Source organism: Salvelinus namaycush, chromosome 9, assembly GCF_016432855.1.
Source record: "Salvelinus namaycush isolate Seneca chromosome 9, SaNama_1.0, whole genome shotgun sequence".
NCBI lineage: Eukaryota > Metazoa > Chordata > Actinopteri > Salmoniformes > Salmonidae > Salvelinus > Salvelinus namaycush.
The window spans coordinates 1,307,932-1,379,700 of record NC_052315.1 but is presented as its reverse complement, the minus strand read 5'-3'; the positions used below and the strand labels follow the sequence as shown (position 1 = coordinate 1,379,700).

Genomic DNA, 71,769 nt, shown 5'->3' with positions numbered 1-71,769 from the left:
TAATAAATAGAGGATATACTGTAGTAAATAGAGGATATACTGTAGTAAATAGAGGATATACTGTAATAAATAGAGGATATACTGTAATAAATAGAGGATATACTGTAATAAATACAGGATATACTGTAATAAATAGAGGATATACTGTAATAAATAGAGGATATACTGTAGTAAATAGAGGATATACTGTAATAAATAGAGGATATACTGTAATAAATAGAGGATATACTGTAATAAATAGAGGATATACTGTATTAAATAGAGGATATACTGTAGTAAATAGAGGATATACTGTAATAAATAGAGGATATACTGTAGTAAATAGAGGATATACTGTAGTAAATACAGGATATACTGTAGTAAATACAAGATATACTGTAGTAAATACAAGATATACTGTAGTAAATAGAGGATATACTGTAATAAATAGAGGATATACTGTAGTAAATAGAGGATATACTGTAATAAATAGAGGATATACTGTAGTAAATAGAGGATATACTGTAATAAATAGAGGATATACTGTATTAAATAGAGAATATACATTTTGGAAATAGAGTATATATACTGTAATAAATAGAGGATATACTGTAGTAAATAGAGGATATACTGTAATAAATAGAGGATATACTGTAGTAAATAGAGGATATACTGTAGTAAATAGAGGATATACTGTAATAAATAGAGGATATACTGTAATAAATAGAGGATATACTGTAATAAATAGAGGATATACTGTAATAAATAGAGGATATACTGTAATAAATAGAGGATATACTGTAATAAATAGAGGATATACTGTAGTAAATAGAGGATATACTGTAATAAATAGAGGATATACTGTAGTAAATAGAGGATATACTGTAATAAATACAGGATATACTGTAATAAATAGAGGATATACTGTAGTAAATAGAGGATATACTGTAATAAATAGAGGATATACTGTAGTAAATAGAGGATATACTGTAGTAAATAGAAGATATACTGTAATAAATAGAGGATATACTGTAGTAAATATACTGTAATAAATAGAGGATATACTGTAGTAAATACAGGATATACTGTAGTAAATACAAGATATACTGTGGGAAACAGAGGATATACTGTAATAAATCAATGATATAATGTAGGAAATAGAGCGTCTTCACAGTCTTGGATGGACTGTGACCAGAAATCACACCAATTTCTTTCTTGACAATCCAATCATTAGCTAAATGGGCCCAGGTGCACTATATAGTGAATAGGGTGCACTATATAGTGAATAGGGTGCCATTTGAGTCACTGATATAATAGAGTATGATCACAGTGCTGCGGGCTGCATACCAAACAACCAATGAATGCTGCTGCCAATACATGCTCCCCTCCCATCCTCAGCAACACATTCCATCATTTTCAAGTTGCCTGCCAGTACAGCAACTCTCTGCGTTTGCTTTTAGAGGAATGTTGTGTTGTCCAGAACTCCACACACCAATAAGAAGTGAAGCTGAAGAAGATGAAGAATCTCTTTAGTTGTCACTCAGTATTAACACTTCTGTATGTATATAGATACAGATATATCTTCTATCTTCTATATGCCACATGGCTGGAACTAAAAATAAACATCACAACGAACACATTTATTAAAGTTCAGTTTTATTTATTTATTTAGTTTTCATTCCAAACATACATTTGTCCAATTCTAAGAGGGTGTAAAGCAAAATAAAAAATTATTACATATATATATATATATATATATATAATTGGTTAAATAAGCTACATAAATAAATATTACCATTAAACTGTTCTCCATACATTGGCATACACCTTAATAGGCTACTTTTAATTACTTTAAAAGTACTTTGTTAAAATAAACGTTTTAATGATATATCAATTGCACAAAAAGAGTGAACGGGTTATGGTTACAAGCGTACAAACCTCCCTGTATTTGCTCAAAGTTCAGACAGACAGGCAGACAGACAGGCAGGCAGACAGACAGACGGGCAGACAGACAGACCGGCAGGCAGACAGACAGACGGGCAGGTAACTAGGAGTGGGAGTGGCTGGCTGAAAAGATCCTCAAGGAAATCCTCAAGCTCAAACAGTGCACGTTTATTACGGAAATGGCAACGCGATGAATGCCCTTCGCGCAAAGTTAGTTATAGGTTAGGTTATTATTGTAAAGCACCGGGTTACTAACTGTATAGCACTTTGTGACGACTGCTAATGTAAAAATGAGTTTATAAAATAAATTGTTATTTCGAGGTTATGTCTATTTGTAAATGAATACAAAGTGACCTCAAATAGACTTAAGGGAGATGATTTTATAAAAACCGATTATTAGATTTGATATCATGAGGCATAATGTTCTGTGCAAATGGGCCCATATGTATTTTCTTTAGGCCTAACTTCAATAACCCCATACTCATCATTCAAATGGGAACTAACATATAAAAGTGACACACAAGGTTAACTTGTATGCACCATGACGCAGTAGCCTGTATTTTTGGAAAGCTGCACGTCTTTTCAACAAAAACAGATCTTATTTCGATATGCATTGAGCCAGGCGCATTTCATTTTAATATGCACTTACGCGTTGCACACTTGATTTAATTTTGGGGGGCTGGCCGGGCTACTGTCTGTTTGACATGTAGGCCACAATTCATCACACAGGTGACTTAATGGCAAGTTGATACAATGATGATTCTCGATCCATTGTAAAGCTTAGGGCCTTTCACTTCACTTCAACCGTAAATGATTTGCAGTGTTAGATCCACATCAAAATATTATTTAAATTCCACGAGTAGGCTATTAGCGTTGCCTTTAAAAAAAAATATCGCCTTCTGAGAAAGCTTTGCATTGCACTTATTTAGGAGCGCTAGTGTTCATTGCATTAAGGGGTTTATAATGTAGGGTTGGCCTCGACCTTGACAAAACGACCTGAGTGGTTCACACTGCAAACAGTATGCTAACTGGTTAGATTCTCTCTGATTTGGACTAAGAAAAAGGGCCAATGACATATTTGTCCTGTTAGAATAACAGGCGACTATTAGGCTAAGAGGAGTGGATAAACGTTGTGCGCTGTGCGGGGGTTAAGGATGTTGGCCCCGTGGCCTTTGGGTTTAATATGCCGCAAGTAGGCGATGTGTCTGTGTATTAATCATTAACAAAAAAACAAATATATAAGCTATCCTCATTGCAGCCTATTTGTCTTTATTCATTTGAAGGTTAATAAGAGTCGTAAAGGGCATGTAGACTACTTTTGTGTGGCATTAAATAATACTTTATACCAATGTTATTCCAATACTATGCCTAGGGTTTTTCATTCGTAATTTGAACATTTTTTTGGTTAGATTACGTAATTGAATTTGGGAAGTTTGCTGTAGGGTAAATTGCCCAACATTGGCTGCTGACGGTTGTCAGAGAGAGAGAGAGAGAGAGAGAGAGAGCGTGAGAGCGTAAATAGTTAATGCATTGCATAGCAGCGGACGACAGCGATTATATAGGACAAACTGCATAGCGTTGAACCAGTTGTTAGCCATAGAGGTTATGGTCAAAATGACCGCAATAACCTACATTACAAAACAAATGTAACCGATTATAAAACGGCCAGCATACCAAAGCTTTTCCTATGTCAAAGGGATCTTTTTTTTTTTTAAATCACCAAAAAAGGAAGAAGTTCGATTACAATAATTATTTTCTATTGATTAAATGACATTATAGACTACTTATTGCACCCACAACAGAATGCATTATGTTCTCTATGCTGCGCAAATAGCCCCGTTTCTAGTAGATTCAAGCTATTTATCACAGCAAATAGGCTAACATCACAGCTTCCTTTCTCACACCGTAGGCTACCACTGTGACAAACATATAGTCAGATAAACCTGGCAACAAGAAGGCTACAGCAATGGAGAATCCCAGTGATTAAAGAGAGTTTTCAACCAGAATGTCTTTGATTCACAAATATAATCTGATCCCAAACAAACCCATGTGATGATTTGCCAGCAGTCCAGAGCAATGAAGGTAGAAACAGGGATGGGGGTGGGGGGGGTAAAAATGAATATTCTCTGCAGGAGAAGCAAAAAAAAAAAATGTAAATACTATCACAACAAATAGGCCTGTACAACGCGTGTCCGTGTTGAATAAGCAGTCCAGTTCGGTGCTGTGTAGGTAATGTCTGTGGGTTTCATAAAGGGAAAGGCGACGAATGGACACTTCGCTTATGTCATGGAATAGCAAATTAGTTCTGTGAATTTAGGGGCTGGACTAAGAGGCGTGGGTTACGTAGGCAACTCTTCTGCCCATGTGACCGTCTAGGTCTGGGAGAATCCATAAGTAGGGGGCATAAAATAACAATTCTCCATTTCTCTTAAAATATAGAAAAATAATATAAAATGTACAATAATTTCAGTTTGCTTTTGTAATACACTTGTTCCATAAGTCATGTTGTATAATACGCACGGAAATCAAAATCTCAGAAAGACGATTTCTCAGCAAGCATTAAAAGCTGACTCTCCCCTTCCCTCGGAAAGTGGTATCGCCACAAGCTCAAATTCTGAGAATTGAGCTCCTCTGATTCTTAGAACTGGGGTTCTTAGAAGTGGTGATGCAAGAAGTTTCTAGGAAAGCAATATCAGGTGATATTTTTAAAAAATTATTTTTTTCCTATGTAATTTGGCGCGAAGTTGAACTCTTGGTTGCAGGTGATGGTGTAGTGCTGGCTGTGTTTCTGAATGTGTTTTATACTGTAAATCTAGGTGATTTGAAGGTGTTTTGGTGGACTGTTTAGAGCGCACCGTTTTGCCCCTGGGTGACAGTGCTCTTGACATATCTGTTTCTATAAGAATATTCCGCTGTCTTCACTTCACTATACGGCTCTCGGTTCGCCTTCTGTCGGTTTGACAGTGGAGGCGTTTTGTTACTGTACTGTGCTGATCGCAAAACAGAAATGAGATTACGTGGTTATTCTGTTAGACATGACTTTACTGCTAATAATGAACAAGGAGTTCAGTTTAACTAAATGCTACTGCCTTTATTCTAAGCAAAACTTGGTTTAGATCTGACCTGGCTGGGTTTTGTGTATTTGTGTTTAATATCAGCGGTGTTGCACAGAAATTATTTCGGTGTTTATTATAACGTGCTTCTCATCCGCATAACTAAGTAACTTGCACAGTGTGTTTGGGCTTGTGGCAGATGTGCAGGGATAGGTGTGTCAGTGGTGTTATGCTACATTGTTTTATAAATCCAGACAGTCTTGGAGAAAATAATCAAATCGAACATCGGGATCTGGTTGCACGAGATATTGATTGTCTTGTTTCGCAGTCCCCCCCAACACACACACACACACACACACACACACCTCACGGAAATATGTTTTTTTTAGTTTGTAGCTTTCCACAGCCTAGTTTACGAGCGCAAGTTTGTACCTGCGTGCTATCTGTCTGGAGCCAGGGATGAATGACTGTAGGCAACATGACAGGAAAACGGTACAATGTCGTAGTTATAGTATTTGAATGGTTAACATATACAATGTTGCAGCATTAGAATGTATTTGTTTGCTAAGCTTCCATGCAAGAAGTCTTATTTATTTTTTAAAGTAGATTTGAAGTGTAGTTAAGTGTCTGAAAGTAGTACCTTTGAATCTCTTCATCTGTGAATTTGATTTGAAAAGTGAATAACCTAAAAAAAAAAATACATTTTGAGAATGGTAAAATACCAAAGCAGTAGTCGTAGGTGGGTTGTAGCCTCTGTTGACCGCTGAGAAGCCTGTTCACTTGTATACATGATTCATTTCGGGTGGTGTCGAGTGGCAGCCTAAGACTTGGCATTGAGTCAGAGTGATAGTACTTGTTCCAATGTGTTATTGAACGGGCTGGCTCAACATGCTATTCCACGTGAAGAAACTGTCATTTTAAAAACATTTATTACATTGGGTTGGAGGAGGAGGAGGAGGGGGGGGGGGGTGACGTAGTAGTAAGTTAGGATACCCGTTAAAAAGCAGACTGTAGCCTAAACAAACAAACTTTGAGAACAAGTGTTCTCAAAATATGCTCAAGTCTTGTTGTGCGTTGCAATTAAATTATGTTATTGCCATAACACAGCGTTTCCTAACCTCGGTCCTGGGGACACCCCTGTGTGCACGTTTTGATTCTTGCCCTAGCACTACACATTAAAAATAATAAAAACCTGACGATTCATGAGAGGTTTTGAATAAACTGAGTAGTAGTGCTAGGGGAAAAAAACTAACTTGCACCAATTGGGGTCCCCAGGACCGAGTTTGGGAAACCCTGCCAAAACGTGTTCTCTTGCGCCTGACTACCCGCTATTTATATTGCGGAAGAGCACACGTATACATTTCTAGTGCTATCTTAATATATTGATAACATCTTGTGGTGTATCATATTTAAAAATTAATGGAGCAGTTTGCACTTTAATCTACCTTTTTGATTGCATTAAATATTTAGTAGTTTTTTGTTGTTATTATTGTTAATAATAGTCAATTATTCAGACACCTTCTGTCAGTGCACAGTAAAGTTAAATCTGCCAACTTTTTGTCTGTCGCATTCATACAAATTTGACATGCTCAACAACAACAAAAAGGTCCTCTCCATCTCAGATTGTGTGAATAAATAAAGTGGTACGATTGTTTTTTTAAATTAACGATATCGCCGGGAAACTCTGGAGTGTGGCGTTGATTCGGACGGAAAATAATCAACTTCGAATCCCGATACAGAATGTTCAATACGTCAGAAGTGCCCCGATGATAGCACACACTTTATAATTTAAAGACGCACCGCTTTATAATTTGCCGGTGTGTCAACCAGACAGGTGTATTTTGATGTATACTGTACTCTTAGGAAGAAGTAGCCAACACCTGGTGTTTTGTATCTGTTTCCATGCTGAATGTGACAGTGTTGCTATGTGACATTAAACGATGAGCTGCCACATAACCACAGGCGTTTGACTGCCTAACGCAGGGCTAGACTTTCTGAATAAGGGTGCCGGGGTGATCATTCATCCTCGACATTCAAGTTCGAGTGGCAACAATAAAGAAATCAAGTGTTCTCCCACTTTCTGAACAGAAAATGTTACTTAAATGCTCCATACTTTGTGCTGTTCAATGGCGCTGCCTATTGGCTGCAAACCTCTACTGCAATCAGGGAGATGATGAGAAGAGATGAGGGCAATTTATTATATTAAAATAATCAACATTTTTAAAAGAGACCGACGCATGCAGCCTTCCTGCCATGCTTTCTTTCTCTTGTATATCTTAATGTGTCTCATTAAACTACTTCCCCAGGACCTGGGCTCTTCATACCCTGTAGACGTTTGCTCCAACCCCAGTTGTAACTAACCTAATTTAATTGTATCTATCAGGTGTGCTCGATTAGGGTTTGTGCAATAACCTACAGGAGGGTAACTCTCCAGGAACAGGGTTGGAGAGCCCTCCAGGTTGAACCATATTCCACCGGTTTTCACCTCCAAAATAGCAGCTTATTTGATGAATCACCTGTATATAACCTTATGTATATCCGTGGCATTGACCAGGGGAATTTATTTGTATTTTTTCCCCAGAGCTTGACAAAATGGCTTGCGCAGCAGACAGCTGTATCCAATTCACGCGTCACGCCAGCGACGTACTGCTGAACCTCAACCGGCTACGGAGCCGGGACATCCTCACAGACGTCACCATCCTGGTCAACAGACAGCAGTTCCGCGCTCACAAGACTGTCCTCATGGCCTGCAGGTGTGTTGACGCCAAGTCCTAGTATGTGTACCAGTCTGTTTGTGCCATCATGCCAAACAGTGTTTTTTTGGCATGACAAGGAGTTGACATACTAGCACAAACAGATCTAGCACCAGGCTCTGTCCCACTTTTGCCCTTCATGTACATATCTACCTCAAATACCTTATTATTATCTATCCTGATGTCTAGTCACTTTACCCTGCCTTCATGTACATATCTACCTCAAATACCTTATTAAAAATATAAATGTAACATGCAACAATTTCTAAGATTTTACTGAGTTACAGTTCATAAGGAATTCAGTCAATTTAAATAAATTCATTAGGCCCTAATCTATGGATTTCACATGACTGGGCAGGGGTGCAGCGATGGGTGGGCCTTGTAGGGCACTGGGGAGCCAGTCCCAGCCAATCAATGAGGTTTTTCCCCACAAAATAGCTTTATTACAGACAGAAATACTCAGTGTATGGCATTGTGTGGGCGAGCGGCCATCACCTCATGTTTCAGTATGATAATGCACGGCCCCATGTCATAAGGATCTGTACACAATTCCTGGAAGCTGAAAATGTCCCAGTTCTTCCATGGCCTGCATACTCACCAGACATGTCACCCATTGAGCATGTTTGGGATGCTCTGGACGTGTACGACAGCGTGTCCCAGTTCCCGCCAATATCCAGCAAACTTCACACAGCCATTGAAGAGTGGGACAACATTCCACAGGCCACAATCAACAGCCTGATCAACTCTATGTGAAGGAGATGTGTCGTGCCGCATGAGGCAAATGGTGGTTATGTAACAGTATAACTTTAAACCGTCCCCTCGCCCCGACCCGGGCGCGAACCAGGGACCCTCTGCACACATCAACAACTGACACCCACGAAGCGTCGTTACCCATCGCTCCACAAAAGCCGCGGCCCTTGCAGAGCAAGGGGCAACACTACATCTAGGTTTCAGAGCAAGTGACGTAACTGATTGAAACGCTACTAGCGCGTACCCGCTAACTAGCTAGCCATTTCACATCCGTTAGTTACACCAGATACTGATCCATTCCCCTACTTTAAAAGTATCTGTGACCAACAGATGCATATCTGTATTCCCAGTCATGTGAAATCCATAGATTTGTTTAGTAATAGTTGATGCTATTGCCATACACCTGTCAAATCCACTCCGATCCCCACATAGGGATGCGGTATTACACACTTCCAGGATGATTGATTTCTAACTGCCTAGGTTACTCTGAGGCAAGGGGAAGGAATGCAATGATGCAGAGGGATCACAGTGACCTTAAATTATGAATTGTTTTAAAAATGTGGAAAAATGCAACAAAACCCAATTAGATCATTTGAAAAGGAAAGATGCAGCACTGTTAAAATAAAAAATAAAATAAAAAAAGTTAAACTTGACATTCCGGCCTTCATCTATGGCTTTCGTCAAAACAATGACAGACTGAATGGACTACTACATAGGCCATATGGATAAGGGACGACAATTGGTAAGGACACTAGTCACCTGGCGCTGCCAATGAGATGTGCCGATCAATGTAGATCCACAGGGTTGAGGTACTGTGGTCAATGGCGCCACCTAGTGGAAAACAAGTATAGAAAACAAATCACAAGAGAACGGTAGAATAAAGGCCTAGGTAGGAACTGAGTGATTTTTATTAGTCACGTCGTCATGACGGCCAACTCACACGGAAACTGTTGTATCCTAATAAAATTATCACACTGATGATGATCGTTACACACCTACCTACGTACATTTCTACTGAAATGAAAACAATTGAAACGAAAAAACAAAAACATTTTAAGTTATACAACTTATCTCGTCACTTCTTCCAAGCTTTGGAACTAACATTTGCAACCAGGAAAACGTATTTTCTGAATAGCCATTCAAGTTTTTCAAAAGTACTACTACAGAATAGTTCTGTTATTTATTTATTTTATTTTATCTAACAAGGTTTCTCTTAAATCATAAAGTGCAGTTCATTCTTGATCTCCCCTAAATCAGACTATACACAGCCACTCTTGTTCATCTAAATCAGACTATATTCATCTATGGCGTTGAACCTCCCTATTTATATTGCCAGAGGCAGTATCCCGGTTCTCAACACAAGGATATTTGAATTATTGTTAGGTGACGGGTGTCAGGGTTCGAGATTTGTTTAAAAAATATATATATATTTTTTATCTGGTTAGAAGTTGAGTTGACAGTTCTTTTGTCGCTAAGGCTTTACTTGTGTTTAATCATGTTGACATTGCATCATAACTTGTTTCTAAATGTGTCGTAGAGCAAAGTCCTTTGTCCAAGGGTAATTGTATGTTTTACCCCAGTTGAAAACCTCTATGTCGATAACACGGTTCCATAACCTTGTCATTTCACTCTTCTGCCTTATTTTCACTGGGCTCCCAACCCATGTCTCCTTGAATAGCAAGGCTCTGATTTAGCTCTGTTTTGAATAGTTAGCCCTATTTTACAAAAAAAAAACCATTTAATTATTAAGTCTATTCTCCCAATTTCACATATTTCCAACATATATTCACATGTTACACTTGACAAGCAGCTCCCTCATTCCAGCTCTTGGCACTGCGCATACAGATGGTCGCGGCTGTGTTTCAGTTTACGCGAGGCACTCATGCAAACGTTCATATGGATAAATCTCACATTTTGAGTGGAAATTATCCCACACATGGTTTACGACTACACGTGATTGATAAATCAGTCCCCAAGTGTGCAAAGCTCTTAGACTTACACCACGGTGATTCTAAAACACTGTGGTTTGTAGTAAATGGCCAAGCACTCCGTGTCGTGCCCAAGAACAGCCCTTAGCCGTGATATATTGGCCATATACCACAGCCCCTCGTGCCTTTTTATAGCTTAATTGACTCAGGGGTGTGAATACTTATGGAAATGGAATTGTACGTATTTCATTTTCAATAAATGAATACATTTCTAAACATCTTTTGACTTTGTCATTATGGGGTATTGTGTTTTAGATGGATGAGAATCTATTTAATCCATCTTGAATTCAGGCTGTAACACAACAAAAATGTGGACTAAGTCAAGAGGTGTGAACTCTTTTTGTTCTGTAGGTCTATGCGGTCTGGACTGTATCTGTTCATATCAGTCATCTGGGGTTTCACTGGCAGCATCTTCATATCCTTCTCTTGTAATGGAAAGAAACGGGCCGCTTTGAATTCGTAGTCACTCACAACCGTTCTGAAGTTATCGGCAGAGATAAACATCTACATTTTTTTTGTTGCATTTAGCTGAGATCTGTGTGACGAGGAAGGGCGAAATAGCATCTAACGGCGCACTTAGATGTTCTACAAGTGGTCTGAGGTAGATGTTAAATAAGTGTTTTCAGGAGCAACTTTAGGTTTGGTTTTGGGAAACCGCTCTGAGATGTAACAATGCTCCTACGAACGTTCTAACGTTGAATGTAGCCTTAAGATGCTTTTAGGAAACAGCTCGGAGAGCTAACGATCGGTCCCCCCCGGGTGTCTCTCTGTCCCCTCCCCGGGTGTCTCTCTGTCCCCTCCCCGGGTGTCTCTCTGTCCCCTCCCCGGGTGTCTCTCTGTCCCCTCCCCGGGTGTCTCTCTGTCCCCCTCCCTGGGTGTCTCTCTGTCCCCCTCCCTGGGTGTCTCTGTCCCCTCCCTGGGTGTCTCTCTGTCCCCCCTCCCTGGGTGTCTCTCTGTCCCCCCTCCCTGGGTGTCTCTCTGTCCCCCCCTCCCTGGGTGTCTCTCTGTCCCCCCCTCCCTGGGTGTCTCTGTCCCCCCCCCTCCTGGGTGTCTCTCTGTCCCCCCCCCCTCCTGGGTGTCTCTCTGTCCCCCCCCCCCCCCCCGGGTGTCTCTCTGTCCCCCCCCCCCCCCCCCCTGGGTGTCTCTCTGTCCCCCCCCCCCCCTGGGTGTCTCTCTGTCCCCCCCCCCCCCCCCCTGGGTGTCTCTCTGTCCCCCCCCCCCCCTGGGTGTCTCTCTGTCCCCCCCCCCCTGGGTGTCTCTCTGTCACAGTTTCCATGTTGCTGTTATGTACAGTACATGGTATTATATCTTTGTCCTCTCCTCTCTCTCTCTAGTGGGCTGTTCTACACTATATTTACGGACTCCCTGAAGTGTAACCTGAATGCCATCAGTCTGGACCCCAAGGTGGACCCCGAGGGGTTTGCCGTCCTGCTGGAGTTCATGTACACCTCTAGACTGACGCTGAAGGAGACTCTGATCATGGCTATCATGAACACAGCCATCTACCTACAGATGGATCACGTTGTAGACACTTGCCACAGATTCATCAAATCCAGGTACATGGACGACTGGAGGGGGGGGGGGGGGGTGATGAATCCAGGTACATGGATGACGGGACGGGACGGGGGGTGGAGGGGGGGGGGGGGGGGATTGGTGATGAATCCAGGTACATGGACGACGGGACGGGACAGGGGGGGGGGGGGTGATGAATCCAGGTACATGGACGACGGGACGGGACAGGGGGGAGGTGTAGGGGGGTAATCAGAAAGAAGAGGGTCTAAATGTGGTGTGGAGTCGAACGACTAATCAGTACGCTAGACTCCGGGTACAATTAACAACCATCTTATTTTGCAAATTACGACCTGTCAAGAGACGTGCACAGCAACAATTAGAAAGTGTGCAATAAAAATGTATCACACAGTTTGTGGAATGTAAATTCTGGTGTCCAGTATCTGCCGTGTTCAGGTGTCGTTGTCTCATCTTTTCTCTTCGTCTATCCTCCTCACAGCGACCCTGGCCAGGCCAACAAACTGCCCAGAGATGAGTTCTTAGTCAGCCCCTTGCTTTTACCTCAGGGCATCCATGCATACCGGCCCCACGATGTGGTCGACAACCTGCCCGGCCGGGTCGGCCCCTACAGAGACGGGAGGCCCTACGGCTCCAGCATGTTCAATGGGGTCAATTCCCCCAGCAACTACCACCTCTACGGTCAGTTCCCCGTCCAGGGCTTCCCTTTTCCTCTCTGCAAGCTGACAGACGCCAAAAACACGTTCGCTGACTTCTCTAAAGGCGGGATCCACCACAAGCACTGTTCACCCCCGGACACGAGCAGCGCCATGAGGGTTGATTACAGCCGGGCGGTGAGCGGGGGCTCGGCCAACATCCATCATGCAGCAGCAAGTTACTTCTCCTCCAGGGAGGAGGAGATGAGGAAGGAGAGCCATGAGGGAGGGGTCAGCCAGGCTGGTGGGGTGGGAGGCTCCAGGAAGAGAGGGTTCGCCGGGGCGGCCCACGAGCAGCAGAAGGTGGTTCTGGGTAAGGAGCACGGTCCTCAGATGACAGAGGAAGACACGAGCCAGCAGCACTACCCTCTGGGGATCTCCTCAGCCGGACGGAAGGGCCTGATGAGTAGCCCACAGAGCCCGCTCAAATCTGACTGCCAGCCTAACTCCCCCACCGAGTCCAGCAGCAGTAAGAATGCAGGTCTCTCCCAGGCCGGCCGGGTTGGTGCCCAGCTACCACAGGGCAGCCAGGACCCCAAGGCACGCAACTGGAAGAAGTACAAGTTCATCGTGCTCAATCAGAGAGCCACCAAGGAGGAGGATGTTGGGTTGCAGGAGCCGGTGGTATACTCCCCCCAGCGTCTGGGTCTGCCCCCTTACCTCCACCCTTCAGACTCAGAGCACCTGGACCCGCAGGCCAACACCAAGCTCAGTGAGCACGGAGAGGACCTGCCGGTTCCACAGACCTCCCGACTCCACAACATCAACAGGTGAGCCCTACAGTCATAATCGATCACAAATACGGAGTCAAACGAAAGCATAGCTGTAGCTCGAATGTTTGATTTGTTCCCAAGTTGATGTGAGCAATGTCTAGGATTTTACGGCCTTTTGTCTCTTTGCAATCTCCACGTGAAATGAAAAGGAAGTGACATCTTTTTTTTGTTGCCAGTATCACTTTAATAAAGCTTTCCAGTTAAACTGTTTTATTCATCAAACCCAATTCACAAGATTTAAGAGCAATATAAACAGTGGTAATTCACACTACCTTAGTTAACGGCTTTCCACTGGGGTCGCCTGGCTGCAGCGTTTCTCTCCCTCCCCGTCTCTTGCGGGCTGTGTTGTTGACACACAGGCGTTTGTGTCTCCAGAGCTCTGGAGGGATCACAGAAGACCGCTGACAGCCGCTCCTCTCTCTACATCAGCCACTTAAAGTGCACCTCCTGCGGTGCCCCGCCCCCGCAGCACTCTGAAGTGTGTCCCAACACCCCGGCTTCCTGTTTAGCGGAGGAGATGATGTCAGAGTTACACTCTGAGTACTCTGACTCCAGCTGTGGTGAGTACACGCTGCTTTTTAAACATAGGCTTGTGTTCCAAATGACTCCTTGTGTAGTGCACTATTTAAGGAAAGTAGTGCACTATTTAAGGAAAGTAGTGCACTATTTAAGGAAAGTAGTGCACTATTTAAGGAAAGTAGTGCACTATTTAAGGAAAGTAGTGCACTATTTAAGGAAAGTAGTGCACTATTTAAGGAAAGTAGTGCACTATTTAAGGAAAGTAGTGCACTATTTAAGGAAAGTAGTGCACTATTTAAGGAAAGTAGTGCACTATATAAGGAAAGTAGTGCACTATATAAGGAAAGTAGTGCACTATGTGTATATATAGGGAGCCATTTGGGAAGCAAACATAAAACGGCTAATGGACAGTCTCTCTCTAGCTGCTTATAAAACGGCTAATGGACAGTCTCTCTCTGGCTGCTTATTAAACGGCTAATGGACAGTCTCTCTCTGGCTGCTTATTAAACGGCTAATGGACAGTCTCTCTCTAGCTGCTTATTAAACGGCTAATGGACAGTCTCTCTCTGGCTGCTTATAAAACGGCTAATGGACAGTCTCTCTCTGGCTGCTTATAAAACGGCTAATGGACAGTCTCTCTAGCTGCTTATAAAACGGCTAATGGACAGTCTCTCTAGCTGCTTATAAAACGGCTAATGGACAGTCTCTCTCTAGCTGCTTATAAAACGGCTAATGGACAGTCTCTCTGGCTGCTTATTAAACGGCTAATGGACAGTCTCTCTCTGGCTGCTTATTAAATGGCTAATGGACAGTCTCTCTGGCTGCTTATAAAACGGCTAATGGACAGTCTCTCTCTGGCTGCTTATAAAACGGCTAATGGACAGTCTTATTCTAGCTGCTTATAAAACGGCTAATGGACAGTCTCTCTCTAGCTGCTTATTAAACGGCTAATGGACAGTCTCTCTAGCTGCTTATAAAACGGCTAATGGACAGTCTCTCTCTAGCTGCTTATTAAACGGCTAATGGACAGTCTCTCTCTAGCTGCTTATAAAACGGCTAATGGACAGTCTCTCTCTAGCTGCTTATAAAACGGCTAATGGACAGTCTCTCTCTGGCTGCTTATAAAACGGCTAATGGACAGTCTCTCTCTGGCTGCTTATTAAATGGCTAATGGACAGTCTCTCTCTAGCTGCTTATAAAACAGTCCTAATCCCGATTGATCATAATTGTTTCCGATCTGTCTTACAGAAAACGGTACGTTCTTTTGTAACGAATGTGACTCCAAGTTTGCGGAAGACGAAGCCCTGAAGCGCCACATGCTGCAGGCCCACAGTGATAAGCCATACAAGTGTGACCGCTGTCAGGCTGCTTTCCGCTATAAAGGAAACCTCGCCAGCCACAAGACAGTCCACACCGGTAAATACAGGCTTTCAAGATGGGCTTTCTCAATAACTGTGCTTAGTTTATTTTGCTTGCAGCACCCCTGGCCACAGATGCAAAATTTGCCAGCTTGCTAAATCCACCACATAATGTTGATCAATGTGTCCCAGTCAAATTACCCATAAGTCCATTTCAGTAAAGTTTGGTAGCTAACGGTTTGTTCTGTATTTTGTTGCGTTGCAGGAGAGAAGCCGTATCGCTGCAACATCTGTGGCGCTCAGTTCAACCGACCAGCTAACCTCAAGACCCATACTCGTATCCACTCAGGGGAAAAGCCATACAAATGTGAGACGTGCGGAGCTCGATTCGTGCAGGTGAGCTGAGTTTTTTTTTTTTTTTTTTTCCTGTCTGGTTTCAACAAGTTACAGAAGGAATCAATGCAGTTATTTGTTTCTTACTACCTGAGGCTGGCCCAGTGTGGGTACGAACCTACCTCTATGCTACATAGCCTCCTTTCTCAGTGTCCCCCATTCATCTCATACTATTCCTGAAAATAAAATTAACCCCCCCCCCCCCCGCCCCAAAATGGCTTGGGATAGATGCTGTGATCACTCACCACCACACCGACCCAGTAGTCTCGTGTTGTTGTCGTGGTAAAATACAACTCACCACCACACCGACCCAGTAGTCTCGTGTTGTCGTCGTCTTCGTAAAATACAACTCACCACTACACCGACCCAGTAGTCTCGTGTTGTTGTCGTCTTCGTAAAATACAACTCACCACCACACCGACCCAGTAGTCTCGTGTTGTTGTCGTCTTCGTAAAATACAACTCACCACCACACCGACCCAGTAGTCTCGTGTTGTTGTCGTCTTCGTAAAATACAACTCACCACCACACCGACCCAGTAGTCTCGTGTTGTCGTCGTCTTCGTAAAATACAACTCACCACCACACCGACCCAGTAGTCTCGTGTTGTTGTCGTCTTCGTAAAATACAACTCACCACCACACCGACCCAGTAGTCTCGTGTTGTTGTCGTCTTCGTAAAATACAACTCACCACCACACCGACCCAGTAGTCTCGTGTTGTTGTCGTCTTCGTAAAATACAACTCACCACCACACCGACCCAGTAGTCTCGTGTTGTCGTCTTCGTAAAATACAACTCACCACCACACCGACCCAGTAGTCTCGTGTTGTTGTCGTCTTCGTAAAATACAACTCACCACCACACCGACCCAGTAGTCTCGTGTTGTTGTCGTCTTCGTAAAATACAACTCACCACCACACCGACCCAGTAGTCTCGTGTTGTTGTCGTCTTCGTAAAATACAACTCACCACCACACCGACCCAGTAGTCTCGTGTTGTTGTCGTCTTCGTAAAATACAACTCACCACCACACCGACCCAGTAGTCTCGTGTTGTTGTCGTCTTCGTAAAATACAACTCACCACCACACTGACCCAGTAGTCTCGTGTTGTTGTCGTCTTCGTAAAATACAACTCACCACCACACTGACCCAGTAGTCTCGTGTTGTTGTCGTCTTCGTAAAATACAACTCACCACCACACTGACCCAGTAGTCTCGTGTTGTTGTCGTCTTCGTAAAATACAACTCACCACCACACCGACCCAGTAGTCTCGTGTTGTTGTCGTCTTCGTAAAATACAACTCACCACCACACTGACCCAGTAGTCTCGTGTTGTTGTCGTCTTCGTAAAATACAACTCACCACCACACTGACCCAGTAGTGTTGTTGTCGTCGTCAGGTTGCCCATCTCCGTGCCCACGTGTTGATCCACACCGGGGAGAAGCCGTACCCGTGCGAGATCTGCGGAACGCGCTTCCGTCACCTGCAGACGCTGAAGAGTCACCTGCGCATTCACACAGGAGAAAAGCCCTATCATGTAAGTATACCAAATACACAACTGAATCAGTCTGTGTGTATGTATATATGTGTATGTATATACACTGCTCAAAAAAATAAAGGGAACACTTAAACAACACAATGTAACTCCAAGTCAATCACACTTCTGTGAAATCAAACTGTCCACTTAGGAAGCAACACTGATTGACAATAAATGTAACATGCTGTTTTGCAAATGGAATAGACAAAAGGTGGAAATTATAGGCAATTAGTAAGACACCCCCAAAAAAGGAATGGTTTAACAGGTGGTGACCACATACCACTTCTCAGTTCCTATGCTTCCTGGCTGATGTTTTGGTCACTTTTGAATGCTGGCGGTGCTTTCACTCTAGTGGTAGCATGAGATGGAGTCTACAACCCACACAAGTGGCTCAGGTAGTGCAGTTCATCCAGGATGGCACATCAATGCGAGCTGTGGCAAAAAGGTTTGCTGTGTCTGTCAGCGTAGTGTCCAGAGCATGGAGGCGCTACCAGGAGACAGGCCAGTACATCAGGAGACGTGGAGGAGGCCGTAGGAGGGCAACAACCCAGCAGCAGGACCGCTACCTCCGCCTTTGTGCAAGGAGGTGCACTGCCAGAGCCCTGCAAAATGACCTCCAGCAGGCCACAAATGTGCATGTGTCTGCTCAAACGGTCAGAAACAGACTCCATGAGGGTGGTATGAGGGCCCGATGTCCACAGGTGGGGGTTGTGCTTACAGCCCAACACTGTGCAGGACGTTTGGCATTTGCCAGAGAACACCAAGATTGGCAAATTCGCCACTGGCGCCCTGTGCTCTTCACAGATGAAAGCAGGTTCACACTGAGCACATGAGCACATGTGACAGACGTGACAGAGTCTGGAGACGCCGTGGAGAACGTTCTGCTGCCTGCAACATCCTCCAGCATGACCGGTTTGGCGGTGGGTCAGTCATGGTGTGGGGTGGCATTTCTTTGTGGGGCCGCACAGCCCTCCATGTGCTCGCCAGAGGTAGCCTGACTGCCATTAGGTACCGAGATGAGATCCTCAGACCCCTTGTGAGACCATATGCTGACACATGCACATTTGTGGCCTGCTGGAGGTCATTTTGCAGGGCTCTGGCAGTGCACCTCCTTGCACAAAGGCGGAGGTAGCGGTCCTGCTGCTGGGTTGTTGCCCTCCTACGGCCTCCTCCACGTCTCCTGATGTACTGGCCTGTCTCCTGGTAGCGCCTCCATGCTCTGGACACTACGCTGACAGACACAGCAAACCTTTTTGCCACAGCTCGCATTGATGTGCCATCCTGGATGAACTGCACTACCTGAGCCACTTGTGTGGGTTGTAGACTCCGTCTCATGCTACCACTAGAGTGAAAGCACCGCCAGCATTCAAAAGTGACCAAAACATCAGCCAGGAAGCATAGGAACTGAGGAGTGGTCTGTGGTCACCACCTGCAGAACCATTCCTTTTTTGGGGGTGTCTTACTAATTGCCTATAATTTCCACCTTTTGTCTATTCCATTTGCACAACAGCATGTTACATTTATTGTCAATCAGTGTTGCTTCCTAAGTGGACAGTTTGATTTCACAGAAGTGTGATTGACTTGGAGTTACATTGTGTTGTTTAAGTGTTCCCTTTATTTTTTTGAGCAGTGTATATACAGTGGGGCAAAAAAGTATTTAGTCAGCCACCAATTGTGCAAGTTCTCCCACTTAAAAAGATGAGAGAGGCCTGTAATTTTCATCATAGGTACACTTCAACTATGACAGACAAAATGAGAAAAAAAAATCTAGAAAATCACATTGTAGGATTTTTAATGAATTTATTTGCAAATTATGGTGGAAAATAAGTATTTGGTCACCTACAAACAAGCAAGATTTCTGGCTCTCACAGACCTGTAACTTCTTCTTTAAGAGGCTCCTCTGTCCTCCACTCGTTACCTGTATTAATGGCACCTGTTTGAACTTGTTATCAGTATAAAAGACACCTGTCCACAACCTCAAACAGTCACACTCCAAACTCCACTATGGCCAAGACCAAAGAGCTGTCAAAGGACACCAGAAACAAAATTGTAGACCTGCACCAGGCTGGGAAGACTGAATCTGCAATAGGTAAGCAGCTTGGTTTGAAGAAATCAACTGTGGGAGCAATTATTAGGAAATGGAAGATATACAAGACCACTGAATCTCCCTCGATCTGGGGCTCCACGCAAGATCTCACCCCGTGGGGTCAAAATGATCACAAGAACGGTGAGCAAAAATCCCAAAACCACACGGGGGGACCTAGTGAATGACCTGCAGAGAGTTGGGACCAAAGTAACAAAGCCTACCATCAGTAACACACTACGCCGCCAGGGACTCAAATCCTGCAGTGCCAGACGTGTCCCCCTGCTTAAGCCAGTACATGTCCAGGCCCGTCTGAAGTTTGCTAGAGAGCATTTGGATGATCCAGAAGAAGATTGGGAGAATGTCATATGGTCAGATGAAACCAAAATATAACTTTTGGTTAACTCAACTTGTCGTGTTTGGAGGACAAAGAATGCTGAGTTGCATCCAAAGAACACCATACCTACTGTGAAGCATGGGGGTGGAAACATCATGCTTTGGGGCTGTTTTTCTGCAAAAGGACCAGGACGACTGATCCGTGTAAAGGACAGAATGAATGGGGCCATGTATCGTGAGATTTTGAGTGAAAACCTCCTTCCATCAGCAAGGGCATTGAAGATGAAACGTGGCTGGGTCTTTCAGCATGACAATGATCCCAAACACACCGCCCGGGCAACGGAGTGGCTTCGTAAGAAGCATTTCAAGGTCCTGGAGTGGCCTAGCCAGTCTCCAGATCTCAACCCCATAGAAAATCTTTGGAGGGAGTTGAAAGTCCATGTTGCCCAGCAACAGCCCCAAAACATCACTGCTCTAGAGGAGATCTGCATGGAGGAATGGGCCAAAATACCAGCAACAGTGTGTGAAAACCTTGTGAAGACTTACAGAAAACGTTTGACCTCTGTCATTGCCAACAAAGGGTATATAACAAAGTATTGAGAAACTTTTGTTATTGACCAAATACTTATTTTCCACCATAATTTGCAAATAAATTAATTAAAAATCCTACAATGTGATTTTCTGGAAATTTTTTTTCTCCTTTCTTCTCTTGTCTGTCATAGTTGAAGTGTACCTATGATGAAAATTACAGGCCTCATCTTAAGTGGGAGAACTTGCACAATTGGTGGCTGACTAAATACATTTTTGCCCCACTGTGTGTGTATATATGTGTATATATATATATATATATATATATATATATATATATATATATATATATATATATATATATATATATATATATATATATATACTGAAATCCATATGTGTCTGCTATTAAACCAGAAAACATTTATGGACAGAAAACGGAGCAAATATTTTTCTTATTTTTTTTTCAGTGCGAGAAATGCAACTTGCACTTTCGCCACAAGAGTCAGCTTCGATTGCACCTCAGACAGAAACACGGAGCGATTACCAACACCAAGATCCAGTACCGCTTGTCCACTACAGAGCTGCCAACAGACCCGACCAAGGCCTGTTAAACTGGAGCAGGCCCAACAGACGGGGTCAATCTTGACCACGGCATTCAATGACCCACCAACGCGTACAATCCTTCCAACATTGTAGTGCCACACTGTGTTGACCAGATGGCTCAGTAATACGGCAGTGTATATGCCATTCTTAAAAACGGGTTTCCTCTACCATGTGAACGTAGTACCATTTATGGTATCTTAGTCATTGTTTCTATATAAAGACATATAGATATAATTGGGCTGGGAGTGTTTTTATAAGCTTTGAAGGGTATATTAAAAAGCTTTATTTTGTTGAGAGAGAGAAAAAAGGATGGAATGTTACATAAATCCAGTTAAAGGATACAGTATTTTATATTAAATAACTTTTCTGAAAGTATTGACATTTTTGATTGGAAGGGTGGTAGTATATTTTTAAGGTAAATGGTATTTCTGGCTGTAAGAAATATTGCATTTTTTTTCTATACATTTTTCTAATTTAGACGTACATGTTAGTCCATGTAGATTTGACCCTTTCATGTCTCGACAACAACAAAAACAATTCTGAACTCCAGAATGACTGGTGATCTAAGCGGACGGAATGACGCATAACGACACAGTTACTACTGTTACCAATAGTTACCAATCGATGAAGTGGAAACTGCATACATGAGTATTGTGACATACTGTGTAATACATTTGAACTATATCCACTGGGTTGCCCTCTGCTGGCAGAGCCAATCTAGAATTAAAATGTTAAAAATATGCATTTCAAGGTACTGCTTTGGGTATGGACCAAGAAGATATTTTTGCTTCAAAATGTATTTGTATAGATCTGATGTGTGTGTGTGTTTTTTGTTTAAGTGAACGTTCCCAGTTGTCATTGTACTAGAAGCTACAGTAAAAGGGTATATCAGATGTTTGTACATACACTGTGTACTGAAGGTGCCTTCTCTATGGTGACTGAATTCCTTTCCATTCAGCCCAGTTCTGTTTATTGAAAAGGTACAACTCAAGGACAGCACTAGTCCTAGTTTATATTTTGTGTGTTTAAAAAAAAAAAAAAAAAATGCTTTTCACCTTATGACATAAATTCATCATTGCTCGAGCTGTAAATCTTCAGGACTTGTTTTGGGCTTATTTTTTTTTTTTAACTGCATTCAACTTGTTGTACAGTTATAGATGTATGCATGTAAAATAAAGGTGTTGTATTTCTATGTATTTAAATAACGAGTAAATTGTATTAATGTAACAGAAGACTAGCGTCCATCTCTAGAGGGATGTAAATCCTTATGTTACCAGAAACATAGGATGCACATTTTTAATTTGTAATACGCAAGACTATTCTCCAAAGGTTATCTAATGTGGTAGAGAATACTTATTTTACAAGTAGCAGATCACAAGGCATCTCGTCCAATCGCCAGACATATTCCTTCAGTGGTTTTCGCACCATGGTACCGTATCGATACGCCACCATGGAATTGTGTTTCATGTGAAAACCCCCTGAACTGCTGAGGTTTCATGGGTTGAATTGAAACGGAGACAAATATACTGAACAAAAAACGCAAACAAGCAACAATTTCAAAGATTTTACTGAGTTAATGAGGAAATCGGTTTAATTGAAATAAATTCATTAGGCTCTAATCTATGGATTTCACATGACTGGGAATACAGATACATTTACATTACATTCAAGTCATTTAGCAGACGCTCTTATCCAGAGCGACTTACAAGTACATACATTCATACTTTTTTGTACTGGCCCCCCGTGGGAATCGAACCCACAACCCTGGCGTTGCAAGCGCCATGCTCTACCAACTGAGCCACACGGGGCCTGTTGGTCACATCTGTTGGTCATCTGTTGGTCACATATCTGGGCATCTGTTGGTCACATATCTTTAAAAACAATGGGTCTCAGGATTTCATCAAGGTATTTTTGTGCATTCAAATTGCCATCGATTTAAAATGCAACTGTTCGTTGCCCGTAGCTTATACCTGTCCATACCATAACCCCACCGCCATCATGAGGCACTCTGTTCACAACGTTGACATCAGCAAACCGCTCACCCACGCAACGCCATACACATGGTCTGCAGTTGTGAGGCCGGTTGGACAAACTAACAAATTCTCTAAAACGAGTTGGAGGCGGCTTATGATAGATAAATGAACATTAAATTATCTGGCAACAGCTTTGGTGGACATTCCAGCAATATACTGACAATACCCCATAATGACAACGCAAAAACAGGTTTTTCTAAAAACCTATTAAAAATTAAAAACAGAAATACCTTATTTATGGTCAGGGAGGTGACCAAGAACCCGATGGTCACTCTGACAGAGCTATAGAGTTCCTCTGTGGAGATGGGAGAATCTTCCAGAAGGACAACCATCTCTGCAGCACTCCACCAATCATGCCTTTATGGTAGAGTGGCCAGATGGAAGCCACTCCTCAGTAAAAGGCACATGACAGCCCGCTTGGAGTTTGCCAAAAAGAATCTAAATACTCTCAAACAATGAGAAACAAGATTCTCTGGTCTGATGAAACCAAGATTGAACTCTTTGGCCTCAATGCCATGCGTCATGTCTGGAGGAAACCTGGCACCATCCACAAGGTAAAGCATGGTGGTGGCAGCATCATGCTGTGGGGATGTTTTTCAGTGGCAGGGACTGGGAGGCTAGTCAGGGTCGAGGCAAAGATGAACGGAGCAAAGTACAGAGAGATCCTTGATGAAAATCTGCTCCAGAGCGCTCAGGACCTCAGACTGGGGCGAAGGTTCACCTTCCAACAGGACAACGACCCTAAGCAAGCCAAGACAACGCAGGAGTGGCTTCGGGACAAGTCTCTGAATGTCCTTGAGTGGCCCAGCCAGAGCCCGGACTTGAACCCGGTCAAACATCTCTGGAGAGACCTGAAAATAGCTGTAAAGTGACACTCCCCATCCAACCTGACAGAGCTTGAGAGTATCTGCATAGAAGAATGGGAGAAACTCCCCAAATACAGGTGTGCCAAGCTTGTAGCGTCATACCTAAGAAGACTTGATGCTGTAATCGCTGCCAAAGGTGCTTCAACAAAGTACTGAGTAAAAGGTCTGAATACTTCTGTTTTTATTTTTTTTTAATACATTTGCACAAATGTCATTACGGGGTATTGTGATGTCATTACGGGGTATTGTGATGTCATTACGGGGTATTGTGATGTCATTATGGGGTATTGTGTGTAGATAGATGAGGGAATAAAACAATTTAATACATTTTATAATAAGGCTGTAACATAACAAAATGTGGGAAAAGTCAAGGGGTCTGAATACTTTCCGAAAGCAATGCATAGGAGTTAACGACAAGGGAACCGTTGAAGATACATAAAGAGTTATAAGGGAGATTACTGAGTGTGTTTGGGAATAGTACTAAGTGAATGTGGATGTGAGCGTCGTGTGATTGCCTAAACAGGGGTTTAGCCCCGGTGTGAAAGTTGTGTGGGATGACGTGTAAAAAGCTGGATGTTTTTTTTTTATGAGTTCAACAAAGGATTATGGGAAAGGGAAGTAGCAAGACTGTGATTGGACGCATAAAAGGAGCTGCGCCAGTTGTGGTCATTCCAAAAAAGCACCCACAGACCCTACGAAGCTCAGTACCCTCTTAGCGAAGAAGCACCGTGCTGAGAACGAAAAGGGTCATGTAGTGTAATGGCACAAAACAAATTGGTAGGGAGGTACTGTGGGAAGTTAGGGCATTTCTCAAGACATTGTCCTGGAGCAGGAGAAGGCCAAGGAGAGTGGCCGTCCCCTCCTGTTGACGTGCAGGTGGACAAACCCCTTTTGAAGAGGAGGTGGACGAGGGGGCTGCTAAACATAGGATGAGGAGGAAACAGAAGAAGAAACTAATGAAGAAAACAATGATGAACAACCAGAAGAGATCTGTCAAATTCTAAACTTGACCACCTAGTCAACCTAAAACCCCCTTATTGACATTTTAGCTTATCAAACAAAATAATTCCATTTTTGGTGGACACTGGGGCCCGCAGTCTCTGTGTTGAAAATATCTGCCCAGTCGGTCCCCCCCTCAAAGAAAACAATGCATTTATCTGTTGCCTGTAATGAAGAAGGATTGTTACTATGCTTGGCACCTGAATGATCAACGTGTGGAGGGAGAGCTGAGAGAGAGCAATCCCTCTCTTCCCTCGTTGCATGCTAACTGGGAAGTGTCTGAACACCTACGCTGTACTGCTACTGTTCCGTCATGTGAAGAACATTACATTTACATTTAAGTCATTTAGCAGACGCTCTTATCCAGAGCGACTTACAAATTGGAAAGTTCATACATATTCATCCTGGTCCCCCCGTGGGAATTTAACCCTGGTCCCCCCGTGGGAATTGAACCCACAACCCTGGCGTTGCAAGCGCCATGCTCTACCAACTGAGCCACACGGGACCAAGAAGACCCTGAATGTCAACAGAGATGGTCAAAACAAAAAAGAGAAAGTTGAGATGACCACGAATGTGATATACAAAGGAGAAGACTTTGTAGCAGCAAGTGTTGTTGACGGATACTAAGATGAGTCTGTATGAAGTCCCTGGCTCTGTTCTCCATTGTAGCTTAACAAAAGCTCCTGGAACACAATGGATAGATGTGGGTGTTTGGATGAAGAAAATTATGGAAGCAATTGATTGGGTGGCCTGGGAAAGGGGGGAAAAGTGTCAGCTTCAATAGCAATGTTCTTTTCCCCATACTGGGCTACTGCAATGACAATACCAAGAAAATAACCAATTCCCGTTGAAACCATGCCTGTGTTATTACAAGATAATTCACACATTGATTGACTAAAAGACATACCTGAAGAACTGTGTGCTAAATCAAAGCCCGACATTGGACGCATAAAAGGAGCTGCGCCAGTTGTGGTCATTCCAAAAAAGCACCCACAGACCCTACGAAGCTCAGTACCCCCTTAGCGAAGAAGCACCCACAGGCCTTACGAAGCTCAGTACCCTCTTAGCGAAGAAGCAGAAAGGGTATCATTCCCATTCATAATGCGTTAGTTGAAAGAGACGCTCTGGTTCCCTGCCCGAAATCACCTTGTAACACATCAATGTTACCTGTTAGGAAACCATCTGGTGATTATCGTTTAGTGCAGGACCTTAGAATAGTAAACGATGCTGTACATGCTAGAGTACCCCTGGTGCCTAACACTGCTACCATGTTATCCCAGGTGTCTCCAGGTAGTTGGTGCCTAACACTGTTACCATGTTATCCCAGGTGTCTCCAGGTAGTTGGTACCTAACACTGCTACCATGTTATCCCAGGTGTCTCCAGGTAGTTGGTGCCTAACACTGTTACCATGTTATCCCAGGTGTCTCCAGGTAGTTGGTGCCTAACACTGTTACCATGTTATCCCAGGTGTCTCCAGGTAGTTGGTGCCTAACACTGCTACCATGTTATCCCAGGTGTCTCCAGGTAGTTGGTGCCTAACACTGCTACCATGTTATCCCAGGTGTCTCCAGGTAGTTGGTGCCTAACACTGCTACCATGTTATCCCAGGTGTCTCCAGGTAGTTGGTGCCTAACACTGTTACCATGTTATCCCAGGTGTCTCCATGTAGTTGGTGCCTAGCACTGCTACCATGTTATCCCAGGTGTCTCCAGGTAGTTGGTGCCTAACACTGCTACCATGTTATCCCAGGTGTCTCCAGGTAGTTGGTGCCTAACACTGCTACCATGTTATCCCAGGTGTCTCCAGGTAGTTGGTGCCTAACACTGCTACCATGTTATCCCAGGTGTCTCCATGTAGTTGGTGCCTAGCACTGCTACCATGTTATCCCAGGTGTCTCCAGGTAGTTGGTGCCTAACACTGCTACCATGTTATCCCAGGTGTCTCCAGGTAGTTGGTGCCTAACACTGTTACCATGTTATCCCAGGTGTCTCCAGGTAGTTGGTGCCTAACACTGTTACCATGTTATCCCAGGTGTCTCCAGGTAGTTGGTGCCTAACACTGTTACCATGTTATCCCAGGTGTCTCCAGGTAGTTGGTGCCTAACACTGTTACCATGTTATCCCAGGTGTCGCCAGGTAGTTGGTGCCTAACACTGCTGCCATGTTATCCCAGGTATCTCCAGGTAGTTGGTACCTAACACTGCTACCATGTTATCCCAGGTGTCTCCAGGTAGTTGGTGCCTAACACTGTTACCATGTTATCCCAGGTGTCTCCAGGTAGTTGGTGCCTAACACTGTTACCATGTTATCCCAGGTGTCTCCAGGTAGTTGGTACCTAACACTGCTACCATGTTATCCCAGGTGTCTCCAGGTAGTTGGTGCCTAACACTGTTACCATGTTATCCCAGGTGTCTCCAGGTAGTTGGTGCCTAACACTGTTACCATGTTAACCCAGGTGTCTCCAGGTAGTTGGTGCCTAACACTGCTACCATGTTATCCCAGGTGTCTCCAGGTAGTTGGTGCCTAACACTGCTACCATGTTATCCCAGGTGTCTCCAGGTAGTTGGTGACTAACACTGCTACCATGTTATCCCAGGTGTCTCCAGGTAGTTGGTGCCTAACACTGCTACCATGTTATCCCAGGTGTCTCCAGGTAGTTGGTACCTAACACTGCTACCATGTTATCCCAGGTGTCTCCAGGTAGTTGGTGCCTAACACTGCTACCATGTTATCCCAGGTGTCTCCAGGTAGTTGGTGCCTAACACTGCTACCATGTTATCCCAGGTGTCTCCAGGTAGTTGGTGACTAACACTGTTGCCATGTTATCCCAGGTGTCTCCAGGTAGTTGTTGTTGATTTAGCTCATGCTTCCTTTCATTTCTCTTCTCTTCTTCTGTTGCTCCTGGGGGGAGTATCTCTTCTCTTCTTCTGTTGCTCCAGGGGGGAGTATCTCTTCTCTTCTTCTGTTGCTCCTGGGGGGAGTATCTCTTCTCTTCTTCTGTTGCTCCTGGGGGGAGTATCTCTTCTCTTCTTCTGTTGCTCCTGGGGGGAGTATTCTCTTCTCTTCTTCTGTTGCTCCTGGGGGGAGTATCTCTTCTCTTCTTCTGTTGCTCCTGGGGGGAGTATTCTCTTCTCTTCTTCTGTTGCTCCTGGGGGGAGTATCTCTTCTCTTCTTCTGTTGCTCCTGGGGGGAGTATCTCTTCTCTTCTTCTGTTGCTCCTGGGGGGAGTATTCTCTTCTCTTCTTCTGTTGCTTCTGCGGGGAGTATTCTCTTCTCTTCTTCTGTTGCTCCTGGAGGGGGTATTTTGGTTCAGTATGTTGACCATTTGTTGTTTTGCTCACAATCAGAGGAGATATGTCATCAGGACACTTGGGCATTGTAGATATTTTGGGGGAGAAAATAGTCATAAAGTTTCCCCCAGTAAGATGCAATTATACCCGGAGCTCCGTTAAGTATTTGGGTCATGACATTACTTCTGGGGGTCGCGCCCTCTCCAAAGATAGATTAGAGGCAATTCATTAGTTCAACCGCTGCAGGATTGTTTTTATGGGAGAAAAATGGAGGCGAGTGAAGTTGTGGTGAGACTGATGAGATGTTCTGATATTCTACAAGGATTTATTTGACTTTAAAAAAATGTAGATGTTCCAAAGGTCTGCGGCTTGTAGGCTATGTGTGGCAGCCAGGAGATGCTAAATATGTTTATGTTAATTACAGGGTCAATTACCGTGAGACCGACAGTTATTTGTTATTTGATTGACAATCGCCTGCTGACGAAATTTCGTTACCGCCACAGCCCTAGTAATGACATCGTTGCTTTGCTGATGCATCAGAGGATGCCGCCTCTGGTGTATGGCTGGATGAGTGGAGCAGACCAGCCATAACCTTGTGTACTTTCAGATTCCTTGCGAAATTGTCAAGACCATGTGTCAAAAATAGGGACAGTGGATCTTGTACATAATATTGGTGTACAGTAGGTTGTACTGTGTTCACAGAAAAATGATCTTGGTGTGTGGTTGTACAATGTTTGATTTGCATGAAAAACAATGTTGAACCAAACTCTGAAAACAAAATTGATTAAACTAATTGGTGAAACAAGTCTGACATGGGTAAAGGTGCTTCCGTTAGGCAGATACCACACAGTCACCGGTCTCTTTCCACACGAGGTGCTGACTGGCCGCCCCATGAGAATGACTAATTCGCCTTTTCCCCAGAACAGGTTGTCCTTGCAAGGAATGGAGGAAGACATCAATCAATCAATCAAGTTTATTTTATATAGCCCTTCGTACATCAGCTAATATCTCGAAGTGCTGTACAGAAACCCAGCCTAAAACCCCAAACAGCAAGCAATGCAGGTGTAGAAGCACGGTGGCTAGGAAAAACTCCCTAGAAAGGCCAAAACCTAGGAAGAAACCTAGAGAGGAACCATGCTATGAACCAGGCTCTGGTGACATTTCAACATGGCTGACGTTTTACCTGTCCCCAACCGATTGTGTTCTTTGTTTTTTGTTTATTTGCGTTGTTTGTAACTTATTTTTTGATTTATTTTGTACATAATGTTGCCACTACCGTCTCTTATGACAAAAAATAACTTCTGGACATCAGGACTGCAATTACTCACCAGGACTGGCAGAATCATTTTTTTCCTTTAACGAGTCTGACGAGCCTGATGCGAACGATATACTGCTCTCTCGGGAACAGGCCCAGATCCCCCGTGATTTGCGTGAAAGGAGGCGGAGAAAAAGGGGCCAGAGGGCGGGCTGCCTTCTGAGAATTCATAGGCCATCGATTAAACCCCCACTTCCTTCCATTCTGCTAGCAAACGTGCAATCTTTGGAGAATAAAATCGATGACCTACGCGGAAGATTAAACTACCAACAGGACATTCAAAACGGTAACATCTTATGCTTCACGGAGTCGTGGCTGAACGACGACACCATCAACATACAGCTGGCTGGTTATACGCTGCACCGGCAGGACAGAACAGCGGCATCTGGTAAGACAAGGGGTGGCTGGTTATACGCTGTACCGGCAGGATAGAACAGCGGCGTCTGGTAAGACAAGGGGTGGCTGGTTATACGCTGTACCGGCAGGATAGAACAGCGACGTCTGGTAAGACAAGGGGCGGCGGACTATGTATTTTTGTAAATAACAGCTAGTGCACGATATCTAAGGAAGTCTCGAGCTATCTCATTGATAAGCTGTAGACCACGCTATCTACTGAGAGAGTTTTCATCTGTATTCTCCGTAGCTGTTTACATACCACCACAGACTGATGCTGGCACTAAGACAGCATTGAATGAGCTGTATTCCGCCATAAGCAAACAAGAAAACGCTCACCCGGAGGCGGCAATCCTAGTAGCCAGGGACTTTAATGCAGGGAAACTTAAATCCGTTTTACCAGATTTCTATCAGCATGTTAAATGTGCAACCAGAGGGGGGAAAAAACTCTGGGCCACCTTTACTCCACGCACAGAGACGCATACAAAGCTCTCTCTCACCATCCATTTGGAAAATCTGACCATAATTCTATCCTCCTGATTCCTGCTTACGAGCAAAAATTAAAGCAGGAAGCACCAGTGACTAGATCAATAAAAAAGTGGTCAGATGAAGAAGATGCTAAGATACAGGACTGTTTTTCTAGCACAGACTGGAATATTTTCTGGGATTCCTCCGATGGCATTGAGGAGTACACCACATCAGTCATTGGCTTCATCAATAAGTGCATCGATGATGTCATCTCCACAGTGACCGTACGTACATACCCCAACCAAAAGCCATTTTTTACAGGCAACATCCACACTGAGCTAAAGGCTAGAGCTGCCGCTGTCAAGGTGCGGGACTCTAACCCGGAAGCTTATAAGAAATCCCACTATACCCTCCGACGAACCATCAAACAGGCAAAGCATCAATACAGGACAAAGATCGAATCGTACTACACCGGCTCTAACGCTCGTCGGATGTGGCAGGGCTTGCAAACCATTACAGACTACAAAGGGAAGCACAGCCGAGAGCTGCCCAGTGACACGAGCCTACCAGGCGAGCTAAACTACTTCTATGCTCGCTTCGAGGGAAATAACACTGAAACATTCATGAGCGCACCAGCTGTTCCAGAAGACTGTGTGATCACGCTCTCCACAGCCGATGTGAGTAAAACCTAACCTCTTAGTGATCCCTTCATGCGCCAATCCCTTTAGAGGGATCGATTTGACAACATCCAGTGAAATTGCAGAGCGCCAAATTCAAACTACAAGAATTTACATACCACCCCAACTGATCCACAGATCTCAATCGCACTCCACACTGCCCTTTCCCAACTGCACAAAATTAACACCCATGTGAGAATGTTGTTCATTGACTACAGCTCAGCGTTCAACACCATAGTGCCCACAAAGCTCATCAATAAGCTAAGGACCCTGGGACTAAACACCTCCCTCTGAAACTGGATCCCGGACTTCCTGACGGGCCGGCCCAGGTGGTTAAGGGTAGGCAACAACACATCTGCCACGCTGATCCTCAACACAGGGGCCCCTCAGGGGTGCGTGCTTAGTCCCCTCCTGTACTCCCTGTTCACCCACGACTGTGTGGCCAAGCATGACTCCAACACCATCATTAAGTTTGCTGACGACACAACAATGGTAGGCCTGATCACCGACAACGACGAGACAGCCTATAGGGAGAAGGTCAGAGACCTGGCAGTGTGGTGCCAGGACAACAACCTCTCCCTCAACATAATCAAGACAAAGGAGATGATCATGGGCTACAGGAAAAAGAGGACCGAGCACGCCCCCATTCTCATCGACGGGGCTGCAGTGGAGCAGGTTGAGAGCTTCATGTTCCTTGGTGTCCACAGCACCAACAAACGAACATGGTCCAAGCACACCTTGACAGTCGTGAAGAGGGCACGACAAAACCTATTCCACCTCAGGAGACAGAAAAAATTTGGCATGGGTCCTCAGATCCTCAAAAGGTTCTACAGCTGCACCATCGAGAGCATCCTGACTGGTTGCATCACTGCCTGGGGAGGGTAGTGCGAACCATGGGGCCAAGCTTCCTGCCATCCAGGACCTCTATATCAGAGGAAGGCCCTAAAAATTGTCAAAGACTCCAGCCACCCTAGTCATAGAGATGTGTCGCGCTGCTTGAGGCAAATGGTGGTCACACCAGATACTGACTGGTTCTCTAATCCACGCCCCTACCTTTTTTTTAAGGTATCTGTGACCAACAAATGCATATCTGTATGTGAAATCCATAGATTATTATTTATTTAAATTGACTGATTTCCTTATATGAACTGTAACTCAGTAAAATGTTAGAAATTCTTGCATTTTGCGTTTATATTTTTGTTGCTGTGGATGCTGACCATACTGTATTGTCCCTCCAGTTTCATTGGCGGTGACCATGCTGTAGTGTCCCTCCAGTTTCATTGACGGTGACCATACTGCAGTGTCCCTCCAGTTTCATTGACGGTGACCATACTGTAGTGTCCCTCCAGTTTCATTGGCGGTGACCATGCTGTAGTGTCCCTCCAGTTTCATTGACGGTGACCATACTGCAGTGTCCCTCCAGTTTCATTGACGGTGACCATACTGTAGTGTCCCTCCAGTTTCATTGGCGGTGACCATACTGTAGTGTCCCTCCAGTTTCATTGACGGTGACCATACTGTAGTGTCCCTCCAGTTTCATTGAAGGTTCTCCCTCATGTTAGATGACATTAAATACCTCATTATCAGAGTACACCTCGTCTGATGTTGAAATTAACAGGGTATCACGAGTGTTGCAGTCTACCACCAACTAGAAAACAGACAACAAAAGCTTCAGGACTTCAGTCTAATATATGTTACATATTACCACGGGCTGCGTTTAGACAGGCAGCCCAATATTTTTTCCACTAATTGGTCTTTCGACCAATCGGCTTTGAAAAAATATCTAATGTGAAAAGATCTGATGTGATTGGTCAAAAGACCAATTAGTGGAAAAAATATCAGAATTGGGCTGCCTGTCTAAACGCAGCCCATGTGACATCGAACACATCTATTTCAAGTAACCAGTAATTGAAAGCACTTCACATGACAAGTAATTGTTATTCAAATTGGTGTGAATGAAAGCAGATGCCCAAATGGAATCGTTGGATGGTTTACCTCATCAGAGATGACATCATCCACAGGCTGAACATTTCACATGATTTGTAGGAGGTAAAAAAAAATGTACGAACAGCCCCCCCCCCAAAAAACCTTGCTGAATACCCCAAAAAATGTCACAAAATGTCATCATAGTATATGCACAAACTATTTCGTATGGGAAGCATACTTCATCAAGAACAATTGAGGGATTGAAGAACAGTAAAATAAGATTTGATTGAGCAGTGTTTTCTACCCATATCCATTGAGCTACCAAACCGCGAGAGTTTGGACTTCTGTTTTGAAGCCAGAGGATGAGTCCGAGTCATATTTCGCTGTTAATTTAAATATTTTATTTAGATTCAGTTATAAAACGGACTGTTTAATTTTTTATTAAAAGTACTGATTGGAGTATTGTTGCTTCTTGCGTTGTATACTTGTGCTTACTGTGACCGTCACCCTCATATTGGCCAGTGGTGTTAGTATTAGTATTTGGTAGCATTGCCTTTAAATGGTTTAACTTGGGTCAAACATTTCAGGTAGCCTTCCACAAGCTTCCCACAATAAGTTGGGTGGATTTTGGCCCATTCCTTCTGACAGAGCTGGTGTAACTGAGTCCGGTTTGTAGGCCTCCTTGCTCGCACATGCTTTTTCAGTTCTGCCCACAAATTTTCTATAGGAATTGAGGTCAGGGCTTTGTGATGCCCACTCCAATACCTTGACTTTGTTGTCCTTAAGCTATTTTGCTACAACTTTGGAAGTATGCTTAGGGTCATTGTCCATTTGGAAGGCCCATTTGCGATCAAGCTTTAACTTCCTGACTGATGTCTTGGGATGTTGCTTCAATATATCAACATAACTTTCCTGCCTCATGATGCCATCTATTTTGTGAAGCCACCAGTCCCTCCTGCAGCAAAGCACCCCCACAACATGATGCTGCCACCCCCGTGCTTCACGGTTGGGATGGTGTTCTTCGGCTTGCAAGCCTCCCCCTTTTTCCTCCAAACATAACGATAGTCATTATGGTCAAACAGTTCTATTTTTGTTTCAACAGACCAGAGGACATTTCTCCAAAAAGTACGATCTTTGTCCCCATGTGCAGTTGTAAACCGTAGTCTGGCTTTTTATGGCGGTTTTGGAGCAGTGGCTTCTTCCTTGCTGAGCGGCCTTTCAGGTTATGTCGATATACGACTCGTTTTACTGTGGATATAGATACTTTTGTACCTGTTTCCTCCAGCATCTTCACCTGGTCCTTTGCTGTTGTTCTGGGAGTGATTTGCACTTTTCGCACCAATGTACATTCATCTCTAGGAGACAGAATGTGTCTCCTTCCTGAGCGGTATGATGGCTGCGTGGTCCCATGGTGTTTATACTTGCGTACTATTGTTTGTACAAATGAACGTGGTACCTTCAGGTGTCTGGAAATTGCTCCCAAGGATGAACCAGACTTTTTTGTCTGAGGTCTTAACTAATTTCTTTTGAATTTCCCATGATGTCAAGCAAAGAGGTACCGAGTTTGAAGGTAGGCCTTGAAATACATCCACAGGTACACCTCCAATTGACTCAAATGATGTCAATTAGCCTACAATTTTCCCACCTGTTTAAATGCACAGTCAACTTAGTGTATGTAAACTTCTGACCCACTGGAATTGTGATACAGTGAATTATAAGTGAAATAATCTGTCTGTAAACAATTGTTGGAAAAATACTTGTGTCATGCACAAAGTCGATGTCCTAACCAACTTGCCAAACTATAGTTTGTTCAAAAGACATTTGTAGAGTGGTTGAAAAACGAGTTTTAATGACTCCAACCTCAGTGTATGTAAACTTCTGACTTCAACTGTATATAACTTCCTTAATGTTGCTGGACCCCAGGTAGAGTAGCTGCTGCCGTGGCAGGAACTACTGTGGATGCATTATAAACACAAATGTTAGTGACCATCCCTCTGGCATGATATCTGTTATTGTATTCAAAACGAGTGGACAATAAGAACAGGATTTAAACAAGGTTTATCTACAAATCAAAAAGGTGATGCAAATAACATGAGTCATACAAACTCAAAACTGGTTTTAGAAAAAGAAAAAGCAGAGAATATTCTCCATCTGAGCAGAAGAACAGTCTTCAGAAGGAGAATATATTAATTCTGGATACTGCTTCACAAGGACACCAATAAAATAAAACAGACAGAATCTGGTCATTTCTGACATCAACAAATAGTGGTGCTGTATAGTATAGGAAACAGGAAGTGTTGTCCGAATGTTTACAAAACAGTAGGGTATCAAGTGCTGGGAGACCTTAGTTGGCATTTGAGGTAGGTGACACTAAAGCACTGCAATACCAATGTGGCAAACCAGGCTAGACAACAAGGAAAACATTTCAGGGGCTTCTATGCAAACAGATTAAATTAATTTGGATTGTTTACACCTAACTAAAACATAATCTGTCCATCTTCCAAATCCCCCCCCCCCCCCCCAGCCATGATGTCATGTGTTAAAGCATCACTGCTTCTGTTGCAGGGCCTCCTTGCGCGCTGCGTCCTGTAACAGCTGGGTGTCGACCTCGTCTGCAGGTAGTTGGACGTATCGCACCACAGAGCCTCGGATGAAACAGTTCTTCACCGATAACTGGTGACAGAAGATAACAGAACAGTTCTTCACTGATAACTGGTGACAGAAGATAACAGAACAGTTCTTCACTGATAACTGGTGACAGAAGATAACAGAACAGTTCTTCACCGATAACTGGTGACAGAAGATAACAGAACAGTTCTTCACTGATAACTGGTGACAGAAGATAACAGAACAGTTCTTCACTGATAACTGGTGACAGAAGATAACAGAACAGTTCTTCACTGATAACTGGTGACAGAAGATAACAGAACAGTTCTTCACTGATAACTGGTGACAGAAGATAACAGAACAGTTCTTCACTGATAACTGGTGACAGAAGATAACAGAACAGTTCTTCACTGATAACTGGTGACAGAAGATAACAGAACAGTTCTTCACTGATAACAGAACAGGTAGCATTAGAAAAACAGGCTGAATTGATTAGAGGAAAAGAAAAAACAGTCAATAATCCCTTATTGATTTATTTCCCAGCATCATCTGTTCTGAAGATCTCGAGATGGTGTTGTGTTACAGTCAACGTCAGAAGCAGAGCTTTTAGTTTAGAAAGGGCTAGTTTCCTAGACACAGATTTCAGCCTAGTCCTGGACTACACAGCACATTCTGAAAGTATTCTGACCCCTTCACATTGTTACGTTACAGCCGTAATCAAAAATGTTCCTCAATCTACACACAACACCCCATAAATGACAACGTGAAAAAAGGTTTAGATATGTTTGCAAATGTTTTATTTTATTATGCAGTGCAATGTCAGAGCAAAAAACAAGCCATGAGGTAGAAGGAATCGAGACAGGATTGTGTCGAGGCACAGATCTGGGGAAGGGCACTAACATTTCCACAGCATTGAATGTTCCCAAGAACACAGTGGCCGCCATCATTCATAAATGGAAGAAGTTTGGAACCCTTAAGACTGAGGAATCAGGGGAAAAGGGCCTTGGTCAGGGAGGTGACCAACAACCCTATGGTCACTGACAGAGCTCCTCTCTGGAGATGGGAGAACCTTCCAGAAGGGCAACAATCTCTGCAGCACTCCACCAATCAGGTCTTTATGGTAGTGGCCAGAGAAAGGGCACCTAAAGGACTCTCAGACCATGAGGAACAAGATTCCCTGGTCTGATGAAACCAAGATTGAACTCTTTGGCCTGAATGCCAAGGGTCACATCTGGAGGAAACCTGGCACCATCCCTACGGTGAAGCATGGTGGTGGCAGCAACATGCTGTGGGGATGTTTTTCAGCGGCAGGGACTTGTCGACTAGTCAGGGTCGAGGCAAAGATGAACAGAGCAAAGTATAGAGAGATCCGTGATGAAAACCTGCTCCAGAGCGCTCAGAACTTCAGACTGGGGCGAAGGTTCACCTTCCAACAGGACAACGACCCTAAGCACACAGCCAAGACAACGCAGGAGTGGCTTCGGGACAAATCTCGTAATGTCCTTGAGTGGCCCAGCCAGAGCCCGGACTTGAACCCGATCAAACATCTCTGGAGAGACCTGAAAATAGCTGTGCAGCGACACTCCCCATCCAACCTGACAGAGCTTGAGAGGATCTGCAGAGAAGAATGGGAGAAACTCCCCAAATACAGGTGTGCCAAGCTTGCAGCGTCATACCCAAGAAGACTCAAGGCTGTAATCACTGCCAAAGGTGCTTCAAAGTACTGAGTAAAGGGTCTGAATACTTGCTTAAAATGTGATATGTTTGAATTTTGAAAAAAATTGACAAAAATCCTAAAAAGAAACCTATTTTTGCTTTGACATTATGGGGTATTGTGTATAGATTGATGAGGGAAAAAACAAACCAATTTAATCCATTTTAGAATAAGGCTGTAATAATATCAAAATGTGGAAAAAGTCAAGGGGTCTGAATACTTACCCAATGCACTGTAAATAGGGTAAATACAGTATGTCTGGGAAACCAGCCCTATATTGTCCAATGTATGGACAGGACAACTCACCATGTGTGGATATTTCTCTGGATCCGTGACACTGATGTCTGTCAGTTTAATGTTCAGGTACTGCAAGAGCAAGAACTACAGTGAGCACAACAACGTAGGAGCCCATTTAAAAAGTTGACGAACATGTGGTTTGAGATGGTCTTCTATTCTTACCTGATCAACCGAGTGAAGTGTTCCACAGATGCTGAAAATAGACAAAGATGTGTAACTTGTAAAAATCAACATCTGTCATCTCAAGCTTTCAATTGTGAGGTTTTCAGGGGGGGCTTCAGGGACTCCATGACAGACAGGTAAGACAAGGACATCCCACCCACATAGTGGACACCATCCACAACCTAGCTCAAAAAAAAACAGCGAGCTGCTGCCCTCCAGAAGGAGATACAAGGTCCCACTGTTCAATAATAAAACAGAAGCAGGGCAGACTTCATTCCAACGTTAACCAGGCTGTTGAACAGCGGGACCAAGGACATAACACAGGGTTCTACAGTGGGACTCGCATATGCGCCTAAATATTGTTGCTGTGCGACCTGGAAGTTTAATTTAGGAGCTCCTAGAAAAATGAAAGATTCTAGCTTTAATACCTTAAATAGCTTTCACTGTGCTCCTAAATGTCTTTGCCTGAGTCTATATTTTCTACGTAGGAGAACACGTTCTTCCAGAGCCCTGTGACGTGGGCTGACAGTATGTCACCGGGACTACGGGAATATGTGTACGCTCACTTCTTCGTTTTTTAAATTTTAATTGCATGCATTATAACACATTGATTGTGTATTTTGTATGCTTCTCACGAAATGAATTTCCATGAAAATTGTATAGGGTGCTGTCTGCCCTCGCAGACAAAAACTAATTTACACCCAAAGACTGTTATACTCCTTTACAAAAACAACCCCCCTTTTCCAAGTGGAAAAGTTAGCCAGTAGATCCCACACCTTACGCTTGCACTACAGGGTCTGACACCGCAGAGCAGGCATGACGATCATTTAAGCAAACGGCCTGTCCGACCCTGTGGTGCAGCTGTAAGCAAGCGTTCGAGTGGGTCTCAGTGTTGTTGTTTTAGACCAGCCATTTCCAGAGGAACAGAAAGAATAGCGGAAGCCCCAGCATGCACTTCAAGGAGTCGTCACTCGTTGCAACAGCAACAGTTATTAACCCCACCAATTTCTACAATTTCTCTTCTTAAAATGTGACATTAAACCCCCCCAAAAAGACACAGGTAAACTTAATTTAAACCCCAAAATAACATTTTCATTATTATAATTTTTTTTGCATTGCCAATTTTGACTGTGGCAACTAGAGGAAACCACTTCAAGGGGCCAGGGTTCAGGTCTGGAAGAAACCACTTGCTCCTACATTCTTGCTTTCTGTACTGCAGTTTAACTGACGTCAAGCCCAGAAAGACCATTTCCATTGATCGCCTCATTGAGAAGACTGATTAGAAAATTGATAAGACACTTTTGTGCACAGAACATCCATTGAATTATTCAAATAACTGTAACAGAGGCTGATTTTATGGGTATTACGACACCACTGTGGGGCTCTATACATGGTCCATGAATCTCTGTATTTGAAAATTACTCCAATTATGCTGCAAACTGAACAAAATGGGGAGGGACCTAAAAATAGGAACTGTTATTTTATTCCGTTTGATTCTTTAACGGTTTCCTTTTATACCTCAATGAATGCACTAACCACAATTTCCTCGTTTGCTAAGTTCGCCGTATTATACATTGCTGCAGTCAGTTATTATCCATTTATCTTCATTACCACAGTATACATGATCCCAATTCTTGCTCCAAGATGCCGACAATTAGAAGAAAAAAAACGACAAAGTAGATCGTACTGATTTATTGGTACATTGAACCATGTCGGGCGCCATAGTTTTAAAACGGTGTGTTAAAATATCTCGCTCTGAGCTTCCAGATTCTCTCACGGACACCACTCAGACTTGACCTAGCTACTGTTGTAGCCTATATTTTAATTTATATAAAGTACTACGTGTTTATTTTTGATAAAGCGATTTTAGATTTTGTCTAACGAAAAAGCGCTATAAAAAGTTAAATGCGTTAATATAAAACAATGACGTAATTTGTGAATTCTTCCACTGTAACTAGCTAGCACTGTAACTAGCTAGCCACGAACTACATAATACAAACCTCAAGTCATTTTTCAGCTCCACCACCACGTCCTTCCCCACCAGGGACTTGAAAAATGAGTAGAAAAGCTGCAAAACAGAATACACATTTAACCTTAACTAGCTAACGTTACAGCGTTATGAATCATTGCTAGATCGCTAACGTTAGTAGCCTAGTATTCATTGCGCTAGCTAGGAGACCAGGGCCGTAACGTAATGATTTTTATGCAACAATTATTTATAGTAACTACCTAGCTAGCTAAGCTCAAAAGTTTGCTAGCTGATAAACGCAAAATCAACGACATGCTCATTCTTCAGACATGCTAGCACTCACTGGCCTGAAACCGTTCGAATATGTTTGATTTATATATAGGATGCAGTTTTAACTATGCGAGTTGCTGATAACTATCAACACACTTTGTAACATTGTAAACGAGATAAAACGATTCAAATATAGCAAACTAAAGCACGCAATATTCTCACCATTTTCAGTTTTCAGCGCTGCTTCCTCGTCTCAGGTTGATGATGTCACGACGATAGCATTTGGTCGATTTTAAAATACGTCATGATTGTGGAAGAAACATTTGTGATGCGCGTTCACATTTTCATTAATAAAATCTTATTTTACGCTATTTTTTTTTTTTCATTATGTCATAAATTCATGAACCGAGTCGGATAAGTAGGCTAATTAATATACTTTGTATATCTTCTATGCAGTTACTAAAAGAAGGATAAATTATTTTTCTCCAATCCAATGACGTTATCAGTTGATTCTAAATATATTCACACTCATGCAATACTGTCAACCTACCAGCAGGTGGTAGCATTTCAAACCAAATAAATGCTTATTTGAAATGCTTACTTTCAAGCTCTTAACCAACAGTGCAGTTCAAGAAATAGAGTTAAGAAAAGATCTACAAAATAAACTAAAGTATATATTTTTTAAATAAATAAAAAGTAACAAGAAAATTACATAACAACAACGAGGCTATATACAGGGGTACGGGTACCTGTACCGAGTCAATGTGCGGGGGTCGAGGTAATTTGTAAAGTGACTATGCATAGGTAATAAACAGTGAGTAGCAGCAGTGTAAAAACAAAATATATGTAAATAGTCTTGTTGGCCATTTGATTAATTGTTCAGCAGTCTTATGTCTTGGGGTAGAAGGGTAGAAGCTGTTAAGGAGCCTTTTGGTCCTAGACTTGGCACTCCGGGGTACCGCTTGCTGTGCGGTAGCAGAGAGAACAGCCTATGACTTGGGTGACTGGAGTCTTATTTGATTTTTTTTATATATATAGATTTTTTTTAGTGGGTAGATCAGCTTTAATATTTCAGATAGATTGTAGCTTCCATCAATGTAATTGTCTGCATCATTTCCAATCCCCCCTATTCTTTTTTTGCAAATATATATATATATATATACATACACACACTACCGGTCAAAAGTTTTAGAACACCTACTCGTTAAAGGGTTTTTCTTTATTTTTGACTATTTTCTATATTGTAGAATAATAGTGAAGACCTCAAAACTATGAAATAACACATATGAAATCATGTAGTAACCAAGAAAGTGTTAAACAAATCAAAATGCATTTTATACTTGAGATTCTTCAAATAATTTTGCCTAACACACGTTATTTCATAGTTTTGATCTTTTGACCAGTAGTGGATTCACCTAAGCTGTGTTCGAACACCCATACTGACATACTGTATACTACATACTTAATGAGTATATACAGTTGAAGTCGGAAGTTTACATACACTTAGGTTGGAGTCATTAAAACTTGTTTTTCAACCACTCCACAAATTTCTTGTTAACAAACTATAGTTTTGGCAAGTCGGTTAGGACATCTACTTTGTGCATGACACAAGTCATTCTCCAACAATTGTTTGCAGACAGATTATTTCACTTATAATTCACAGTATCACAATTCCAGTGGGTCAGAAGTTTACATACACTCAGTTGACTGTGCCTTTAAACAGCTTGGAAAATTCCAGAAAATTATGTCATGGCTTTAGAAGCTTCTGATAGGCTAACTGACATCATTTGAGTCAATTGGAGGTGTACCTGTGGATGTATTTCAAGGCCTACCTTCAAACTCAGTGCCTCTTTGCTTGACATCATGGGAAAATCAAAAGAAATCAGCCAAGACCTCAGAAAAAACAATTGTAAACCCTCACAAGTCTGGTTCATCCTTGGGAACAATTTCCCAATGCCTGAAGGTACCACGTTCATCTGTACAAACAATAGTACGCAAGTATAAACACCATGGGACCACGCAGCTGTCATACCGCTCAGGAAGGAGATGCATTCTGTCTCCTAGAGATGAACGTACTTTGATGCGAAAATTGCAAATCAATCCCAGAACAACAGCAAAAGACCTTGTAAAGATGCTGGAGGAAACCGGTACAAAAGTATCTATATCCACAGTAAAACGAGTCCTATATCGACATAACCTGAAGGGTCGCGCAGCAAAGAAGAAGCCACTACTCCAAAACCGCCATAAAAAAGCCAGACTACGGTTTGCAACTGCACATGGGGACAAAGGTCGAACTTTTTGGAGAAATATCCTCTGGTCTGATGAAACAAAAAGAGAACTGTTTGGCCATAATGACCATCGTTATGTTTGGAGAAAAAAGGGGGATGCTTGCAAGCCGAAGAACACCATCCCAACCGTGAAGCACGGGGGTGGCAGCATCATGTTGTGGGGTGCTTTGCTGCAGGAGGGACTGGTGCACTTCACAGAATAGATGGCATCATGAGGATGGAACATTATGTGGATATATTGAAGCAACATCTCAAGACATCAGTCAGGAAGTTAAAGCTTGTTCGCAAATGGGTCTTCCAAATGGACAATGATCCCAAGCATACTTCCAAAGTTGTGGCAAAATGGCTTAAGGACAACAAAGTCAAGGTATTGGAGTGACCATCACAAAGCCCTTACGTCAAACCCATAGAAAATGTGTGGGCAGAACTGAAAAAGCATGTGCAAGAAAGGAGGCCTACAAACCTGACTCAGTTACACCAGCTCTGTCAGGAGAAATGGGCCAAAATTCACCCAACTTATTGTGGGAAGCTTGTGGAAGGCTACCCGAAATGCTTGACCCAAGTTAAACAATTTAAAGGCAATGTTACCAAATACTAATTGAGTGAATGTAAACTTCTGACCCACTGGGAATGTGATGAAAGAAATAAAAAGCTGAAATAAATAATTCTCTCTACTATTATTCTGACATTTCACATTCTTAAAATAAAGTGGTGATCCTAACTGACCTAAGACAGGGAATTTTTATATCTACACAGTTGAAGTTGGGAAAGTTTACATACACCTGAGCCAAATACATTTAAACTCAGGTTTTTCACAATTCCTGACATTTAATCCTACTAAAAATTTCCTGTCTTAGGTCAGTTAGGATCACCACTTTATTTTAAGAATACACATACATACACACAAATACATATATTTTAAAAATGTATTTCCTTCCAAACCCCTTCTCCAATTGGAGTAAACTAGTGAACAACAACGTGTAGTCTTCTACTTCCTGCTTATACATACTATACATACATTTTATGGACACATTCTATTTTACAATAGTTTGTTTTTGTTTGTTTTTACTCCTGTCCTTCCTCTACTCTCAACCTCTCCCATCTATTACTGATGTCCTTCCTCTACTCTCAACCTCTCCCATCTATTACTGATGTCCTTCCTCTACCCTCAACCTCTCCCATCTATTACTGATGTCCTTCCTCAACCTCTCCCATCTATTACTGATGTCCTTCCTCTACTCTCAATCTCTCCCATCTATTACTGATGTCCTTCCTCTACCCTCAACCTCTCCCATCTATTACTGATGTCCTTCCTCAACCTCTCCCATCTATTTCTGATGTCCTTCCTCTACTCTCAATCTCTCCCATCTATTACTGATGTCCTTCCTCTACTCTCAACCTCTCCCATCTATTACTGATGTCCTTCCTCTACCCTCAACCTCTCCCATCTATTACTGATGTCCTTCCTCAACCTCTCCCATCTATTACTGATGTCCTTCCTCTAGCCTCAACCTCTCCCATCTATTACTGATGTCCTTCCTCTACCCTCAACCTCTCCCATCTATTACTGATGTCCTTCCTCTACCCTCAACCTCTCCCATCTATTACTGATGTCCTTCCTCTACCCTCAACCTCTCCCATCTATTACTGATGTCCTTCCTCTACCCTCAACCTCTCCCATCTATTACTGATGTCCTTCCTCTAGCCTCAACCTCTCCCATCTATTACTGATGTCCTTCCTCTACCCTCAACCTCTCCCATCTATTACTGATGTCCTTCCTCTACCCTCAACCTCTCCCATCTATTACTGATGTCCTTCCTCTACCCTCAACCTCTCCCATCTATTACTGATGTCCTTCCTCTACCCTCAACCATCTATTACTGATGTCCTTCCTCTACCCTCAACCCCTCCCATCTATTTCTGATGTCCTTCCTCTACCCTCAACCTCTCCCATCTATTTCTGATGTCTTTCCTCTACCCTCAACCTCTCCCATCTATTACTGATGTCCTTCCTCTACCCTCAACCTCTCCCATCTATTTCTGATGTCCTTCCTCTACCCTCAACCTCTCCCATCTATTTCTGATGTCCTTCCTCTACCCTCAACCTCTCCCATCTATTACTGATGTCTTTCCTCTACCCTCAACCTCTCCCATCTATTACCCATGTCCTTCCTCTACCCTCAACCTCTCCCATCTATTACTGATGTCCTTCCTCTAGCCTCAACCTCTCCCATCTATTACTGATGTCCTTCCTCTATCCTCAACCTCTCCCATCTATTACTGATGTCCTTCCTCTACCCTCAACCTCTCCCATCTATTACTGATGTCCTTCCTCTAGCCTCAACCTCTCCCATCTATTACTGATGTCCTTCCTCTACCCTCAATCTCTCCCATCTATTACTGATGTCCTTCCTCTACTCTCAACCTCACCCATCTATTACCCATGTCCTTCCTCTACCCTCAACCTCTCCCATCTATTGCTGATGTCCTTCCTCTACTCTCAACCTCTCCCATCTATTACTGATGTCCTTCCTCTACCCTCAATCTCTCCCATCTATTACTGATGTCCTTCCTCTACCCTCAACCTCTCCCATCTATTACACATGTCCTTCCTCTACCCTCAACCTCTCCCATCTATTACCCATGTCCTTCCTCTACCCTCAACCTCTCCCATCTATTACTGATGTCCCTCCTCTAGCCTCAACCTCTCCCATCTATTACTGATGTCCTTCCTCTACCCTCAACCTCTCCCATCTATTACTGATGTCTTTCCTCTACCCTCAACCTCTCCCATCTATTACCCATGTCCTTCCTCTACCCTCAACCTCTCCCATCTATTACTGATGTCCTTCCTCTAGCCTCAACCTCTCCCATCTATTACTGATGTCCTTCCTCTACCCTCAATCTCTCCCATCTATTACTGATGTCCTTCCTCTACCCTCAACCTCTCCCATCTATTACTGATGTCCTTCCTCTACCCTCAACCTCTCCCATCTATTACTGATGTCCTTCCTCTACCCTCAACCTCTCCCATCTATTACTGATGTCCTTCCTCTACCCTCAACCTCTCCCATCTATTACTGATGTCCTTCCTCTACCCTCAACCTCTCCCATCTATTACCCATGTCCTTCCTCTACCCTCAACCTCTCCCATCTATTACTGATGTCCTTCCTCTACCCTCAACCTCTCCCATCTATTACTGATGTCCTTCCTCTACCCTCAACCTCTCCCATCTATTACTGATGTCCTTCCTCTACTCTCAACCTCACCCATCTATTACCCATGTCCTTCCTCTACCCTCAACCTCTCCCATCTATTACTGATGTCCTTCCTCTACCCTCAACCTCTCCCATCTATTTCTGATGTCCTTCCTCTAGCCTCAACCTCTCCCATCTATTACTGATGTCCTTCCTCTACCCTCAACCTCTCCCATCTATTACTGATGTCCTTCCTCTACCCTCAACCTCTCCCATCTATTTCTGATGTCCTTCCTCTACCCTCAACCTCTCCCATCTATTACTGATGTCCTTCCTCTACCCTCAACCTCTCCCATCTATTACTGATGTCCTTCCTCTAGCCTCAACCTCTCCCATCTATTACTGATGTCCTTCCTCTACCCTCAACCTCTCCCATCTATTACTGATGTCCTTCCTCTACCCTCAACCTCTCCCATCTATTACTGATGTCCTTCCTCTACCCTCAACCTCTCCCATCTATTACCCCTGTCCTTCCTCTACCCTCAATCTCTCCCATCTATTACTGATGTCCTTCCTCTACCCTCAATCTCTCCCATCTATTACTGATGTCCTTCCTCTACCCTCAACCTCTCCCATCTATTACACATGTCCTTCCTCTACCCTCAACCTCTCCCATCTATTACTGATGTCCTTCCTCTACCCTCAACCTCTCCCATCTATTACTGATGTCCTTCCTCTACCCTCAATCTCTCCCATCTATTACTGATGTCCTTCCTCTACCCTCAACCTCTCCCATCTATTACTGATGTCCTTCCTCTACCTTCAACCTCTCCCATCTATTACTGATGTCCTTCCTCTACCCTCAACCTCTCCCATCTATTACTGATGTCCTTCCTCTACCCTCAACCTCTCCCATCTATTACTGATGTCCTTCCTCTACCCTCAACCTCTCCCATCTATTACTGATGTCCTTCCTCTACCCTCAACCTCTCCCATCTATTACCCATGTCCTTCCTCTACTCTCAACCCCTCCCATCTATTACACATGTCCTTCCTCTACCCTCAACCTCTCCCATCTATTTCTGATGTCCTTCCTCTACCCTCAATCTCTCCCATCTATTACTGATGTCCTTCCTCTACCCTCAACCTCTCCCATCTATTACCCATGTCCTTCCTCTACCCTCAACCCCTCCCATCTATTACACATGTCCTTCCTCTACCCTCAACCTCTCCCATCTATTACTGATGTCCTTCCTCTACCCTCAACCTCTCCCATCTATTACTGATGTCCTTCCTCTACCCTCAACCTCTCCCATCTATTACTGATGTCCTTCCTCTACCCGCAACCTCTCCCATCTATTACTGATGTCCTTCCTCTACCCTCAACCTCTCCCATCTATTTCTGATGTCCTTCCTCTACCCTCAACCCCTCCCACCTATTACTGATGTCCTTCCTCTACCCTCAACCTCTCCCATCTATTTCTGATGTCCTTCCTCTACCCTCAACCTCTCCCATCTATTTCTGATGTCTTTCCTCTACCCTCAATCTCTCCCATCTATTACTGATGTCCTTCCTCTACCCTCAACCTCTCCCATCTATTACTGATGTCCTTCCTCTACCCTCAACCTCTCCCATCTATTTCTGATGTCTTTCCTCTACCCTCAACCCCTCCCATCTATTTCTGATGTCCTTCCTCTACCCTCAATCTCTCCCATCTATTACTGATGTCCTTCCTCTACCCTCAACCTCTCCCATCTATTTCTGATGTCCTTCCTCTACCCTCAACCTCTCCCATCTATTACTGATGTCCTTCCTCTACCTTCAACCTCTCCCATCTATTACTGATGTCCTTCCTCTACCCTCAACCATCTATTACTGATGTCCTTCCTCTAGCCTCAACCTCTCCCATCTATTACTGATGTCCTTCCTCTACCCTCAACCTCTCCCATCTATTACTGATGTCCTTCCTCTACCCTCAACCTCTCCCATCTATTACTGATGTCCTTCCTCTACCCTCAACCTCTCCCATCTATTACTGATGTCCTTCCTCTACTCTCAACATCTCCCATCTATTACTGATGTCCTTCCTCTACCTTCAATCTCTCCCATCTATTACTGATGTCCTTCCTCTACCCTCAACCTCTCCCATCTATTACTGATGTCCTTCCTCTACTCTCAACCTCTCCCATCTATTACTGATGTCCCTCTTCTGCCCTCAACCTCTCCCATCTATTACTGATGTCCTTCCTCTACCCTCAACCTCTCCCATCTATTTCTGAGTCCAGTTTGATTTATATTTGCCATATCTTTCATACTGAACTCTTTCAGAGAAGTTCTTAACCTATATTCGTTTTACGGACACAGTATGTTTTACATTAGTTATCTTGTTATTAGTACTTTTCCCCTTCCACTTTCCTCTGCTATTTGAGCTAATGCTGCAATTGGTTGGTTGTCATTTTGGGTAGAGCAGACATTTCCATATTAGTGTAACGGTTGTCGTCGGGAGAAAGAGAGGACCAAGGTGCAGCGTAAGTGTTCATCTTATTTAATGAAAGTGAACACTTCAAAATACAAAACAACAAAGTGAAAACCGAAACAGTTCTATCTGGAGCAGACACACAAAGACTGAAAATAACCACCCACAAAACCCAACAGAAAACAAGCTACCTAAATATGGTTCCCAATCAGGGACAACGATTGACAGCTGCCTCTGATTGAGAACCATATCAGGCCAAACACAGAAATAGAAAATCATAGAAAAACTAACATAGACAACACACCCAACTCACGCCCATACTAAAACAAAAGACAAAACAAAGGAACTAAGGTCAGAATGTGACAGTTAGCTGCATGTGTGACATAACTCCACCAGTCCTATTTATGATATAATTTACGAAGATTATACCTTTTAATTTTTTACAGATTTTTTTTAATTTTTTTAAATCAATTAGTATATTTGAGTTTAACCACAATATTTGTTGTATTATTTGTTCTGTCTTTTCTGGGGGATTAAATTGAAATTGCAACCAACTTTCTATGTCTTGTTTTAAAATAGCCATATTTGGGAGATGTTTTCCTTTTCAAATAACTGAAAGGGAGAGATTATAATCTGAATAAAGGGAGAGGTTTTAATCTGAATAAAGTCAGAGGTTGTAATCTGAATAAAGGGAGAGGTTGTAATCTGAATAAAGGGAGAGGTTGTAATCTGAATAAAGTCAGAGGTTGTAATCTGAATAAAGGGAGAGGTTGTAATCTGAATAAAGGGAGAGGTTGTAATCTGAATAAAGGGAGAGGTTGTAACCTGAATAATGGGAGAGTTTGTAATCTGAATAAAGGGAGAGTTTGTAATCTGAATAAAGGGAAAAAGGCCTTTTGTGGCCTGCTGGAGGTCATTTTGCAGGGCTCTGGCAGTGCTCCTCCTTGCACAAAGGCGGAGGTAGCGGTCCTGCTGCTGGGTTGTTGCCCTCTTACGGCCTCCTCCACGTCTCCTGATGTACTGGCCTGTCTCCTGGTAGCGCCTCCATGCTCTGGACACTACGCTGACAGACACAGCAAACCTTCTTGCCACAGCTCGCATTGATGTGCCATCCTGGATGAGCTGCACTACCTGAGCCACTTGTGTGGGTTGTAGACTCCGTCTCATGCTACCACTAGAGTGAAAGCACCGCCAGCATTCAAAAGTGACCAAAACATCAGCCAGGAAGCATAGGAACTCAGAAGTGGTCTGTGGTCACCACCTGCAGAACCACTCTTTTATTGGGGGTGTCTTGCTAATTGCCTATAATTTCCACCTTTTGTCTATTCCATTTGCACAACGGCATGTGAAATTTATTGTCAATCAGTGTTGCTTCCTAAGTGGACAGTTTGCTTTCACAGAAGTGTGATTGACTTGGAGTTACATTGTGTTGTTTAAGTGTTCCCTTTATTTTTTTGAGCAGTGTATATATATATATATATATATATATATATATTGTCAGGAGGCTTGGCCTCAGTGATGTACTGGGCCGTATTCGCTACCCTCTGTAGAGCCTTACGGTCAGATGCCGAGCAGTTGCCATACCAGGCGGTGATGCAACCGGTCAGGATGCTCTCGATGGTGCAGCTGTAGACATTTTTGAGGACCTGGGGACCCGTGACAAATCTTTTCAGTCTACTGAAAATATATAATGGATAGTTGGACACTGGGCTGTTGTAAACGGAATAGTAACTGTCTACCATACAGATAGGAAGGTCGAAAGCAGATGTGAAAAATGAATAGACCCAATCAAAATGAAATGGAGAGGCAGCTGAGTCTCATTCGTTTAAATTTAATAGTACTGATTTGACCAAACACCAGATACAAGGAAGACACATTCAGATTGTTGCAAGCAAGTCTTCAAAATGATTCCTATAATCTAAAGAGTTCTTGTGGTGGTCAACGTCTGTGCAAAAACAGAACAATGATACTTTGTATCGGAGGACTCTACAAAAATCACGATAAAAAAGAGTGGTGACATGAAGACAATTCATAAAATGTCTTATGGACTTGCAGTAATATAGCCTAACGCGTATGGAAAAGGGAACGAGGAGTTTTGTACAGAAACATGTTTAGGGAGAGTCAGTAGGATGAGCAGTGGAGTGACTGGGTGAGAAGTTGTATTGAGTTATCATCTGTCACTAGCCCTCCATTTAACATCTAATTTCCAACGTCTAGGACAGGAGCAAGACAGTCATTTCACTGAACGGCCCATCTTCGAGGGTTGAGTCGTCTCGTGAAGCGCTGGGGGGGGCGAAAAAAGGACAAGAGAAATGTTTTCAACTACAGAAAGAAAGACCATGTTGCTTTTCATCATGTTGTGTTGACTATGTCCAGTTTAATGTACAGAACCTTTCCCTCTGCGGTATGCTTAGTTTAAAAACATGACATCAGAAGCTATTAGCAACTTGATTGCCTGATATGTGAACAGAGGCTGGTTGCCTGTCATGTGAACAGAGGCTGGTTGCCTGTCATGTGAACAGAGGCTGGTTGCCTGTCATGTGAACAGAGGCTGGTTGCCTGATATGTGAACAGAGGCTGGTTGCCTGATATGTGAACAGAGGCTGGTTGCCTGATATGTGAACAGAGGCTGGTTGCCTGATATGTGAACAGAGGCTGGTTGCCTGATATGTGAACAGATGTTGTTTGCCTGATATGTGAACAGAGGCTGGTTGACTGATATGTGAACAGAGGCTGGTTGCCTGATATGTGAACAGAGGCTGGTTGCCTGATATGTGAACAGAGGCTGGTTGCCTGATATGTGAACAGAGGCTGGTTGCCTGATATGTGAACAGAGGCTGGTTACCTGATATGTGAACAGAGGCTGGTTGCCTGATATGTGAACAGAGGCTGGTTGCCTGATATGTGAACAGAGGCTGGTTGCCTGATATGTGAACAGAGGCTGGTTGCCTGATATGTGAACAGAGGCTGGTTGCCTGATATGTGAACAGAGGCTGGTTGCCTGATATGTGAACAGAGGTTGGTTGCCTGATATGTGAACAGAGGCTGGTTGCCTGATATGTGAACAGAGGCTGGTTGCCTGATATGTGAACAGAGGCTGGTTGCCTGATATGTGAACAGAGGCTGGTTGCCTGATATGTGAACAGAGGCTGGTTGCCTGATATGTGAACAGAGGCTGGTTGCCTGATATGTGAACAGAGGCTGGTTGCCTGATATGTGAACAGAGGCTGGTTGCCTGATATGTGAACAGAGGCTGGTTACCTGATATGTGAACAGAGGCTGGTTGCCTGATATGTGAACAGAGGCTGGTTGCCTGATATGTGAACAGAGGCTGGTTGCCTGATATGTGAACAGAGGCTGGTTGCCTGTCATGTGAACAGAGGCTGGTTGCCTGATATGTGAACAGAGGCTGGTTGCCTGATGTGTGAACAGAGGCTGGTTGCCTGATATGTGAACAGAGGCTGGTTGCCTGATATGTGAACAGAGGCTGGTTGCCTGATATGTGAACAGAGGCTGGTTGCCTGATATGTGAACAGAGGCTGGTTGCCTGATATGTGAACAGAGGCTGGTTGCCTGATATGTGAACAGAGGCTGGTTGCCTGATATGTGAACAGAGGCTGGTTGCCTGATATGTGAACAGAGGTTGGTTGCCTGATATGTGAACAGAGGCTGGTTGCCTGATATGTGAACAGAGGCTGGTTGCCTGATATGTGAACAGAGGCTGGTTGCCTGATATGTGAACAGAGGCTGGTTGCCTGATATGTGAACAGAGGCTGGTTGCCTGATATGTGAACAGAGGCTGGTTGCCTGATATGTGAACAGAGGCTGGTTGCCTGATATGTGAACAGAGGCTGGTTGCCTGATATGTGAACAGAGGCTGGTTGCCTGTCATGTGAACAGAGGCTGGTTGCCTGATATGTGAACAGAGGCTGGTTGCCTGTCATGTGAACAGAGGCTGGTTGCCTGATATGTGAACAGAGGCTGGTTGCCTGTCATGTGAACAGAGGCTGGTTGCCTGTCATGTGAACAGAGGCTGGTTGCCTGATATGTGAACAGAGGCTGGTTGCCTGTCATGTGAACAGAGGCTGGTTGCCTGATATGTGAACAGAGGCTGGTTGCCTGTCATGTGAACAGAGGCTGGTTGCCTGTCATGTGAACAGAGGCTGGTTGCCTGATATGTGAACAGAGGTTGGAGTCTTACCTTCTTTGGGGAGGGGCTGGATGGGCCTTGAAGGTGGGCGGAGTTTGCTGGGCAGCTCCGAGCTGTCTCGGTAGTCTCTGGGCTTAGTGGACGTGGCCTCCGCCTGGCCTGGGCGGGACTTCATGGGCAGAGGCGGCTTATTGGCCGTTAGTACCATGCCCCCCTCGGAGCGTGACGGCTTCACAGGGTTCTTGGTGTAGGACAGGGGGTGGAGGGAGGCGAAGGAATTAGGGGCTGAACACTGGGGCTTGGTCTCAGAACAGGTGTAAGAGCGGTTACGCGGGGTGGGGACCGGGGGCCGGTCAGGGTCCTGGTCAGAGGGTTTGGGAAAGGAGAAGTAGGGGTCTGGAGGGGTCAGGTGTTCCTTGGAGGACTGAGGGTCTGGTGACTCTTTAGCTCCTCCTCCAGACTTTCCCATGGAGCCGTACAGAGGGTTGTCAAACATCTCCGCTGGCTTCCCGTCCTCACCTCTGGAAGACAGGACAGACACACACACACACACACACACACACACACACACACACACACACACACACACACACACACACACACACACACACACACACACACACACACACACACACACACACACACACACACACACACACCCAGGTCATTCAGAGTTCAGCTTCACAGACTCACAATGAGGTATCAATTAATCTCTTCACTCTCAGTACATTGTCTACTATGTGAGAAAATAGAAGCCATATTGTTCAGTTCAGTCCCAAGTATGCCTAAATAACGACAATCCAAATATTAGAAGTCGAGCCACCTCAACAAATTCCTTTACACCAATTTACCAAGTGTCGTTCTCCCGGACCCCGATTAAGACTAGCCCTGGACCGAAAATATATTTCAAAGGAGTTCAGTCTGTGTTCGGGAAACCCGGCCTGTAAGAGTTTTGAAAACCTATAAAGCCGTAGATGTGTTTTTCTGTCTTTGAGCTAGATTAACGTACACGTTATCCGTTGCTTTTCCAGTGGGGCTTCGCACAGCGCTGTGGTCGTAGACAGTCTTTTTGGGAAAGATGTTTCCATGGGTCTGGTCCTTGCCCCCGTGCCCACCGACACCACCCCCACCTCCGGAGCCTGATCTGGGGGACATGCTGTAGCTCCAGCCCCTGTCTGTCACACCTCCAGACTTGTAGCCCACCCCCATGTAATTGGGGTTGGTGATATCAATGGGATGGGGAAGAGCGAACCTATTGAACAGGAGAAATAACCAGATGTCCTGATGTCACAATTGAACTGAGATCACAAGCTTGTCAAATAGCCACGAGTGAAGAGAGAGACTGCTCACTTGCTGTTGTTATCCAGACCTTTCCCTTTTGGGGTGCCAGAATCATCCCTTTCCACTTGGATGAAATCTGAAAAAGGAGGAGTGTGTTTAGCAACAAGAGAAAACATTATTTTGTTGAGACATCAGTGGTACACTATGACATTGGTTCTCAGCCTCTCACCGTATAACTTCTCGGTCTGTTTGCCCCCAGAGGTGCGCAGTTGTACACCCCCTGTCAGGGTGCCTGTCCGCTCGCCGTGGTGCGTCAGCGTCACGTGGAACTCTGTGTAGGAGGACTCTGCCGCTCGCAGAGCCACACAGCCCTCTCCTGTAGGGATGACACCATGTCAGGGAGCAGGAGAAGAAGGAGGAGGAGGAGAGAAGAGGAGGAGAGAAGCGTAGGAGGGAGGAGAGAAGGGGAGGAGGGGAGAAGTGGAGAGGAGGAGGAGAGAAGAGGAGGAGGACAGAAGAGAAAAGGAGGGAGGAGAGAAGAGGAGGGGAGAAGGGGAGAGGAGGAGAGAAGAGGAGGAGGAGAGAAGAGGCGAGCAGAAGAGGAGGGGAGAAGGGGAGAGGAGGAGAGAAGAGGAGGAGGAGAGAAGTGGAGGAGGAGAGAAGAGAAGAGGAGGAGGAGAGAAGAGAAGAGGAGGAGAGAAGAGAGGAGGGAGGAGAGAAGAGGGGGAGGAGAGAAGGGGAGAGGAGGAGGAGAGAAGAGAAGAGGAGGAGGAGAGAAGAGAAGACGAGGAGGAGAGAAGAGAGGAGGGAGGAGAGAAGAGGGGGAGGAGAGAAGGGGAGGAGGAGAGAAGGGGAGGAGGAGAGAAGAGAAGAATAGGAGGAGAGGAGAGGAGGAGAGAAGAGGGAGGGAAGAGGAGAGAAGAGGAGGAGAGAAGAGGTGAGCAGAAGGGGAGCAGGAGGAGGAGAGAAGATGAGAGGAGGAGAGAAGAGGGAGGGAAGATGAGAGAAGAGGAAGAGAGAAGAGGTGAGCGGAAGAGGAGGAGGAGAAAAGATGGGAGAGAGAAGAGAAGAAGAGGAGAGGAGAAGAGGAGAGGAGGAGAGAGGAGGAGAGGGGAGGAGAGGAGGAGGAGAGAAGAGAGAAGAGGAGGAGGGGAGGAGGAGGAGGAGGAGAGGAGGAGAGGAAGAGAGGAGGAGAGAAGATGAGGAGGGGAGGAGAGGAGCATTGGAAGAAGCTGTCTTTTCCTCTCTGAGAGCTAGATGACAGAACTATTCTGAACAAAAATATAAACACAACATACAACAATTTCAATGATTTTACAGAGTTACAGTTCATATAAGGAAATCAGTAAATTGAAATAAAAGAATTAGGCCCTAATCTATGGATTTCACATGTCTGGGCATGGGCGCAGCCAATCAGAATGAGTCCCCCCCAGATGAAGTAAGACAGAGCTAGATGAAGACAGGCAGAACTAAACGAAGACAGAGCTAGACGATGAAAGACAGAGCTAGACGAGGACAGAGCTAGACCATGAAAACAGAGCTAGACGAAAACAGAGCTAGATGATAAAAGACAGAGCTAGACGAAGACAGAGCTAGACGATGAAAGACAGAGCTAGACGAAGACAGAGCTAGACGATGAAAGACAGAGCTAGACGAAGAAAGACAGAGCTAGATGAAGACAGAGCTAGATGAAGACAGTTAGACGAAGAAAGACAGAGCTAGATGAAGACAGTTAGACGAAGAAAGACAGAGCTAGACGAAGACAGAGCTAGACCATGAAAACAGAGCTAGACAAAGACAGAGCTAGACGAAGAAAGACAGTTAGACGAAGAAAGACAGAGCTAGATGAAGACAGAGCTAGATGAAGACAGTTAGACGAAGAAAGACAGAGCTAGATGAAGACAGTTAGACGAAGAAAGACAGAACTAGACGAAGACAGAGCTAGACCATGAAAACAGAGCTAGACGAAGACAGAGCTAGACGAAGACAGAGCTAGACGAAGAAAGACAGTTAGACGAAGAAAGACAGAGCTAGATGAAGACAGAGCTAGATGAAGACAGAGCTAGATGAAGACAGAGCTAGACGAAGACAGAGCTAGACGAAGACAGAGCTAGACGAAGACAGAGCTAGACGAAGACAGAGCTAGATGAAGACAGAGCTAGATGAAGACAGAGCTAGATGAAGACAGAGCTAGATGAAGACAGAGCTAGATGAAGACAGAGCTAGATGAAGACAGAGCTAGACGATGGAAGACAGAGCTAGATGAAGACAGAGCTAGATGAAGACAGAGCTAGACGATGAAAGACAGAGCTAGATGAAGACAGAGCTAGATGAAGACAGAGCTAGATGAAGACAGAGCTTGACGAAGACAGACAGAGCTTGACGAAGACAGACGGAGCTTGACGAAGACAGACAGAGTTTGACGAAGACAGACAGAGCTTGACGAAGAAAGACAGAGCTTGACGAAGACAGACGGAGCTAGATGAAGACAGATAGAGCTCGACGAAGACAAGACAGAGCTAGATGATGACAGAACTAGATGATCAAGAGTCACAGACCTAGACTAGTATTATACACCAGCCCAAAATGTGGTCTGTGTCATTCTAAAAAACGAGTCTTTCCATTTCAGCCCACAGTTGCCCTACTTCCTCACCATAGGATTCATCACAGTCTGTGGACTTGACACACAGGAGAATGTGCTGATCCAACAAATACTCTGGGTCTGAGATGATAGGGATGAGCTTTAAAAAGACACGACAGGTTGTTCAGAACACTCAACAACTCTACTGCATCAAATACACCATATTGTAAGACAATTAGCCTAGTATTTGTACTTGAAAGAAGCTTCAAAATGTCAACTTACCTCAACTTGGTTTCCAAACCGAACCTTGATGTTCCCATCAGAGTGATCTTGGTTCTCTCCTTCTGAGCTCTTGACAAATTCTATGGACAGGATGTGTGCAGTTAGGCTGGTCCCAGATCTGTTTGTGCTGTATAGCCAAATCCAGTTTGGCATGACAATGAATAGTAAGAGATGGCAAGACAAACAGATCTGGGACCTTGAGGGGCTATATACTACGTAGCGGGTTGAGGGGCTATATACTACGTAGCGGGTTGAGGGGCTATATACTACGTAGCGGGTTGAGGGGCTATATACTACGTAGCGGGGTTGAGGGGCTATATACTACGTAGCGGGTTGAGGGGCTATATACTACGTAGCGGGTTGAGGGGCTATATACTACGTAGCGGGTTGAGGGGCTATATACTACGTAGCGGGTTGAGGGGCTATATACTACGTAGCGGGTTGAGGGGCTATATACTACGTAGCGGGTTGAGGGGCTATATACTACGTAGCGGGTTGAGGGGCTATATACTACGTAGCGGGTTGAGGGGCTATATACTACGTAGCGGGTTGAGGGGCTATATACTACGTAGCGGGTTGAGGGGCTATATACTACGTAGCGGGTTGAGGGGCTATATACTACGTAGCGGGTTGAGGGGCTATATACTACGTAGCGGGTTTGAGGAGTTAGCAAGGTAGCTTTGGTCAACTCTGTCATGACTGTCCTGATCAGGTCAGGTTACAGGAGACCACAACCCTACAGATTATCTCTCAACCCCAACAGATGAGGAGAGATCTAAGGGTCTGAAGATGTGGGGGTTTTATGACCCCTCACACCCATGGTAATTCGGTGTCCACAGAAAACATTCCCTCTCACTATGGAGAACCAGCCTCAGAACTTTAAACATGCAATAAAGGGACTTTGGAACAATGGTTTCCGTCAACTACAATGGTGGTCATGACGATAGATGGAATATGAAAATGTATGTCATTTTTGTTTTGTTATTAAAGGTTAATAGATTACGTTATTATGAAAACATTGTAACGTTAAGAGTTTTCCTCGTATATGCTTGATGTTTATACATTGTACGTTGTGTGGAAAATGTCCAAATCAAAGAGAATGTTTCGGTAGAGATGAAATGTGAAGTTAGTTGTCTAAAATTGGATTTGAGTAAAATCTATACCTTGCCCCTCAAACTTGGTACGCCCAGAGAATTGCCCTGAAGGCGGTTACGCCCACTTCTGACCCGAGGGTATAAAACCTGTGAGTGCAGAATTAACAGAGGAGACTAAGTGACCCGAGCTGCAGCCAAAGGTCTAAAAGGTCAACGAACCCAAAACGCAACAAGTTTGAAGACAAAGAAATCTTTTTCTACCCAAGCTAAGGATGAGTAGCGGTCTAAGCGGGTGTATTCAAGCCGAACCACCTAGCCTCCACTCCCCATCGAATCGTGGTATCTACACTCTTTCATCTTTACGCTGTGAGCTCTGAGCTACAGAGCTATCTGTCCTCCGCAGACCCCTTCCAGAGCGAGGACAAAGGAACAGGCCAGTAAAGCCAAAGGACACGGACATCGTGAGGACACCTAGAGAGGTGCGCAGGAGAAGTGCGTCATTGAGCAGCTTGAACGGTCCACGCGGGAAAATCCACGGAGACCTTCCACAAGTAATAACATCATTATATTCTGACTCATAACAGCGGCAGTTTGGGGCAAGGCTAGGGTTAGAATGAGCATAGTTGACAATTTCACCCAAATGTATATTCCTCTCGTGTAATCTCTCTCTTTCTCTCTCTTTTAAATCACCATTTTGGGTAACACGCGCCCTAGTGTGTTGGCCCGTTATACTAAGTTCTAATCAATAGCTTAGAATGTGTTTTGTGTATGTGTATCTTTTATCATCATTTTAGCTTTTTAGTAAATAAACATTCAACTAAGATTGGTGTGGTGTGAATTCATTAGTGAGACCCGAGTCCGTGCAGAATCCCGGGCTATACGACGTTCAGAACGAGACTGTTAGAGGCAACTGGTTAATTAGCGGCTGTGGTAAAATCGATATTCTGATATTCTTTGAGTTAATTTGGGAAATAGAAACTCAATAAAAACTAGTTTTCCCATGGTGCCCCAGGTTAATGAGTTAATAATTGCTTGATTCAGTTAATCACGTAATTAGAAACTTGTAATCATTCGATGAGCAACAGTCGCCACATTAACTAATACAACGTCACGACAACTCTGAGTTCATCTCGGGATAACCGATCATAGGAATGTTGCTCGCCTTTTAGCCAGGTACATTTCTATGGTAACTAATCCTTCAGAACTAACTTGATCCAGGGCAGGCTAACTCAGGGCTAACTCTGTTTATCCTGCATTCAGAACTAACCTGCTCTAGGATAGGCTAACTCAGGGCTAACTCTGTTTATCCTGCATTCAGAACTAACCTGGTCCAGGGCAGGCTAACTCAGGGCTAACTCTGTTTATCCTGCATTCAGAACTAACCTGGTCCAGGGCAGGCTAACTCAGGGCTAACTCTGTTTATCCTGCATTCAGAACTAACCTGCTCCAGGGCAGGCTAACTCAGGGCTAACTCTGTTTATCCTGCATTCAGAACTAATCTGGTCCAGGGCAGGCTAACCCAGGGCTAACTCTGTTTATCCTGCATTCAGAACTAACCTGCTCCAGGATAGGCTAACTCAGGGCTAACTCTGTTTATCCTGCATTCAGAACTAACCTGGTCCAGGATAGGCTAACTCAGGGCTAACTCTGTTTATCCTGCATTCAGAACTAACCTGGTCCAGGGCAGGCTAACTCAGGGCTAACTCTGTTTATCCTGCATTCAGAACTAACCTGGTCCAGGGCAGGCTAACTCAGGGCTAACTCTGTTTATCCTGCATTCAGAACTAACCTGGTCCAGGGCAGGCTAACTCAGGGCTAACTCTGTTTATCCTGCATTCAGAACTAACCTGCTCCAGGGCAGGCTAACTCAGGGCTAACTCTGTTTATCCTGCATTCAGAACTAACCTGCTCCAGGATAGGCTAACTCAGGGCTAACTCTGTTTATCCTGCATTCAGAACGAACCTGCTCCAGGCCAGGCTAACTCAGGGCTAACTCTGTTTATCCTGCATTCAGAACTAACCTGCTCCAGGGCAGGCTAACCCAGGGCTAACTCTGTTTATCCTGCATTCAGAACTAATCTGGTCCAGGGCAGGCTAACTCAGGGCTAACTCTGTTTATCCTGCATTCAGAACTAACCTGGTCCAGGGCAGGCTAACTCAGGGCTAACTCTGTTTATCCTGCATTCAGAACTAACCTGGTCCAGGGCAGGCTAACTCAGGGCTAACTCTGTTTATCCTGCATTCAGAACTAACCTGGTCCAGGATAGGCTAACTCAGGGCTGACTCCATGTATCCTGCATTCAGAACTAACCTGCTCCAGGCCAGGCTAACTCAGGGCTAACTCTGTTTATCCTGCATTCAGAACTAACCTGGTCCAGGGCAGGCTAACTCAGGGCTAACTCTGTTTATCCTGCATTCAGAACTAACCTGGTCCAGGATAGGCTAACTCAGGGCTGACTCTGTTTATTGTTGTTCGTTGTTAAGCACACCAAAGACGATCTAGCAACCTTTCGGTTACTGGCCCAACGCTCTAACCACTAGGCTACCTGCCTCCCCATAAGCACACCGAAGACGGCATTAACAATAAGTAAGAAAATAAAGGACGGCACTTCTAAAAGTCACACCGTAGTCTGGTGAATTTGCAAGATCCCTTTTCTTTCATTTTGATTTCGTCACAAATTAAAATGTGGCGCTGACTTGTCCATGAAGTGATGTTTTTTGTCTCAACGAAGAGTTCGGCCAACAGAGTTTCTAAACCCAGAGGCGCAACATCACGAGGCTTCTGGGAACGCTTGAGAAACAGACTGGGATTTGAGAAGTCAATGAGAGGAGTGACGTCTTTTTCTTAGTTGTTCATTTTCTTGAACTCTAAAGGCAAAACCTAGATTCTTAAGTAGTGGAACTTGTTATGACTTCAACCTCGTGAGCGTGACAAACTGACACGTCAATTTTAGTCAAAAACGTTATATCGAAGGATTTGACGGCCTGCACATGCGCAGTTCGGCGAGAGTCGACCGTTAGACCCGATGACGTGTTTCTGTGCATGAGCATAGCTAGCCAACGTCGCCATGACATCGCCTACAAGAGTGATCGGGGATTTCTATTGGAGAAGCAGTTTCTGCCTATCTTCATACTGTACCATCTTTGGTCCGGTGCCCATGTGCAACCTGCACACACAGTTACAAGCCCGCTAGAGTTATCAGCTGACGGACAAGCATTATCCACCATCGTAGTATGGATGAAGCCTGATCTGGAATGTGAAGCTAACTGAAGCTGGCTAGCTTTATAAAACCGCGTCCGTAACGGGTCTGACCACCCATCATCACCGTCAAACGCTCCCTAAAACACTTCAGCGGGCAGGCCTTTCTAATCGACTTGCCCCGGGTATCCTGGAAGGATATTGACCTCATTCCGTCAGTAGAGGATGCCTGGTTGCTCTTCAAAAGTGCTTTCCTCACCATCTTAAATAAGCATGCCCCAATAAAAAAAATGTAGAACCAGGAACAGATATAGCCCTTGGTTCACTCCAGACCTGACTGCCCTTGACCAGCACAAAAACATCCTGTGGCGTACTGCATTAGCATCGAATAGCCCCCGCGATATGCAACTTTTCAGGGAAGTTAGGAAAGCAAAGGCTAGCTTTTTCAAACAGAAATTTGCATCCTGTAGCACAAACTCCAAAAAGTTTTGGGACACTGTAAAGTCCATGGAGAATAAGATCATCTCCTCCCAGCTGCCCTGAGGATAGGAAACACTGTCACCACCGATAAATCCGCGATAACTGAGAATTTCAATAAGCATTTTTCTACGGCTGGCCATGCTTTCCACCTGGCTACCCCGGACAACAACCCTGCGCCCCCCACAGCAACTTGCCCAAGCCTCCCCCATTTTTCCTTCACCCAAATTCAAATAGCTGATGTTCTGAAAGAGCTGCAAAATCTGGACCCCTACAAATCAGCCGGGCTAGACAATCTGGACTCTCTCTTCCTAAAATTATCAGCCGAAATTGTTGTAACCCCTATTACTAGCCTGTTCAACCTCTCTTTCGTATCGTCTGAGATCCCCAAAGATTGGAAAGCTGCCGCGGTCATCCCCCTCTTCAAAGGGGGTGAAACTCTAGACCCAAACTGTTATAGACCTATATCTATCCTACCCTGCCTTTCTAAGGTCTTCGAAAGCCAAGTTAACTTCTTCTGGCTGCAAGCCCGAGGTCGGTACACTTATGACAACAGCCAGCTCAAGTGCAGGGCGCGAAATTCAAAATATATTTTTTAGAAATATTTAACTTTCACACATTAACAAGTCCAATACAGCATTTGAAAGATAAACATCTTGTGAATCCAGCCAACATGTCCGATTTTTAAAATGTTATACAGCGAAAACACCACGTATATTTATGTTAGCTCACCACCAAATACAAAAAAGGACAGACATTTTTCACAGCACAGGTAGCATGCACAAAACCAACCTAACTAACCAAGAACCAACCAAACTAACCAAGAAACAACTTCATCAGATGACAGTCTTATAACATGTTATTCAATAAATCTATGTTTTGTTCGAAAAATGTGCATATTTGAGCTATAAATCAGTTTTACATTGCAGCTACCATCACAGCTACCGTCAGAAATAGCACCGAAGCAGCCAGAGTAATTACAGACACCAACGTCAATTACCTAAATACTCATCATAAAACATTTCTGAAAAATACATGGTGTACAGCAAATGAAAGACAGGCATCTTGTGATTCCAGCCAATATTTCCGATTTCTTAAGTGTTTTACAGCGAAAACACAATATAGCATTATATTAGCTTACCACAATAGCCAGAAACACAAGCCATTCCCCAGCAGCAAAAGTTAGCGATCGTAACAAACCAGCAAAAGATATATAATTTTTGACTAACCTTGATAAGCTTCATCAGATGACAGTCCTATAACATCAGGTTATACATACACTTATGTTTTGTTCGAAAATTTGCATATTTAGAGCTGAAATCAGTGGTTATACATTGTGCTAACGTAGCATCTTTTTCCCACAACGTCCGGATATTTTTCTGACACTCACATATTCTGACCAAATAACTATTCATAAACATAACTAAAAAATACATGTTGTATAGGAAATGATAGATACACTAGTTCTTAATGCAATCGCCATGTTAGAATTCTAAAAATAACTTCATTACGATATGCAGTTTACGTTATGGCGAGAGCGTGCCCAAAACCTGGCCGCAAACTACTAGTACACATGTACGACAGATATATGAAATAACATCATAAAATGGGTCCTACTTTTGCTGATCTTCCATCAGAATGTTGTACAAGGGGTCCTTTGTCCAGAACAATCGTTGTTTGGATTTAGAATGTCCTCTTCTCCAGTCAATTAGCACGGAAAGCTAGCAAAGTGGCGCGAAGCTCTCCTTCCTGAACATACGCAGACAAAGCAACACGCCTAACGTCCCGAAAAAATTTCAATAATCTAATAAAACTATATTGAAAAAACATACTTTACGATGATATTGTCACATGTATCAAATAAAATCAAAGCCGGAGATATTAGTCGTCTATAACGACAGCTTTTCAGAAGGCAATACCAGGTCCCTTCGCGCGCGCTCCAGAAAACAGGAAACTGGTGACACGTCATACAAAGAGCTTTTATTCGACCCCAGATCAAGTAATTCACTCCATTTCTTCTCTCACTGCCTGTCGACATCTAGTGGAAGACGTATGAAGTGCATGTATACTGATATATATCAAGGACATTTATAGGCAGGCCCTAGAACAGAGCATCGATTTCAGATTTTCCACTTCCTGTCAGGAAGTTTGCTGCAAAATGAGTTCTGTTTTACTCACAGATATAATTCAAACGGTTTTAGAAACTAGAGAGTGTTTTCTATCCAATAGTAATAATAATATGCATATTGTACGAGCAAGAATTGAGTACGAGGCCGTTTGAAATGGGCACCTTTTATCCAGGCTACTCAATACTGCCCCTGCAGCCCAAACAGGTTAACAAACAGATCACCGACTATTTCGAATCCCACCGTACCTTCTCCGCCATGCAATCTGGTTTCAGAGCTGGTCATGGGTGCACCTCAGCCACGCTAAACGATATCATAACCGCCATCGATAAGAGACAATACTGTGCAGCCGTCTTCATCGACCTGGCCAAGGCTTTCGACTCTGTCAATCACCACATTCTTATCGGCAGACTCAACAGCCTTGGTTTCTCAAATGACTGCCTCGCCTGGTTCACCAACTACTTCTCAGACAGAGTGCAGTGTGTCAAATCGGAGGGCCTGTTGTCCGGACCTCTGGCAGTCTCTATGGGGGTGCCACAGGGTTCAATTCTCGGGCCAAATCTTTTCTCTGTATATATCAATGATGTCGCTCTTGCTGCTGGTGACTCTCTGATCCACCTCTACGCAGACGACACCATTCTGTATACATCTGGCCCTTTTTTGGACACTGTGTTAACTAACCTCCAGATGAGCTTCAATGCCATACAACTCTCCTTCCGTGACCTCCAACTGGTCTTAAATGCAAGTAAAACTAAATGCATGCTCTTCAACCGATCGCTGCCCGCACCTGCCCACCCATCTAACATCACTACTCTGGACGGTTCTGACTTAGATTATGTGGACAACTACAAATACCTAGGTGTCTGGTTAGACTGTAAACTCTCCTTCCAGACTCACATTAAGCATCTCCAATCCAAAATTAAATCTAGAATCGGTTTCCTATTTCGCAACAAAGCATCCTTCACTCATGCTGCCAAACATACCCTCGTAAAACTGACTATCCTACCGATCCTTGACTTTGGCGATGTCATTTACAAAATAGCCTCCAACACTCTACTCAGAAAATTGGATGCAGTTTATCACAGTGTCATCCATTTTGTCACCAAAGCCCCATATACTACCCACCATTGCGACCTGTTGGCTGGCCCTCGCTACATATTCGTTGCCAAACCCACTGGCTCCAGGTCATCTATAAGTCTCTGCTAGGTAAAGCCCTGCCTTTATCTCAGCTCACTGGTCACTATAGCAGCACCCACCCGTAGCACGCGCTCCAGCAGGTATATTTCACTGGTCACCCCCAAAGCCAATTCCTCCTTTGGCCTCCTTTCCTTTCAGTTCTCTGCTGCCAATGACTGGAACGAACTGAAAAATCACTGAAGCTGGAGACTCATATCTCCCTCACTAGCTTTAAGCACCAGCTGTCAGAGCAGCTCATAGATCACTGCACCTGTACATAGCCCATCTGTAATTGTACATAGCCCATCTGTAATTAGCCCATCCAACTTCCTCATCCCCATACTGTTATCTATTTTATTTATTTTGCTCCTTTGTACCCCAGTATCTCTACTTGCACACTCGTCTTCTGCACATCTATCACTCCAGTGTTTAATTGCTAAATTGTAATTATTTCGCCACTATGGCCTATTTATTGCCTTACCTCCGTTATCCTACCTCGTTTGCACACACTGTATATAGACTTTCTCTACTGTATTATTGACTGTATGTTTGTTTTACTCCATGTGTAACTCTGTGTTGTTGTATGTGTCGAACTGCTTTGCTTTATCTTGGCCAGGTCGCAGTTGTAAATGAGAACTTGTTCTCAACTAGCCTACCTGGTTAAATAAAGGTGAAATAAATAAATACATAAAAAAAAAAAAGCCTGATCTGGAATGTGAAGCTAACTGAAGCTGGCTAGCTTTATAAAAGCCTGAGTAGGTCTAGTTTGCTTCGTACTATAGCACTCAGACTAGTATGGAGTCACTGTGAGTTAGGCTCCAGTTCAGTTGGAGCGCTTGATATGTTTTTTAGTGTTATCCCATGATCCCCGGAGGTCAGATGGAATAAGGAAGTAGCCTAGTCTTACTCTCTAAGCAGCTGGAGTGGTATTCGATGAAGAACTTGGTCTTGGACTTTGTCATGAGGGTGGCAACACAGTTCATGAACTTGATCCCACCCTGAGACACACTGTTGGGATCTGGAAAGAAAGATAGAAAAACAATTGGAAAGGCAGTTGTCTTTTGTCCATAGATTTGCGCTCGGAAAAAACACTAGAACATCTTCTTCTGAGGGTAGATCATTTCATCAAATACAGTGATGTCAGACACACGTGCGTTAGTCACACAGCCAGTACGGTGTAGTTGTCTAGTGAAGTTAGAAACTGTACCGTGCTTGGAGACAAACTGTGATGCCACTCCAACTTCAAACGTGGAGAAAACTGGAGAGTGGTCACTGGTCATAATGTCATTGGTGCACCCTACAAGAGAGGTTGCAAAATTATATCATTGGTAATAACATTTAGCTAAAATGAGACATATTTTGTTCGTTAATTGCAATTAATCAATTATCATCATCATTAATCAAGTAGTCTCACCGTATGACTGACAGAACACATGAACCAAGGGGTAGGACCTCCGTAGAACACGATCACACCATGATGGTAGATTGTATTTAGTCTGCGAGGGAGAAGAATTTATATTTCAGTCGTTAGGGAAAAATCAGCATTGGTTTGATGGCAGGCCTATCTAAGACCATGCCATCTTTCTAATAGTGGTTTCAGAGACCCTGTGTGTCCCAAATGGAACCCTTTTCCCTATATAGTGCACTACTTTAGACCAGAGCCCTATTCCCTACATAGTGCACTACTTTAGACCAGAGCCCTATTCCCTATATAGTGCACTACTTTAGACCAGAGCCCTATTCCCTACATAGTGCACTACTTTAGACCAGAGCCCGTTGGAACCCTTTTCCCTATATAGTGCACTACTTTAGACCAGAGCCCTATGGAACCCTTTTCCCTATATAGTGCACTACTTTAGACCAGAGCCCGTTGGAACCCTTTTCCCTATATTGTGCACTACTTTTGACCAGAGCCCCTGGGCTATGTATGGAATAGGATTCCATTTGGGACGCAGACATTGTTTAGTGGCTACCTCTACAAGGTAAAATAATAAACAGCGAAGCTGTGGACTTGTGCTCTCAGATATTTGCTTATTTTCTCTACTGTATGAGGGCCACCTGTGCCATACAGCATCTCAGGAAACATACACAATAAACTTACCCCAGTGGCTTTGGCCTTGGTGTAGGCATATCTCTCGCGTGTGTCTCTCTCGAAACGATACGTGGGCGCGAACGTGATCTCCTCCTCATCTGTGATGAGATAACATTTTTAAAAAGAGAGAGAGAGAGGTGTCAGAATCACCATTATTTGTCAATTACATGTACATGTACCAGGAATTTGACCTGGTGAAGTGGTGCTGACATTGTCTTACAATTTTATTTATTTATTTATTTTTATTTCACCTTTATTTAACCAGGTAGGCTAGTTGAGAACAAGTTCTCATTTACAATTGCGACCTGGCCAAGATAAAGCAAAGCAGTTCGACACATACAACAACACAGAGTTACACATACAATAATACAAAAGAAAAATAAGTCTATATACAATGTGAGCAAATGAGGTGAGATAAGGGAGGTAAAGGCAACAAAAAAAACTATTAAAAAAAGAATAAAATTAACAATATACAGACAGAATATAGACAAAATAATGTGTAACCATAATCTTCATTCGCTCAACTTCCTCTACATCTTGTTACATGTTGTGGTGAACTCAACTTCCTCTACATCTTGTTACATGTTGTGGTGAACTCAACTTCCTCTACATCTTGTTACATGTTGTGGTGAACTCAACTTCCTCTACATCTTGTTACATGTTGTGGTGAACTCAACTTCCTCTACATCTTGTTACATGTTGGGGTGAACTCAACTTCCTCTACATCTTGTTACATGTTGGGGTGAACTCAACTTTCTCTACATCTTGTTACATGTTGTGGTGAACTCAACTTCCTCTACATCTTGTTACATGTTGGGGTGAACTCAACTTCCTCTACATCTTGTTACATGTTGGGGTGAACTCAACTTTCTCTACATCTTGTTACATGTTGTGGTGAACTCAACTTCCTCTACATCTTGTTACATGTTGGGGTGAACTCAACTTCCTCTACATCTTGTTACATGTTGGGGTGAACTCAACTTCAAGAAGGCTACATTTGGCACAATACCATGTCCATGACAAAAGCATAAGCTATTGTGAGCATAAATACTCTCTGGTAGGACTAGCTAGAGTCATGTCTCTTGTGAGCATAAATACTCTCTGGTAGGACTAGCTAGAGTCATATCTCTTGTGAGCATAAATACTCTCTGGTAGGACTAGCTAGAGTCATGGCTCTTGTGAGCATAAATACTCTCTGGTAGGTCTAGCTAGAGTCATGGCTCTTGTGAGCATAAATACTCTCTGGTAGGACTAGCTAGAGTCATGGCTCTTGTGAGCATAAATACTCTCTGGTAAGGCTAGCTAGAGTTATGGCTCTGGGACAAGCCTATAGTTTACTCTCTGGTAGGGCTAGCTAGAGTCATGGCTCTGGGGAAAGCCTATAGTTTACTCTCTGGTAGGGCTAGCTAGAGTCATGGCTCTTGTGAGCATAAATACTCTCTGGTAGGGCTAGCTAGAGTCATGGCTCTTGTGAGCATAAATACTCTCTGGTAGGACTAGCTAGAGTCATGGCTCTTGTGAGCATAAATACTCTCTGATAAGGCTAGCTAGAGTCATGGCTCTGGGACAAGCCTATAGTTTACTCTCTGGTAGGGCTAGCTAGAGTCATGGCTCTGGGGCAAGCCTATGGTTTACTCTCTGGTAGGGCTAGCTAGAGTCATGGCTCTTGTGAGCATAAATACTTTCTGGTAGGGCTAGCTAGAGTCATGGCTCTTGTGAGCATAAATACTTTCTGGTAGGGCTAGCTAGGAGTCATGGCTCTGGGGTTAGCTAGCCTATAGTTTACTCTCTGGTAGTGCTAGCTAGAGTCATGGCTCTGGGGCTAGCTAGCCTATACTTTACTCTCTGGTAGTGCAAGCAAGAGTCATGGCTCTGGGGCTAGCTAGCCTATAGTTTACTCTCTGGTAGGGCTAGCTAGCCTATAGTTTAATCTCTGGTAGGGCTAGCTAGAGTCATGGCTCTGGGGCTAGCTAGCCTATAGTTTACTCTCTGGTAGGGCTAGCTAGCCTATAGTTTACTCTCTGATAGGGCTAGGTAGTCATGGCTCTGGGGCTAGCTAGCCTATAGTTTACTCTCTGGTAGTGCTAGCTAGAGTCATGGCTCTGGGGCTAGCTAGCCTATAGTTTACTCTCTGGTAGTGCAAGCTAGAGTCATGGCTCTGGGGCTAGCTAGCCTATAGTTTACTCTCTGGTAGTGCTAGCTAAAGTCATGGCTCTGGGGCTAGCTAGCCTATAGTTTACTCTCTGGTAGTGCTAGCTAGAGTCATGGCTCTGGGGCTAGCTAGCCTATAGTTTACTCTCTGGTAGTGCTAGCTAGAGTCATGGCTCTGGGGCTAGCTAGCCTATAGTTTACCAAGGCTAACATGCTGTAGATGTGTTCACTCAATGGCTAGTTGTGCCCATTCAATGACCATGGCTTTGGCATAGAAATGCATTACTTTCATCAAAATCACTTATCAATGACCACCAATTTCATCCTCACATTTTTCCATACACATCATATAGCCTAGTGAAGTTTAATTTACTTTAGGCATAGTTAGCTATGACAGAATGTATGTTGCTAGTGGCCATGTCTTACCATAGTGTAGGAATATCTTCCCCTCTCCCTTCTCAATGGTGAGCTGGTCTCTACACAGCAGTTCCTGGTACTGCTGCTGTTTGATCTTGGTCACGATGCTCTCGGCTTCCTGTTAAGGGAACACAATGCAAAGTAGCTGCTCTCTCTTCCTGCCCGGTGATGTCATCAGCACAGCACTGTCTCTATTTAGCCGAACTGCTGCTAGAGAAATAGGGAACAGGAACTGCATGCTGGCTTTGTCCCAAATGGCACCCTCATCCCTATATTAGTGAACTACTGTAGACCAGGGCCTTTGGGTAAATAAATAAGTAGTGCACTCCTCTGGTCCATGTCCTTTACACAAGTGTGTGTGTCCAAGTAACAACTTGCTTGCTTACGCTTACTTACTTGGTATGTAACAACACATTCAATAAGCACATGAATATAGATTTAGACCAGCAGTGGTTGAGAGCAGTTGAGAGTTGTTGATAGTCGATAGAGCAGTTGAGAGTTGTTGATAGTCGATAGAGCAGTTGAGAGCTGTTGATAGTCGATAGAGCTGTTGATAGTCGATAGAGCAGTTGAGAGTTGTTGATAGTCGATAGAGCTGTTGATAGTCGATAGAGCAGTTGAGAGTTGTTGATAGTCGATAGAGCAGTTGACAGTTGTTGATAGTCGATAGAGCAGTTGAGAGTTGTTGATAGTCGATAGAGCAGTTGAGAGTTGTTGATAGTCGATAGAGCAGTTGAGAGTTGTTGATAGTCGATAGAGCAGTTGAGAGTTGTTGATAGTCGATAGAGCAGTTGACAGTTGTTGATAGTCGATAGAGCAGTTGAGAGTTGTTGATAGTCGATAGAGCAGTTGAGAGTTGTTGATAGTCGATAGAGCAGTTGAGAGTTGTTGATAGTCGATAGAGCAGTTGACAGTTGTTGATAGTCGATAGAGCAGTTGAGAGTTGTTGATAGTCGATAGAGCAGTTGAGAGTTGTTGATAGTCGATAGAGCAGTTGAGAGTTGTTGATAGTCGATAGAGCAGTTGAGAGCTGTTGATAGTCGATAGAGCAGTTGAGAGTTGTTGATAGTCGATAGAGCAGTTGAGAGCTGTTGATAGTCGATAGAGCAGTTGAGAGCTGTTGATAGTCGATAGAGCTGTTGATAGTTGATAGAGCAGTTGAGAGCTGTTGATAGTCGATAGAGCAGTTGAGAGCTGTTGATAGTCGATAGAGCAGTTGAGAGTTGTTGATAGTCGATAGAGCAGTTGAGAGCTGTTGATAGTTGATAGAGCAGTTGAGAGTTGTTGATTGTCGTAGAGCAGTTGAGAGTTGTTGATTGTCGATAGAGCAGTTGAGAGTTGTTGATAGTCGATAGAGCAGTTGAGAGTTGTCTATAAAGCAGTTGAGAGTTGTTGATAGTTGATAGAGCAGTTGAGAGTTGTTGATAGTCGATAGAGCAGTTGAGAGCTGTTGATAGTCGATAGAGCTGTTGATAGTTGATAGAGCAGTTGAGAGTTGTTGATTGTCGATAGAGCAGTTGAGAGTTGTTGATAGTCGATAGAGCAGTTGAGAGTTGTCGATAAGCAGTTGAGAGTTTGTTGATATTTGATAGAGCAGTTGAAGTTGTTGATAGTCGATAGAGCAGTTGAGAGCTGTTGATAGTCGATAGAGCAGTTGACAGTTGTTGATAGTCGATAAAGCAGTTGAGAGTTGTTGATAGTTGATAGAGCAGTTGAGAGCTGTTGATAGTCGATAGAGCAGTTGAGAGCTGTTGATAGTCGATAGAGCAGTTGAGAGCTGTTGATAGTCGATAGAGCTGTTGATAGTTTTGATAAGCAGTTGAGAGCTTTGATAGTCGATAGAGCAGTTGAGAGTTGTTGATAGTCGATAGAGCAGTTGAGAGCTGTTGATATTCGATAGAGCAGTTGAGAGTTGTTGATAGTCATAGAGCAGTTGAGAGTTGTTGATAGTCGATAGAGCAGTTGAGAGTTGTCGATAAAGCAGTTGAAGTTGTTGATAGTTGATAGAGCAGTTGAGAGTTGTTGATAGTCGATAGAGCAGTTGAGAGCTGTTGATAGTCGATAGAAGTTGACAGTTGTTGATAGTCGATAGAGCAGTTGAGAGTTGTTGATAGTTGATAGAGCAGTTGAGAGCTGTTGATAGTCGATAGAGCAGTTGAGAGCTGTTGATAGTCGATAGAGCAGTTGAGAGCTGTTGATAGTCGATAGAGCTGTTGATAGTTGATAGAGCAGTTGAGAGCTGTTGATAGTCGATAGAGCAGTTGAGAGTTGTTGATAGTCGGTAGAGCAGTTGAGAGCTGTTGATAGTCGATAGAGCAGTTGAGAGTTGTTGATAGTCGATAGAGCAGTTGAGAGCTGTTGATAGTCGATAGAGCTGTTGATAGTTGATAGAGCAGTTGAGAGTTTTGATTGCGATAAGCAGTTGAGAGTTGTTGATAGTCGATAGAGCAGTTGAGAGTTTTGTCGATAAAGCAGTTGAGAGTTGTTGATAGTTGATAGAGCGTTGAGAGTTGTTGATAGTCGATAGAGCAGTTGAGAGCTTGTTGATTCGCGATAGAGCAGTTGACAGTTGTTGATAGTCGATAGAGCAGTTGAGAGTTGTTGATAGTCGATAAAGCAGTTGAGAGTTGTTGATAGTTGATAGAGCAGTTGAGAGCTGTTGATAGTCGATAAAGCAGTTGAGAGCTGTTGATAGTCGATAGAGCAGTTGAGAGATGTTGATAGTCGATAGAGCTGTTGATAGTTGATAGAGCAGTTGAGAGCTGTTGATAGTCGATAGAGCAGTTGAGAGTTGTTGATAGTCAATAGAGCAGTTGAGAGTTGTTGATAGTCGATAGAGCAGTTGAGAGTTGTTGATAGTCGATAGAGCAGTTGAGAGTTGTTGATAGTCGATAGAGCAGTTGACAGTTGTTGATAGTCGATAGAGCAGTTGACAGTTTGATAGTCGATAGAGCAGTTGACAGTTGTTGATAGT

General features: G+C 43.8%; 4 protein-coding genes across 4 annotated transcripts; 1 reads left to right on the top strand and 3 right to left on the bottom strand.

The window, feature by feature from the left end:
* Positions 1 to 4,585: 4,585 nt before the first annotated feature.
* bcl6aa (BCL6A transcription repressor a) lies at positions 4,586 to 21,894 on the top strand. The gene is made up of 9 exons (XM_039000725.1): positions 4,586 to 4,619; positions 7,558 to 7,729; positions 11,802 to 12,023; positions 12,476 to 13,459; positions 13,838 to 14,022; positions 15,230 to 15,397; positions 15,605 to 15,735; positions 17,129 to 17,266; positions 20,684 to 21,894. Exons 1-9 carry the CDS (start codon positions 4,589 to 4,591, stop codon positions 20,825 to 20,827), a joined length of 2,175 nt encoding a protein of 724 aa, XP_038856653.1. The 5' UTR covers positions 4,586 to 4,588; the 3' UTR covers positions 20,828 to 21,894.
* A 12,931-nt stretch (positions 21,895 to 34,825) lies between these two features.
* On the bottom strand, positions 34,826 to 40,103 carry smx5. The gene is made up of 5 exons (XM_039000724.1): positions 40,028 to 40,103; positions 39,567 to 39,634; positions 37,567 to 37,597; positions 37,414 to 37,473; positions 34,826 to 35,459 (listed from the first exon to the last, which is right to left on the bottom strand). Exons 1-5 carry the CDS (start codon positions 40,028 to 40,030, stop codon positions 35,334 to 35,336), a joined length of 288 nt encoding a protein of 95 aa, XP_038856652.1. The 5' UTR covers positions 40,031 to 40,103; the 3' UTR covers positions 34,826 to 35,333.
* Positions 40,104 to 49,593: 9,490 nt separating this feature from the next.
* Positions 49,594 to 69,062, bottom strand: LOC120053578 (phosphatidylinositol 3,4,5-trisphosphate 5-phosphatase 1-like). The gene is made up of 13 exons (XM_039000708.1): positions 69,057 to 69,062; positions 68,805 to 68,913; positions 66,237 to 66,325; positions 65,550 to 65,631; positions 65,343 to 65,432; positions 65,043 to 65,153; positions 56,064 to 56,143; positions 55,854 to 55,941; positions 53,430 to 53,576; positions 53,270 to 53,336; positions 52,929 to 53,171; positions 51,971 to 52,440; positions 49,594 to 50,052 (listed from the first exon to the last, which is right to left on the bottom strand). The coding sequence occupies exons 1-13, from the start codon at positions 69,060 to 69,062 to the stop codon at positions 50,003 to 50,005; spliced, it is 1,632 nt and encodes a 543-aa protein (XP_038856636.1). The 3' UTR covers positions 49,594 to 50,002.
* LOC120053587 lies at positions 50,077 to 51,943 on the bottom strand. Its single transcript, XM_039000722.1, has 2 exons — positions 50,615 to 51,943; positions 50,077 to 50,432 (listed from the first exon to the last, which is right to left on the bottom strand). Exons 1-2 carry the CDS (start codon positions 51,659 to 51,661, stop codon positions 50,280 to 50,282), a joined length of 1,200 nt encoding a protein of 399 aa, XP_038856650.1. The 5' UTR covers positions 51,662 to 51,943; the 3' UTR covers positions 50,077 to 50,279.
* Positions 69,063 to 71,769: the final 2,707 nt, after the last annotated feature.

Bases quoted from the DNA above. Each gene is read 5' to 3' on its own strand.
- LOC120053578 (XM_039000708.1), bottom strand. The intron at 65,154-65,342 runs GTACAGTTTCTA...CTTTCTTTCCAG, and splicing joins ACAGTTTGTCTCCAAGCACG to ATCCCAACAGTGTGTCTCAG. The intron at 53,577-55,853 runs GTGAGGAAGTAG...TCATCCCTACAG, and splicing joins AGACTGTGATGAATCCTATG to GAGAGGGCTGTGTGGCTCTG.
- LOC120053587 (XM_039000722.1), bottom strand. From the start codon at position 51,661: ATGACAGGCAACCAGCCTCTGTTCACATATCAGGCAACCAGCCTCTGT. The intron at 50,433-50,614 runs GTAACCAGCCTC...TTCACATATCAG, and splicing joins AGCCTCTGTTCACATATCAG to GCAACCAGCCTCTGTTCACA.
- bcl6aa (XM_039000725.1), top strand. From the start codon at position 4,589: ATGCAAGAAGTTTCTAGGAAAGCAATATCAG. The intron at 7,730-11,801 runs GTGTGTTGACGC...CTCTCTCTCTAG, and splicing joins ACTGTCCTCATGGCCTGCAG to TGGGCTGTTCTACACTATAT. The intron at 13,460-13,837 runs GTGAGCCCTACA...TTGTGTCTCCAG, and splicing joins CGACTCCACAACATCAACAG to AGCTCTGGAGGGATCACAGA.
- smx5 (XM_039000724.1), bottom strand. The intron at 37,474-37,566 runs GTAAGAATAGAA...TTGCTCTTGCAG, and splicing joins CACTTCACTCGGTTGATCAG to TACCTGAACATTAAACTGAC. The intron at 35,460-37,413 runs GTGAGTTGTCCT...TTCTGTCACCAG, and splicing joins CAGAGAAATATCCACACATG to TTATCGGTGAAGAACTGTTT.